General features: G+C 34.0%; 8 protein-coding genes and 1 long non-coding RNA gene across 19 annotated transcripts; 2 read left to right on the top strand and 7 right to left on the bottom strand.

Annotated features, from left to right (window-relative positions):
* Positions 1-15794: 15794 nt before the first annotated feature.
* On the bottom strand, positions 15795-18921 carry LOC112275220 (protein NUCLEAR FUSION DEFECTIVE 4). The gene is made up of 3 exons (XM_024505390.3): positions 17873-18921; positions 16643-17682; positions 15795-16487 (listed from the first exon to the last, which is right to left on the bottom strand). Exons 1-3 carry the CDS (start codon positions 18179-18181, stop codon positions 15968-15970), a joined length of 1869 nt encoding a protein of 622 aa, XP_024361158.1. The 5' UTR covers positions 18182-18921; the 3' UTR covers positions 15795-15967.
* A 6915-nt stretch (positions 18922-25836) lies between these two features.
* On the bottom strand, positions 25837-28083 carry LOC112274916 (uncharacterized). The gene is made up of 3 exons (XM_024504772.3): positions 27737-28083; positions 26811-26978; positions 25837-26535 (listed from the first exon to the last, which is right to left on the bottom strand). The coding sequence occupies exons 1-3, from the start codon at positions 27881-27883 to the stop codon at positions 26443-26445; spliced, it is 408 nt and encodes a 135-aa protein (XP_024360540.1). The 5' UTR covers positions 27884-28083; the 3' UTR covers positions 25837-26442.
* A 9907-nt stretch (positions 28084-37990) lies between these two features.
* On the top strand, positions 37991-40330 carry LOC112274846 (uncharacterized). Of its 3 annotated transcripts, none has more exons than XM_024504653.3 (7): positions 37991-38055; positions 38761-38895; positions 39085-39151; positions 39260-39382; positions 39543-39626; positions 39838-39924; positions 40098-40330. In XM_024504653.3, exons 2-7 carry the CDS (start codon positions 38819-38821, stop codon positions 40182-40184), a joined length of 525 nt encoding a protein of 174 aa, XP_024360421.1. In that variant the 5' UTR covers positions 37991-38055; positions 38761-38818; the 3' UTR covers positions 40185-40330. The 3 variants fall into 3 exon arrangements, with proteins under 3 accessions (XP_024360421.1, XP_024360424.1, XP_024360422.1); XM_024504654.3 differs by lacking the exon at positions 37991-38055 and adding an exon at positions 38222-38579; XM_024504656.3 differs by lacking the exon at positions 38761-38895.
* Positions 40331-40830: 500 nt separating this feature from the next.
* LOC112274847 (uncharacterized) lies at positions 40831-41784 on the bottom strand. Its single transcript, XM_073530030.2, has 2 exons — positions 41717-41784; positions 40831-41397 (listed from the first exon to the last, which is right to left on the bottom strand). The coding sequence occupies exon 2, from the start codon at positions 41294-41296 to the stop codon at positions 40916-40918; it is 381 nt and encodes a 126-aa protein (XP_073386131.1). The 5' UTR covers positions 41297-41397; positions 41717-41784; the 3' UTR covers positions 40831-40915.
* Positions 41785-44427: 2643 nt separating this feature from the next.
* LOC112274948 (uncharacterized) lies at positions 44428-46622 on the bottom strand. Its single transcript, XM_024504826.2, has 2 exons — positions 45490-46622; positions 44428-45034 (listed from the first exon to the last, which is right to left on the bottom strand). The coding sequence occupies exons 1-2, from the start codon at positions 46187-46189 to the stop codon at positions 44808-44810; spliced, it is 927 nt and encodes a 308-aa protein (XP_024360594.1). The 5' UTR covers positions 46190-46622; the 3' UTR covers positions 44428-44807.
* Positions 46623-52844: 6222 nt separating this feature from the next.
* Positions 52845-54706, bottom strand: LOC149986600 (uncharacterized). 2 transcript variants are annotated; one of them, XR_016500036.1, is made up of 3 exons: positions 54568-54706; positions 54080-54326; positions 52845-53344 (listed from the first exon to the last, which is right to left on the bottom strand). It is a non-coding gene; the product is annotated as an uncharacterized LOC149986600 (long non-coding RNA). The 2 variants fall into 2 exon arrangements; XR_016500035.1 differs by lacking the exon at positions 52845-53344 and adding an exon at positions 53581-53806.
* A 452-nt stretch (positions 54707-55158) lies between these two features.
* LOC112275353 (uncharacterized) lies at positions 55159-62078 on the bottom strand. Of its 7 annotated transcripts, none has more exons than XM_024505658.3 (16): positions 61545-62078; positions 60477-60887; positions 60103-60264; positions 59743-59973; positions 59523-59643; positions 59166-59244; positions 58891-58989; positions 58657-58701; positions 58302-58337; positions 57619-58080; positions 57396-57506; positions 56986-57137; positions 56734-56773; positions 56485-56547; positions 56137-56351; positions 55159-55972 (listed from the first exon to the last, which is right to left on the bottom strand). In XM_024505658.3, the coding sequence occupies exons 1-16, from the start codon at positions 61825-61827 to the stop codon at positions 55393-55395; spliced, it is 3090 nt and encodes a 1029-aa protein (XP_024361426.1). In that variant the 5' UTR covers positions 61828-62078; the 3' UTR covers positions 55159-55392. The 7 variants fall into 7 exon arrangements, with proteins under 7 accessions (XP_024361426.1, XP_073386435.1, XP_024361432.1 ...); XM_073530334.2 differs by having other exon boundaries at positions 55159-55915; XM_024505664.3 differs by having other exon boundaries at positions 59523-59625.
* A 2620-nt stretch (positions 62079-64698) lies between these two features.
* LOC149986599 (uncharacterized) lies at positions 64699-68245 on the top strand. Of its 2 annotated transcripts, none has more exons than XR_016500072.1 (3): positions 64699-66874; positions 66967-67472; positions 67652-68245. XR_016500072.1 is itself a non-coding variant. In XM_090246253.1 (3 exons), the coding sequence occupies exons 1-3, from the start codon at positions 67003-67005 to the stop codon at positions 67721-67723; spliced, it is 321 nt and encodes a 106-aa protein (XP_090102379.1). In that variant the 5' UTR covers positions 64708-67002; the 3' UTR covers positions 67724-68245. The 2 variants fall into 2 exon arrangements, 1 of the variants encoding a protein (XP_090102379.1); XM_090246253.1 differs by having other exon boundaries at positions 64708-67215; positions 67437-67472.
* On the bottom strand, positions 67677-69842 carry LOC112274807 (transcription factor SCREAM2). Its single transcript, XM_024504577.3, has 3 exons — positions 68921-69842; positions 68446-68667; positions 67677-68340 (listed from the first exon to the last, which is right to left on the bottom strand). Exons 1-3 carry the CDS (start codon positions 69179-69181, stop codon positions 68059-68061), a joined length of 765 nt encoding a protein of 254 aa, XP_024360345.1. The 5' UTR covers positions 69182-69842; the 3' UTR covers positions 67677-68058.
* Positions 69843-70262: the final 420 nt, after the last annotated feature.

The raw sequence follows: 70262 nt of genomic DNA, 5'->3' as shown, positions 1-70262 counted from the left end.
AACAATGTCGTACATTGTTGATCAAACGCTGCTTCTCCAGCCTTTGGTACAAGATACGATCTCCTCAATAAGGCATCAGATAGTCCTTACTGCTTTCCAGGTCAATAAGTGATAATAAAATTGAACCTAGATAGCAACATACTCCATCGAGCTTGACGTCGATTTAGAACTCGAGCCGACATGAAATATTCCAAATTCTTGTAATCTGTATATACGGTCACTGGATGTGCAGCTCCTTCAAGAAAGTGATGCCATTCTTGGAAAGAATCCACTATAGCAAGAAATTCCTTATCGTGGATCTCATAACTGATTTCAGCAGCACAGAACTTTCGAGAATAGAATGCAACCGGATGGAGCTTCTTATCTTCTCCCATTTGTGAAAGTACAGCTCCCAAAGCAAAATCCAAAGCATCAGTTTCTAAATAAAAGGCCTTTGTAAAGTCTGGATGTACCAAGATTGGAGCCATAGTAAATGCGGTCTTCAGGTTTTGAAACGCCTTCTCTGCTAGAGGTCCCTATTCCAGCTTATCCTTGCATGTCAACTGAGTGAGAGGAGCAGCAACTTGAGAGTAATTCTTGATAAAGATACGATAGAAGTTGGCAAAACCAAGAAAGCATTGTACATCTCTAACCGTCTTCGGAACCTTCCAGGACACAATTGCTTCCACCTTCTTGGGGTCCATCTTCAAGCCTTCCATAGTTGCAACGAACCCCAGAAACTCCATCTCTATTTGGTGAAATAAACACTTTTCCAACTTGGCATATAGTCCTCGCTCGCATAGTTTCTCCAATACCAAACGAACGTGTTTTTCATGCACTTCCTCATTTTTGGAGAATATCAAAATATCATCCAAATAGATGACAACAAAATCGTCAAGGTACTCTCGGAAAATATCATTCATCATATGTTGAAAGACCACTGGAGCATTGGTAAGACCAAAGGGCATGACATTATATTCAAAATGGCCATACCTTGTATGGAACGATGTCTTCCACTCATCTCCTTCCTTGATTTGTACGAGGTTGTAAGCTCCCCTTAGATTAATTTTTGTAAAGATCCTTGCACGTCCAAGTTGTTCTAAGAGACCAGAAATCAAGGGTAACGGGTAACGATTCTTCTTTGTTACCTTGTTGAGGCCTCGATAGTCCATGCACATCCGCAATGAGCCATCTTTCTTCTTCACAAATAAGATGGGTGCTCCAACTGACGATTATGAATGACGGATGAAGTTCTTGGCTAAATTCTCATCGATGTACTTCCGCAACTCCGCCAACTCTATCTGCGATAGATTGTAGATTGGGCCAAAAGGCGGTTGTGTTCCTTCCTGTAAGTCTATGGCACAATCATATGGTCTGTGTTCCGGTAGCATGTCGGCATTTTTCTTTTGAAACACGTCTTTAAAATCCTTATATTGCTCAAGTATACTTGCTGTCGAGATCTTCTCCCCGGTAGTTGGAGCCGCATAAATGACAAACGGTGTGCCTCCCTTGGACAATCTTATAAATGTTCTTGCTCCAATAAATAAGGATTTCTCTATTTGGGGTTTTCTATTAGGCTTGCTCTTAGGTGGTTTTGTGGGAAAGGTCATCTTTCGCAACTTCCAATCTATGGATGGGTTATGCTTTTCTAACCAGGAAAGATCAAGAATAACAGGATTTGATGGGGTTCTAGTAATATTAAAAATAATATGACTACTATGGTCCTTAAACGTCACTTCTATAGGTTCTGATTCATGGGTGACACTACCAGACAATAAAGGTCGTCCATCTATGACCTCAACATGAACATGTTTGGATTTTTATACTAAAGGGAACTTATGATGCTTTGCAAATTCTTCGTCTAAAAAACAAGCAGATGCTTCTGAATCTAATAATGCTAAGGTTCTCAGTTTCTGAGGGCCAATAAACAAAGGGATTGTAAAACAAAGGGCAGGTTGAGCGGAAAGAAAGGAACCTGGTTGTTATTGCGATATTTCACTGTCCAGCCGCACGGTTCCTAATGTGGCTGGGCATCCTCGTTTTCCTAAATAAACGCACCCCTAGTCTTGATAATATGTCAATTTTGCTTCTTGGGGTAGTTTCCAACTTTGTGGCCTTCTTCACCACAATACAAGCATAGACCTTCCTCCATATGCTGCTTTTTTTCTTCTAAAGTAAGAGATTTAACATGTACCGCATCAATTTGCATGTCTTCTACCTCTGAATGTGAATTCACGCTGCTTGCCGACATAGTTGGGGTGTGGCGAACCGTATGTTGTCTTGAACGTTGGTCTTGGCGGCGTTGAAATAGGCGGTTATCGCACTTCATAGCTTAGCCTATAGCTTTGTTGAGCGTTTGCGGATCAGGAAGAGTTAACAGCAAATCCTTCACATCGTCCCTTAAACTCTAATAGAATTGACTCATCAACGCTTCTTCATCCCAATTGATGTCGCATGCTAATTACTTGAAGTTTGATGCAAAGACTGATGTAGAGCGCATCCCTTGTCGTAGTGATCGGATCTTTGTTGTAGCCCATCGAACCTTGTCATGTTCACCAAATGCTTCCGCAAATGCCTCCAAAAAGGTTTCAAAGTTGTTTAGTATGGACGATCGTTTCTTAAACAAAGGAGCAAATCATGATAGAGCTTGTCCTGTAAGTAAGGTTCCAACAAGTCCAACACGTGACTCCTCCGTTGGATAGCGTTCAGGCTGTAAAACTGTTATCAACCTCATTTGGTTGACGAATCCTCGAAACTTGGAACGTGTACCATCGAACTTGTTCGGAAGGCTAACTCGGGATTCCTTATGTTGTAGAACCAGCGGTGCTTGTCGAACCTGAGGCAAAGTTGCTTCTCCAAGTGTAGAAGTTTGAGGCTGGTGCAACCTAGATTGTGCCATCCCAGATGCTCCATCATTATGAAGCCTTGCCACGACTCCTTCAATCTCTGCAGTTCTTTGCGATAACATAGCGAGGGCATTCATGATAGCATCTAACTTGTACTCTGAACTTTTCGTCATACTAATGTCTTGGCCCCCGACCATTCTAAGAGAAGGACAGAAATGACTCTACAAGAAGACAATATTGGTTTAGAGGAAGGTACTCCGCAACCTCTAAAATGCCTTAAGAGCTTTAAGAAAAGGGGTAATCCACTCTCTCCAAGAAGAATAAGACTCCAATATTGTAACAAAAGAAGTATCAGATTAAAGGAGGGTAATCCGTAACCTCTAAAGTGCTAGTATACTTCCAAGCAGAGGGGTAATCCACACTCTAACAAAGAAGAAACTAGCTCTGATATGTGAGGTGAGTGAAGTCTCGACAAACTGTCACGGACACAGAATATAGACTTGATATCTACCAAGAAGTTCAAGAAGAATTGGCAAGAACTAGATTAATCAGATGAATACAAGAACAACACCAGAGAGGTGAGCTAGAGCTCTAAGAGATGTGTTGTCGAGACTGAAGAACTCTTCAGCCTCGATTCCAATATATACTCCTATTTAGGAAGCTCCTCAAACAACTTCTACCAACTAGGAAGCTTCTAGAAGGTTCCAGAGACTTATCTTTAGAAGGTTCTAAGGACTATGTCCCTAACATCTTTTACCAACTAAGAAGCTTCTAGAAGGTTCCAGAGACTTGCTTCTAGAAGGTTCTAGAAGCTTGTCTCTAGAAGGTTCTAAGGACTATGTCCCTAACACCGTGCTGCTAGAACCTTATACAATACCTAATAAAGGTCCTATTTTCTCTTTAGAATCCTCTCTTTGTTTTATATTAAATATTATTTTAATATCTATATATTACAAAGCCTTTGTCTTGTTAAATTTAGGAGCCTTAATGTGTTTGTTAGATGAAGAATTAGTTAAAAGACTTAACATATCTTTAATAAAGAAAACTAAAATTGTTCATATAGAAGTCATAGATGGTCGCTTGTTGTCTACTAGAGATATTACTCACAAAATCCTTTCCATAGAAGAAATATCTAATAGTCATAATAGCTTTGTGGTATTTAATATCATTAAATCTCCGTCTAATCCAATCATTTTAGATTTATTGTGGTTAGAAAAATATAACCTTTGAGTAGATTGGATTTTTTTGTACTCTTGACTTTTCTAAAAGTATAATTAAGAATATAATTAATCAAATAAAAAATCACAAGTCTAGTACAATTAAATCCATATTTGTAGGTACAAGAGCTTTCTTACGTGTTGCAAAAAAAAAGATCATCTTGTGTCATTTATGCCATACCCATTTCTAATTGTGCAAAGACTTCAAGTGATATTTGAAGCCAATATCAAGATTTTCAAGATGAATTTGAAGAATAAAATACAGATATTCTTCTAGAATATCATCCTTATGACTATTTAATAGACTTTTAAGAAGGATTATAACCGCAATTTAGACCAATCTATAATTTATCACAAAATGAGTTGGGTAAACTCAAAGAATATATTGAAGAGAATCTAGCCAAAAACTTCTTACACCATTCTAAATTTCCAGCAGAAGCTTTAATTCTATTTGTGAAGAAAAAAGATGGATCATTGCGGATGTGTATTGATTATTGACGATTCAATAAGATCACCATCAAGAACAAGTATCTATTACCTTTAATATCTGAACTTCTTGATCAATTGAATCAAGCTAAGATCTATACAAAAATAGATCTATAAGGGGCATACAATCTAGTATGCAGCAAAGAAGGAGATAAATGGAAGACTGCATTTTGAAATACGTATGGATATTTTGAACATAATATCATGCCTTTTAGACTTACAAATGTACTAGTAGATTTTTATCATCTTATGAATGATGTTTTTCAAGCATTTTTGGACAATTTTATTATTTGTTAACTAGATAACATCTTGATCTATTCCAAGAACACAGAAGAATATGAAGTTCATGTTCGTTGTATCTTATGAAAATTAAGAGATGAAGGACTTTATATCAAGATAAAATATATATATATATATATGTATTCTACACTACTCAAGTTGACTTCTTAAGTTAAATCATTTCAAATGATGGACTTATGATGGATCCTAAAAAAGTTCAAACGATTATAAATTAAAAGATTCCAAAAACGGTCTGAGATGTCTAATGTTTTTTGAGATTTGTCAATTACTATTAGATCTTCGTCAAAGACTTCTCTTAAATTGCAGCTCCACTTACACATTTGACTTGTAAAGACAAAGTTTAATGGAATAAGAAGCAAAAGCAACATTTGAAGCTTTAAAGACAACCTTTGTTTCTGTAGCAATCTTGTATCATATTGACTTCTTTAAGGTATTTTTTATGGAAACAAATGCATGAGACTTTACTTTGGGTATTATATTATCATGAATGGGAATAGATGATAAATATCACCTAGTAGCTTTTTATTCTAGAAATCTTTTGATAGCCAAGATTAATTATGAAATCCATAACAAAGAACTTCTTGTAATTGTGATTTTTTTCCAAGAATGGCTTTATTATCTAGAAGGTACTTTCAGTCTACTTACCGTATATACGGGTCATAAGAACCTCGTATGTTTCATGTCAACTCATATTTTGAATTGTCACCAGGCTCGTTGCAACATGTCTTTATTAAGCTTTAAATTCAATATCACTTATTGGCCAGAAAAATAAGATTTTTCTGATGCCCTTTTCAGACATTCTTATCTTGCACTTAAAGAAAGAGATGCAGCTTTTAATGAATAAAGAATAATTTTATTGAAGCCAAAATAATTTCATCTTTGAGTAGTGAAATCAACATTGACTATTAATTCAACTTTTTTCAAACAAATTCAATCAAATATATTCTTTGATTTTCTTATTTATAATACTACTTTTAAGTCTTTTGATACTTCTAATTTTGAGTTCAAGAACAACCTACTTTATTTCAAAGGATGCCTATATATACCAAAAAGAGAAGCACACTTACGTGTTTTTCAAGTATATCATGACTTTCTAACAGTATGATATTTTGGATACAATAACATTTTGGAGTTAATATCTAGAGATTTTTGGTAGCCGCAAATGTGAAAGGATATGAAAGACTTTGTTCAATTGTGTGACATTTGTTCAAGGTCAAAAACTCCTTGGCATTGACCTTATGGACTTCAACTATTACTTATTTCAGAACAACCATGGTCTTCTATTTCTATAGATTTTATTATGGATCTTTTAATCTCAGGATTGTGTGATTCTATATTTGTGATAGTAGATCATTTTACCAAAATGGCACATTTTGTACCATGTATAAAATCTATCACAAGTGAAGAAACTGCCAAGCTTTTCTTTAACAATATCTATCAATAATATGGATTACCAAAAGATATTATATTAGATATGTAGACTCAATTTGTATCAAGATTTTGGAGAACTCTTTTTAAGATTTTAAAGGTGGACATAGAGCTTTCTTGAGCTTTTTATCCTCAAATTGATAGATAGTAAGAGCATATAAACTAAATTTTGGAGCAATACTTAAAGTGTACCACCAATTATCAATAAGACCATTATAAAACCTTCTTGCCATTGGCAGAGTTTGCTTATAATAATATGATGCATTCTTCTATACAACAAACACCTTTCTTTGCCAATTATGGTTATCATCTATAAATTGATACGTTTGACTTTTCAAAAGTTGATAATATTGTGGCAAAAGATTTAGTAAATTGTTTGTCAAAGCTACATGTAATAATGAAGATGCAATGAAGGGAAGTTCAAGAATGACAAAAGATCAATGCACATGCCTATCAAAAGAAACAACCACAATTTAATATAAGTGACAAGGTACGGTTGCTTTATCATAATATTAAGACTACTTGTCCTTGTGATAAGTTGGACTACCGTAGGCTTAGACCTTTTTTTATTTGTACACAAATCAATCCAGTTGCTTATTAGTTACATCTATCACAGGCAATGAAGATTCATCTTGTCTTCCACGTGTCTCTTCTTGAACCATACAAGACTGTGAACATAACAAGAAAAAGACAAGCTCCACCTCCTCCTATAGAAGTAAATAATAATGAAGAGTTTGAAGTAGAAGAAGTTCTAGAGTCAAAGAGGCACCAAAATAAATTAGAATATCTTATCTATTAGCACAAATATGATATTAGTGAATGCATATGGGAGCCAATAAAGAATCTTATTAATATTGCAAAGATGGTGGAGGCTTTTTATTAACAATATCTATCTAAATTAAGATGAAGAATAGTAAGTCTTTGTTATAAAAGAAATAAGGTCCAAGGAAGATTACATTCTATCTTCTATCTTGTTTTGTAGCTTTTATATATTTGTGATACTGAGAAGATGGAAAACCAACAACTAGCACATTCAATTCAAGAGCTTTCATTTATAAACTTATCAGATGAAACATTGCAATTATCACAACCTTCAAGACAAAAAAATCACAAATAATGAAGATCCACAAGAACAACATGTTCTTTTTCAAATAAATAGTAAGATACAACATATTTGGTATCACGACCTTGGAAGAGACTCCCAGTATTTGGTATTTTTATTAGAGGTAGAAACAACTCTTAATGGTGTTCCAAATATTTAATTTGAAAGAAGTTACGAGGGCCTCAACAACAACAAAATAATAGGATGGTCTTTCTATTCTAATATAAAAAACTATCAATGGTTGAGAGGGCTTATCAAGTATCTTCAAAGAGAACAAAGATCTTAGTGTGTAGCAAATATAATTTGCGGCATCTTGAATTTTTTCAACATAAGAAGACTGCTCCTTGTAGAACTCGTGCCTAGAAGGGAGGATAATGTCACAAATATATACATATAAATCAATAATTACTTATATAATTTAAATAATAGTAGATAAAAGTAAGTCAATTCCATAATATCTTCTATAGAAACTTCCTAAATGCTGCTTTGATTTTATAAGTGACTTTAATTGACTTTTTAGATTAGAAACATGGTCAATAATTTGGCCATGTATCACACATGTTGATAGCTTAAAGAACAAGCTAACTATGTGGCCTATATATAAAAAAATTACCTTATAAGTTAAAACATGTGTCATGCAAAATCAACACATATTAGAGGTTGTATAGAACATTGCTATATAGCTTCTAGTTAGATAGTATATATAGAGGCAAGAGTAAAGCCCTCTTCATTCTTATCAATTTCTTTCTTATTTCTAGTCTAAATTTAAGAGTCTCTAGTTTCATTGTCATTTTGCAATAGGCAACCCAGTTTCTTTTTAATATACATACTACTTTATTTCTATTTTTCCACTTTTCTTTTGACACAAATTTTCCAAGTTTATGCATCTTCTTCCAATTCATGTCCTTGACACCTTTCTATTGTTTATTTTTATTTTTCTAGTACATCCTCTTACAAGGCTCTTCTATAATAACATCTATATTTTCATTTTCACCATATAGTTGTCTTACTACACAATAATATAGAGATGCATGATTAATTTCCATCTTAAAATGAGAGATGTGAAGTATGGACAATAGTATTTTATATTAAATACTATTATAAGTCCCTCTTTATCAGAGATACTATAAATATATTTGGCTTTGGTTAGCTATGAAGAGGTATAAGTAACTACATACTCTTGATCCTTAATGATTTGGCTTAAAATGGCACCAATAGCATCTTGTGACATATCTATTTGTAGCAAAAAAGATTTGTTAAAATGAAGGTAGATGACTAAGAATATATTACATAGTACAATCCTGAGTGAAGTAAACGCATCTTGCTCATTGTTTTTGCATACAAATGCAACTCTTTTTTTCATGAGTCTATAAAATAAAGTCATTAGGATGAAAAATCCTTATACAAAGCAATAGTTATGGTTTATTAGTCTTATGAAGAACTGAGTGCATTCCAAGTTTGTTGGCAGTAGAAAGTCTATTACTGCCTAAAGCTTCTTGAAGTTTGGCCGCACCTTTGCTACTAATATAATGTGTCTAAGATAGAATAGTTCTAATAAAGTTATAATGCATTTTTAGGCTTTTAGTTTAAACTCAGTAGTATGATTTTGATCAAGTATTTTTTCAAGATCTATAAGATGACTTGTAAAGTCTTAAGAATTAATGTTTATATCATCTATGTAAACCAAAGCACATTTCCGCCATAAGCATTATAGTATAAAATCTATCAATTTCTAGAAAATATATATTATATTACAAACGTCTATTGACGTTGTATTGAAATAAAAAAATCTTTTATGATAAATAAATGTTATTTTTTTGCGAGTAATACTTGCTAGAAGCCCACAATTAGATCAATCAAAGTAAAGATTTATATTCCTTATAACTAATCAAGGATGTCATCTACATGGGGCAACTGATACATGTCTTTTTTTGTAATTGCATTGAATTTTTTATGATCTATATAGAAGTAAAAGAATCCATCTTTTTTTTCTATTAGTATTATTGAGATGATTTAAGGAGAGAGAAAGAAAGAGAAAGAAAGAAAGAGAAAGAGAGAGGGACTAACTACCTTGGTGGCAATAAGTTATTTGACCTCCATTTTGATGGCACCATGTTCTTTGAGAGTCTTATAATAAGCAACTTAGCATATGGGAGGCACATTGGTTTTAATGTTATATATTAGTATACTAGTATAGTGGAGATCATGGTCACTTGTACCTAATATATTGAGATATTTTTGAATAAATTATTAAATTACATGCTCTTAATCATTGAAGAGCTTATGATCCAATTTGATGGTCACTAAGGAATGCTTGAGTTTCTTAGATGTGTTTGGATCATTTATTAGTTGCATCTTAGAATGCATGTTTGTAAATGTAATAAAGCCATTTTGTTAAGTGGATTTATTATACATGGATTGGATTCTACAAGTCTTTTCTTGTTTTGCATTCTTCTCTATTGTTTTGATGTGCCTAAATTTTTTGTTGTATCTCTAGGTGCCAACAATGTAGGCTATATTATTCTAAATAAATTCTAAGTAAATTCAAATAATCCTAAACATTAGACTAATAATTTAATGAATCCTAATCAAATTGTAGATCAAATCCTAATAAAATCTTAATAAATCCTAATCAAATCCTAACTTAATTCTAGACCAAATCTTGTAACAATCTTAAATAAAATCTTAATTTAATCCTAAATATTAATCAAATTTTAGACCAATCTCTAATCAAATCCTAATTAAATACTAAACTTAACCACAATTAAACCTTAAATAAATTCTAATCAAATCTTAAATTTTAAAATAATCCTTATCAAATTCTAAATCTTAAATAAATTTTTAACAATAATATATTAAATTTAAATCTCAATAGTAAGTAATTGAATTATTGATATCAATCAAAAATTTGTACACTTAATAATTAAATTGGCTACAAGAAAAAATCAAATTAAAATAGATTGAATATACCAAATAAAAGATAATTCCTAAAATTCTTTAGGAGTTGATTGAGCTCCTTCTTCAACCTTAATGTTCATATTCTAGAGCCAAAATCTCTTAATTTCACCATTTAATAGGTTTCAAATTTTTTATAATTATTAAAAGTCAAGTTTACTACTTATATAATTTTTTTTAATTTAATCCAATAAGTGGATTGATAGATATCTTAGGAACTATCACTGGTCCTTTAAATCCCAATTTTTGAGACTTTAATATGTTTTAGCTTCAATAAAATTTGAGAAAACCATTAGATTAAGTTCAAACTTCTAATACAAACTATATACAATAATAATCACTTAATCACAAAATTTCACCTTTAGATCATCTATAAATTTTGCACAATTATCTAAAGTACAAACTCTTTGAATTTTTCAAAATCTAAAGTCACTTAAAAACAACCCTAACTTTGCAAAGTCTTTACAAAGTTATTATGTACTCAAATAAATTGAAACTAATACTTAAAGAACTTCATTATTATCTACTCTCAAATCTTGTTCTTTAATCAACCTAAGAATCTTAAAATAGGTATAAATATATGGTTTTGTGTCTCAGGATCTGATTTCAATCTTAGTTCACAATTGGTCTTCTTTGGATATCAATTCATAATAATTAGAAGTAATTTTTGTTTTAACATGCCTATATCAATTTCTTATCTCATTTACTTTGATTTGGCTCATTCATGCTTCTATAAAGTAAATAGAACTTTCTTCTATGAAAAGGTAGTATTAAGACTAAAGTTTTTATTATCTTTTTATTATTTATCCTTAATTTTTTTATTATATCTTTCTACTAGACTCTTCTATAATAACATCCAAATTTTTATTTTTCACCATATAGTCAAGTTACTATATAAAATCCACCCTCTCTAAAGCTGTATATCCTCTTATATGTGCCAATTAATTCAAATCTTGTTTGATTCATATTATATTTTTCATATTTTCATCCAAATTATTTTCATCATTTTTGCTATTTAAGTCAAAATCACCTTCTTGTCTTGGAAGATTTATATCTTTTACAAGATCTTATATATTTATTTTTTATATTTTTATTTAAATATCTTCACTTGCTTCTTTATGATGAATAGTTCTATGATATTTGTCTCTTGTAGTAAAAATAGTAGAAATTTTTTATTGTGTTATATGGAAGAGGTTTAGATATCAATATTATGTTAATGATGTTTCATGTTGTTGAATGTTGCAATTATTGTGTGAGGCATTGTTGTATAATAATATGGCCATTAAGTAAAAGAAGAGAGGAAATATTTTATTATAGAGGAGCTTAAATGAAAATATTTTAACAAACTATCTTAAAAATTTAGATAATACTTAAGAAGTTAATAAAAATTAAAAAGTGCTAATATTGCTATCTTATAGAAGAGACTAATATTTTCTTTATATGAGCATAAATGAACCAAATCAAAATAAATGAGATATATAATTAATATAGACATCTTTAGAAGTAAGTTTCAAAATATATTTTTTAGAAAAAAATTACCTTAAAATACCAAGAATTAGTATTCAAAGAAGACTAGTTGTGAATCAAGGTCGAAATCAGATCTTGAGGCACAAAACCTTGTACCTATAGCAATTCTAAGGTTATTTGGTTGATTGGAGTATAGAGATTAAAAGAAAACAAGAGTGAGGATCTTTAAACATTAATTTAAAGTAATTTGAATGCACAATGACTCTGTAAAGACTTTACAAAGTTAAAATTATTTTCAAGTGACTTTGGATTTTGAAAAAATCTAAAGAATGTGTACTTTGGAAAATTGTGTGAAATTTATAGATAATCTATAAATATTTTTTTTGATTAAATAATCATTATTGTATATAAATTTTATTATAAATTTTATTATAAATTTAAACTTAATCTAAGAATTTATTCAAAGTTAATTGAAACTCAAACATATTGAGGTCTCTAGAATTGGGATTTATAGAATTAGTAAAGGTTTCTAAAATATCTATCAATCTGACAATTGGATTGAATTAAAATTTTATATAAAAGTAGTAAATTTGACTTTCAATAATTTTGTAATATTTGAAAGCTATTCAATAGTAAAATTAGGAGATTTTGGCTCTAAAATATTGGCATCAAGATTGGAGAAGGAGGCTAGCCAACAACCAAGTAGATTTTAGGAGTTATCTTCTATTTAGTATATTTGATCTTTTTCAAAACTTTTGTACTTCTTACCAACTTAGTAACAAGTATTCAAATTTTGAGTTAAAATCAATGATTTGATCATTAATTATTGATATTTCAATTTGATATGAGATTTAGGATTTTATTAGGATTTGATCTAAGATTTGGTTAAGATTTAGGATTTATTTAGGATTTTGTTAGAATTTGGTTAGGTATTTATTAAGATTTTATTAGAATTTGATCTAAAATATGACTAAGATTTGTTTAGGATTTGATTAGGATTGATTTAGGATTTTATTAGGATTTATTGAGAATTATATTAGAATTTAGTTAAGATTCAATTAAAATTTCTATTTTTAATATATCTTTAGGATTTTTTTATTATATATATTTCTTTAAGTTTAATTTATAGTTTCTTTATATTTTTTTTGTAAGTTCTTTAAGACTCTTTTGGAGTTTAATTAAAGATTGATGAGCATTATTATAGTTTAATTGAAGTTTATTTAGGATTCTATCAGAGTTGTTAGGATCTTCTAAATACAAGTTCTAATTTACCTTCCACAACAAAGTATTAGATGCATTCTCAAATAAACTTCATAAAATATGGCAATGCTAAGTTGGGTTGTTTATCATTGGAGGTAAGAGGTGGTTGATTGACCATTCTCACATGAGTTTGTTTTGCCATATTAAGTCTCTTGGGAGGCGTTGCAAAGCTATCCTTGTTGACTTCACTTGGTCATTAACCCTTCTACCATTGGAGGTGTATTTTTGCATTCTATAAAACTTTACATATTGCCAAACTAATTCTTTTGATATTTCCTATGTCCATCTATTGCCTATGTATTTTTTAGAGTTGTGTTGATAGTATTATATAGCTATTCGACGTCTCCATCAAAGTCTTACATAGTCACTAATCATATCTAAGCTTGACAAAAGTTCTTAATGACTTTCGTACTTCATCCATTCAACGATCAAGGACTTACTAAAGATAGATATAATTTATTAGTCAAAAATTAATTAAACAAACACAACTAAATATGCAAGAGACACAATATAATAATTGAGCAGCAAATCTTAGGTGTACAAAAGATGTAAGAGTAGTACCCAAATATTTATTGTCTAGGTTTTTATTTGTTGATTTATACTAGAGAAGTACAGCCTCATCCATTTAAACAAGAATATAACAAGTACTATATATTGTGGGCAAGATTTGCACCAAGTCAGAACTTATATCTACAAGTGGTTCGTTGAAATGTGGTTAATTTTTACTTATATCTCTAATTTTGAATAATTTTGTAATTTATTTCATAAATTTGGTAGTCCACTTTTTAAATTATTATATTTTGGGTTATTTTCTTATTAGTTATATTTTTTCAACATGCTTAAGAAGAATTAACTTTTTTTTAATAATTTAACTTTTGATTCAAAGTAAAATAAATATTTTATTTCTAGATCATGTGAAAAAGAAACAACATTAACATGCAACTCATTTCATTTTTGTACAATGTAGTCCTATCATTCTTTATGAGTCCCTAATTTATTTATATTTAATTTCTTTGCAATTCATCAGAATTTATGAATATTAGAGTTTAGTTAAAAATAATATTTATGCTCAAATATATTCTTTATGTTTTATATTAAAATAAAAATGATTGATTAATTTGTATATATATATATATATATATATATATATATGAGATAAAATCTGAATGAAGGCATTAAATTTTCCACAATGCATGTGTATTTATGTATGTTAGAATATATATATATATATATATATATATTCTAATCTTATACAAGTATTCGTTATTATTGCCTTCAAATCTTATACAAGTGCAAAAATTTAACATTTAAAATAACTTGTTTTGTATTTATTTATTTATTTATTTATTTTGCAGCACATTCTAAAAGTTAATTTTTTGAATACCTACACACAAATTACACAACACAAGCTATGACATTCTATTTGTATTTAAAATCTTGAAATTACATTATTTTTTTAATAATTTTTTTGATTATATTAGATAATTTTAACATCTTGCTATTAATCCATCACAATAACCTTATAACTTTCTTCATTTATATTATTATCATTTTTAGGAATATAATGGCAATACAAAGACACTCTCTCATTGGTATTGTTTATTTCAAATCGATATTTAAAGACCTTCAAGGTGAATATGACTACCTTTTAAGTATACAAGTACAAAGAAATTATAAAAATAAGATTTTGATTACAATTTTTTGACTTTTTATTTAATTCTTTTATAACATATGATAATGAAGAATATTAAAGATAGATGATAATACAAGAAAATCAAAAAAAAAAAAAAAAAAAAAAAAAAAAAACCCAACAAGATGCACACAAGAGATATATAGAGTAAGATAAAAATCTTACTGCCAAGATATTTTAGTTATAAATAGAAAGTACTTGTAGATGTTTTTATTGGATAAGTCTTAATAAGATATCTTCAATTATAGAATATCCTTTGGTTGACTATGCCAAAGTTTTATTTCCTTCAAAGCTTACCAAGTATTAACCTTAATATCAATTGACAAGAAAAATAATCTATTTTTATAAATCACTTAATGTTGAATAAGCTAGAATTTGTATAATATAATATTCTTCAATATATATAGATATACTTGTTTTTTTTATTTTGTGATGTTTTTCAAAGAGTCACACTATTTAAGAGTATTACAAAAGTTTCAAAACATATTCTGTAATCTTTTTAAAACTATCTATTATCATCTTATAGTTCTTTAGGGCTTTAAAAAGTGTTTGTCAATTTATATTCCTTTGAATGACATAATTAAACACTGTACATACTTGTTTTTTATTTGGATGCCAAGAAAGCATTCATTTAATCAATCTTAAGAGGATATGAAAAAACCATATACTATGGACAATTGAAAGGTATCATTAATTACCAAAACCATTTAATAATTCACAAGGTATTGAGTTGTCCAAATAATATATCTAACATGGAAAAATTACGATTATAAAGGCTACACATTCTTATTAATTCTCTTCATGGAACAACACATAATCACTTCATTATCTATTCATTTATTTATTTTCATGCTCTCACATTTACAAACTGATGCAAACCAAAAGAATAATCAATACCCTCATTGTGGAAATAAACACAAAAATTCCAGACACACTCACTCTTGGTACAAATGAACAACAAGTTCAACCAAGGCGTTCTGATTGCCTTCACTTCAATTTGTAAAATAAAAATAAAAATAAGTATGTATTTTTATGAAAGCTTTGCTCAGAATTGGGACAATAAGTGCTGCAAAAGCTCTGGCCCAATTGGCACAAAATTAAGAATTTCAATATTCAAAATGAAGTCTGTCCTTTGTCTTTGTGAAATCGAGGAGAGAGTTTCAAATGTTAATTTCCAGTCTCCGTGCAACAAAATCATAAATCAATCAATATTGATAGCTACGAGGTATTGTACACACTAGTTCTGAATACTAGCAGTGGCGTCGCGAGCTTCCTCACCGACTGCGTCGTCGCGCTGCGTCTTCCCATACAGCATTGTGTACACACGCCGCGTGCGGAAGATGAGGATGGTGTTGAGGACTGCACCGAGCATGCACATCCCCGTCATTATAAAGAGGGTGAGACGAAAACAAACAGGGCCTTCGCACCTCAAAGCCTCGCCGTTTCGCGGGGCAACACCACCATGTTGCTTCTGAGCCTCCCAGTCGTAGAGAGTCCCTGCAATGAGCCCCGAGAAGATGAGGGACCCAGTTGGGTTCGCCATGGCGAGGAAGTTGTACAGCATGCCGAAGTTCTTCAGCCCAAAGAGCTCCGACGCCGTGGCGGGGACGATGGCCCAGTGAGCTCCGTATCCCAAGCCCACCAGTAACGAGCCGGCGTACAGCGAGCCCTGCATGCCGACTGCCAATGATGCGTGGCCTATGGTCGTTATCGCTTGCGCTCCTACTATGAGAATTGGCCTGGGTAAGGCGTGCCCTCTGCAAATTCACATCAGCAAAGTTATTTGTTGTCTTTTTTTTGTTTCTGCCAGTAGCTGTGCTGTGCAGTTCATCAACTTGCATAATGCAATGGGTGTCAGTGATATGGTTGGATGAGAGCAAGTTTGTTAGGATGAGAGGATGCGCAGTCGCACCTGGCAATTACTTCGGAGACGTAACCACCACCAAGGCGTCCCAGGAAGTTCCAAATGCTGATGAGGGCAACAAAGATGTGAGGGTCCTTATACCCTAGAGACTGAGAAATCTGCCCCAAATTGTCGATTACCATCAAACCAGACCCAGCGCCGCACACCAGGCCAAAGAACAGTAACCATAAGTCTGCCTTGACCAGAGCCTGCCTCATTGTAAAGTCTTCGCCTCGGTGAGGACCCTTCCGTTTCCGCTTCACCTTGACGGCTCCCTCAGCTACAGCACGATACAAACGGGAGCTGGCACGGCGCATCCGGTCACGCCTGACGGGTTCCGGCAACGTTTCCTTCTCGTCTTCGAGTTCGCTAAAGAGAAGCAAATCTTGGTCTTTGAGACGGGGAGACTCTTTCCAGGCCCGCGTAGCTGTGCACTGCCCTGATGCCTTCCCATCAACGCTGCCCACAACAGTGGCACGCCCTTCTCCACCAGCTGCAACTTCATTCTCCACATCGTCCAGTAAAGGAGCACGCAATTGGCCGGCTTCGTCTTGGAAACTTTTATCGTAGTCGGAGGACTGCTTTTCAAGGGCACTAGGAATGACTAGGGCTAATGGCAGTGCAAGGAGCGTGAATAATCCAATTGCGAAGAGACGATCCGTATTTTTACTGGCTGAAGGACTATCCTGTACGATTATAGTGGACAACAGATAGATTGCCAGCACCAAACAAATGCCGTAGAGGAATCTGAATTTCTGGTCATGATCACCGCTATCTTTTGCTTCAATGGGCAAAGGCCGAATGACAAACAAAGCCAGAAACGCTACTAATGTTGGACCTACCGCTATTATGAGTATGAAGGATGCTTGGTCAGGAGCAAAAAAGGCAGTGTATACACATGTGAAAATGGCACCACCTAGGCCGGCAAATCCTTTCAAGATTCCCACCACAGGGCCCCTGTAATGCGAGAAAGTGCGAACAGACGACACCAAAGCAGCAGTGTTGAAGTATGTCTCACCATTCGTTCCAAGAGCTATCAGCAAGCAGACCTGTCCAGCCACAGAACCTATCAGAAAAAGCCTCCAAGATGTTTGAAAAATTACATTCAAAATGCTACACCACATAGGCAGCTGATTGGCTATTCTTGACAAAAATTTGCGAACTCAAAGCATCCACAGTTCGACCGATAAGGGAGAATACAACACTGAGAAAGAGAGGGTGGGAAGAAGCGCAACATACCACAGCGAAAGGAGGTGTAGCAACTCGACGGATGACAATCAGCCAAACCCAACCATAACCAATACAGTTGTGCAACAAGCCCACTAAAATGAGGCCCCAGGAAGGCAGCCAATCTGACAGAAAACCGGCCAGAAGGCCAACACTATCGCCGAGGTCCTTCGCTACCCCCAATCGGTTAAGTTGCCTCTGGTTCAAATTTAGATTTGTTTTAATCACAGGTGAAATGCTCCCGAAGATATAGCCAATTCCCGCACATGCCTGCAGCCATATTGAAGCTACTAGCACTAACCAACGATTTGTCCACGCCATGGATAACAGAGCACACCCTCAAACTCGGCGTTGATGCCACTTCGGCAATGCTTGCATCTGCACCAAAGCTGCAGACCTCTTCGCACTAAACTTCGTAGAGTATGGTGTTGGCTGATGAACACGTCTGTTTAGCTGCCACCCCGGAGCTCGCTTCGTACTATCTGCCTAGATATTCTCTACTAGACTGACGAGTCGATTTCCCCGGCGGGAGCAAACCAAAGCAATGAATAGCTCTCGCAACAAATCCAACTGCGAGAAAACTCGCTGGATCCGAGCACATTGCGGCGAAAAAGAGAGTTGCTAAGAGGCCAGAACGCAGCATCTAGAAAACAGCAGAACCATTCGCACGAGATCTACGACCAAAAAAAACAATTACAAATCACCTTGATAGCATTCTCAACCAGCACGCGCAATGTCAACCACCTAAAAACCGCCAAACAACCTGCAGCGCCAGCTACAACACTCCACGAAACGCCTCCCCGCCGAACCTGGCCAATCTCATAACCCTGATGCCAACTCGAACCCCCGCTTCGAAAACCCCTGCACAACTGATGTTATCCACACCGAAGCTCTAAACCTCAAGACGCAAGCATTGGAATCGGACCCAATGGAAACTCCCACAGAAAACCGACGCGCAAGTGGATTAGACGCAACTTGAGTGCGTCGCGGGATGACTACTGCCCCTCCCTTTAACGATCAGCCTTCAGGTGACTGGTCTCAGGCTCCAGGCTGATCTCGTGCGTTCTGCTTGACGTTAAGGCTCCGACAGGCCTGATCCAACCGCTACAACGCCAAATGACACGATCAGGAAGCAATCCAGCTGGCAGATATGGGCGGACTAGATGCCGAGGCCCACCATAGGGCTGAATTCATGAGCAGCTACATCTAATTGTGGGGGGGGGAGAAGCTATCCATGTCTGGCGCTGGACTTCTTCTAATATTTTATGACACAAAAAACGAGTCTGGTGCTGTTTACTTTCTTGCTATTCCAGAGAGAGGCAAGGGCTATGGGAAGCAGTGCTGTTAGCCTTTTTCTAGGGATTCCGACCCGGCGTCCATGAATGCCCTCGTCGCGCCAACATGGTCAGACTCACGTGGCTGCCATCCCACTTGCATTGCACAGTTCCGCCATATCTAGCGTTTCCTACATGCCAAATAGGAGGAAGATTGGCATCGCGGCAGGCAAAACGGGCTTTTGAGATGCTCAGTGAGGTAGGGCCCCGAAAGTGTAAAGACTCTCGCCTTTGACGAAAAGGGAATAAAAAGGAATTTCGGACGTGTGCTTTTCGAGCAAAATTCATTCTTTATTGTGTAAGAATTTTTATAACATGAGGTAAAATAAAATATCTTTTTTATATAAAAGAGACCAAAATTGACACCCACAAAAGAAGCTTGCAACATGTGATGGTCTTCACACCCTTGACAACACCTTCTTAACAGCAAAAAGTTTTTTCCCTGATGAAAACAAGAAAAAAAAAAAAAAAAAAAAAAAAAAAAAATTACAGATTTCATGTTGTGAGTACTACTCACCTCTGATTTACAAAGTATGCAGATTCTGCTGCATGGTAATGTCTAGATGCACTAACACAGTAGCCTGTGCTGGATAGCACAATTAGAAATGGTTCCATTGAGGATGCTTTTGAATCGATAGTCCTTCCATAAATAACAAATATGGTTCAGATAGATGAGTGTAGGAATGAATCTCTTTTCACAATGTTGGCGTCTGAATCAATAATGTCTGCTGATAGGCCATATTGGATCAGAATGATGACTATGCAAAGATCAGCTTGAAATGGCTTTGGATGTGGCACCTTTGCCCGAATATGGTTGTGATAATTTAGCTTCATGGAGCATACATCTAGTGGCATTGAGACCCATGATGGATTTATAAGTGGCGAGTTGTTGTAATCTCTTGGTACTTGTATGCCCCAACCAGCAATGCCACAAGTTGGAAGAATTTGGTGAAGATGTTACATAGTCAAAATTTAGAAGGATAATAGCTGAATTCGAATACATTACAAAGAGAGATTTTTTATGTGAATCATCACCTCAAGTAATAGTTACATTGGACTCTATTATTGTGTCTTGTAATAGTATGTTGTTAAGAATATACAAATGATTCTGAAGGGGGCAAGAAGCAATTGTAGAATTATCTTCAGCAAGAAGTCTATACATATGATTTTTTTTATGGATATGCCGCCACTTTGTATATCATGGTCACTTATCAAAAACAAGTTCTTGTGCAAATCAAGAATGTATAATGTATTATTGAACCAAAAGGTTTGTCTATTTATCATGGAAATCTCTACATTACCTTATGCATAAGTTGAAAGAATAATGTTGTCATTAAGATTTACATAATTTTCTTTTGATGACAATTATTCAGAAGTAATAAATTAGTATTTGTTATGAGCCAAGTGAAGAGCTGCACCCATATTAATGATCCATATGGAATCTTTTGTTGTTCCACGTTTGCATGATTTTTTGGAGCAATATGCTTGTATAAAATATACATGAGTACAAAATGATGGAAGCATTTCTTCTATATCTTTGGATTTCTATTTCGATTTTCTATTCTCATGAATTGTTGGTTTTTGTAAAATATTTTGATCTCTAATGTCTGATCTTTTTGCAATGTGGACATGGAGTTGTTGGATTTGCCTTGTTCTTTAAATTTTTATATTCTTTTTGTGGTGGTTTTGTAAGGGGATGTAATTGCTACTTTCCTTTTCATTTTCTTCCAACAAAAATTGCTTGTGATTTGGTAGAAGAGTTCTTCATTGTGGTCTCTTCTTGTCATAAGATAGAAATCAATTTTGATAGAGTTTTTGTATCAATAAAGCACAGTGTTTGAATGATGGTACCATATTGAGATGGAATTAACTACATCAATGTAGAAATTTCTATTTGAAATGGAATAATAGCTATGATAAAATGATATTTTTATAATAACATTCTAAAATTATGTGGATGTTGTATTACCTAATCACCCAATTATTTTTTGTGTTATGTTTTCTCTTGTAAATATGCTTATGTGATGGTGTTACTTGCAAAATAGGTATTTTTAAATACAAGCCAAGTTTCATTGCCCATTGTGGGTGCTCCTATGTAGGAGAATATGGAATTATCTACACAATCCCATATGATGGATAATATACCATGATCTTGCTTTTTCCACGTAGTGATTGTAACTTGGTTTGTTGGTGGTATTAACATTGTTGCATTATTTTATAGGATTTATATCTATTTTTTTTTTATCAAATACTAATTCCTATAAGTTTTTTATTTTAAATTTTATTTAGATTTTCTTTTTTCAAATTATATACCAAGAGCCATCAAATTTTAGCCATCTCTTGGTTGATAGGCTTATTATTGTCATTTTGAAGAGAAGGTAGGTGAATTGGTCCTTCAATTTCTATGACAAATATCTTTGTCAAATTTTCATTTCCTTATAATTATTTATTATTTTTCTAAAAAATTTATGTCAAGAATTTATTATTGCTTTGGTATCATATTAGAATAATATAATAATTTTATAATGAATAATATAATAAAATAATGATATATTGAATGCACAAAAAATTGTGTTTGTTTGAACATATTTAATCAAGAGACAAAGATACTCTTGAAAGTTTGTACTTTTTCACTAGATGAATTCTAATTGTCACCCTAATTGCTCATCTTAAAAATATAATTAATGAATAATCTACTCTAATGCAAGGTAGTACTATTGTGATGGCAAAGGTATGTAGTATCCAGAACTTGAATGATAGTAAAAAGCAGCTAGAAAGACTTCTGGTCACATACATTAAGCATCAACCTCAGCCACAAGACATCATCTTCAAACAATTTTCACAGTATCATTCTTATAATGATGAGCATAAACACCATTGCTAATATGATTGACAATACAAATGTCCATTTCAAAGAGTATGAAGTCATTGCAAGTCCAACCTTTTTAATGATGCAAACTCAAAAAGATAACTATGGATAATATCACATCTATGAGGAGGTAGCAAAACCTTGAAAGCTATGAAGACCCTGATTGTTTATCAAAGTGTCGATGAGATCAAAGGTAGTATGACAATCACAAAAATTGTAAAGAGAATAAAAGTGCGTTTGTTCTTCTATGTCCAACCACCCACCTACTCTTTAAATATACTTGTGTGCTTCTCTGTACTAAAAGTTTCCAACATCACTTCACTTATAACAAAATAAATAAATAAATAAATAATAGATAAAATTGATTCATAAACAAACAAAAAAAAATGTACTACTCAAAACATAGTATTGAAATGGTAGAAATCACAAAATAAAACTATTCTCTTCCATTTTTTTTTTACTTGTATACTTTGAAAGGCCTAGAAGCAATTATTGATTTTTAAAAAAATTATGTCCAAATAATATCCCTCAATCAAATCCTAGGTCAAATCTTAGTGAAATCCTAATGAAATCCTAAATCCTAGACCAATCTTAAATCCTTAATTAATCCTAAAAAAATCCCAAGTAAATCTTAATCAACTATTATAGTTATTTGAAACCTCAATAAATATTAATTGAATTGTAGATTTTGACTAAAATTTCACTTAGACCTCAATCAACAAGAAATTAACAAGCATATAGAATTTGAAAAGATTTGGGCTTACCAATTGCAAGAAAAGCTCTTAAAACCTCTTAGTTGTTGGTTGCTTTCCTTCTCTGACTTAATTGTTGATCTTTCAACAAATATTTCTTCTTTTTGAACCATTTAATTGCTCTAAAATTTGAGTTGTGTATAGACAATCAAGTCTAAATTATTTTCACCAATTTTTTCTTCATTTGCATTTGTAGATATTGCCTAATCGCAAAATCTCTCATTCATCCTAAATTTCAATTATCTAAGATATTAATCCACAAAAATTCTTGTACTCTTCAATCTAACTATTTAATTGACCTAAAATTTCTCATACACATTTATAACTAGTACAAAAAAAAATCACCAAATTTTCATCCTTAAAAATGCTACAAAATTTATAAAATCCTAATATTTATAAACTTATTATTATTTCTCAAAATTTGAACTCATTCAGTGTATTACTAACTTTGAAAAACCCTTAGAATCTCAATATTAATCTAAATGACATAAAACCAATTCTTAAAAATTTCCTCTCAATTTTGCTCTCTAACTCTTTTTTTTGACCCAAAACCCCCAAAGGCATCATAGGAACATAGTTTTGTGCCTTCGGATGTAATTTCAACCCAAATTCACAATTAGTCCTCTATGGGTACCAATTTTTGATAATTTGAAATAATTTTTGCTTAAACCTATTGTTAACTCTCTCTTAAAGTTGCCTAGATTATTTACTTGTCTCATTTATTTTGATTTGAGGCCTTTATGATCTTACAAAGTAGATAAAAATCCCTTCTACAAAAGTCGACATTAAGACTAAATGTTTCACTACCTTCCTATCATTTATCCTTGTTTTTCTACTACACCTTTCTATTAGTCTCTTCTATAATAACATCCATATTTTTATTTTTAATCATATAATTTTGTCATTATATGACACAATACTTTGGCATGGAATCATTACTTGTGAGTTCTACATAACAGACACCACAATTTTCATACAATGTGGATGAAGGATCGTAACCTAGGAGAACAGAACTAGCAAATGAATGAGTGCAGTTGAAGGGGGGAAGGCTCACTGATTATGATCATGTTTATTATAAGAATGCTGATGTTATTGATTATGATACAAAGCTGTACCAGAATGCTTCCAATATGGCCAGCTGCATCTGTCATCAATCTACCATAAGACCTCGCTTCCAACAACCACGAGCAGGGCAGCATTATTAGAATGGAATTCTCATTGAGAATACCCATTGTTACGATGGTGAAGATACAGAGTTGCAAGCCCATCACCTCCATGGTTTCAGGCAGTGCCATAATCTCAGCGCCTAAAATGGTGGTCGACAAGTTGAATATCGCACTCGACACAGACGCTTCGTGGTAATCTCTGTAATCCTCAATGTTGGAATTCTGCATCTTGCTTGATAGCAAAGAGATCCTATCTATATGCATCATAACCATGGTTGCATCTTCAGGCTCTCCATGATTTCTCGGTGAGCCAGCCATCTTTGTTATTTTTAAGACTCTGCCAAAAGTCTCCTGGCTTTCGTTTACGACTTACCTACGGAAACGAGCAGGCCCAACGGCCAGAAAGGCTCTGTTCCTCTGTTTTCAGCCCGTCAAGTGTGGGTTGGTTGAATGCTTGAGGTGTAGACCAAGAAAAATGGTATCGTTTAATTTCCAAGATAACAACAGATTTATTTAGCCAATTTTCCTGGGAGACTTAGAAATCCTTTTCTACAGCAGATGATTCAGCCACAAGTCGGTTGTTATTTGTGCCCAAAAAAAACAAACTACGTCTTATCAAACCACCTTCGGTCACAATGTTGACGCAGACGACTGAAGATACATTGTCCCTTTCACCAGATTTCGTTTGTATAGTATCGTGATACATATCAACATAACAACGCTACCACCACACACGAGCATTCGGAGTGGATGTGGGTAACTAGAATTGCACGAGCATTGCCATAAAAATATTGCAATAAACATGAAAATCATGCAGTTTCCATGACGGAAAAGAAGTATGAGTGAAGTAGAGTAAAGCACACATGATTCATAGCTGGAGGAGAGAAGGGGGCTTTGGCGGGGCTGACCTAGAATGTAGCGGACCTGCAGCAAAACGGGGCCATGGTAGTGGTGGCGCAGCCAAGCACACGCCGCGACCAAAGATGGTCGAAGCTCTCGCTAGCATCGTCGACGATGTCTTTGCCCAATTTAGCGGCTAGTCATTCCAAGCATTGGATGAACTTGAGAAGGTGAAGAGTGGCGACCGAAACGGCAAATCCATGTTGGAGGCTTCGACGTCCCGGTCAAATCCGTCGAAGCTTTTTTGTGCGAAACGCTTGTCTGATGCGGGGAGGAGAATCAGGAAAAGTAAAAGTGATGCGACTACTTTTTAAAACAAAGTTTTTGTAATAGAAAAGTGTCATCCCCATGTTTTGGCTATTTAATTGTTGTTTTTGGCCTTGTTTAGTGTGGGATGTGTCCTTTTTGATTGTAATGGAATGATGTGGGAGTTGGGTGTGAGCTTAGATATCACCAAAATGTTACCTATGCATTTTTGAGTGATATATATATATATATATATATATATATGAGTATTTTTATTATTATCATTTGAAATAAATTGTTTGATTGACTTGGAAAAGAAGGGTTGTAATTCCATTCTTGATATGAAGTGTTCATTGCTGAGAGCACACCTGGTATAACTGGTCAGATTGCTAGGGTATCATTTTCTATATGGAAGTGGGGTATTGTTAATATTATGAGGAATTTGACTTCATTTACTTTGCTCTCAAGGATGTTGGTGTTGCAATGACGTGGATTTACTTTACGATTTTTGTAAAATGGTTTCTGATACATGTTTATGATTTTTTAAAGGTTGTGCCTTAGTTTTGTCTGAAAAGAATACATTTTGAAAACTACTTTGGTCGTAAGCCATAAAGTTATCTCAAGTTTTAACTAGTTTTACAAAAATTTATATTTTTTTTATGATTCTTCATAATTAATAATAAACAAGATTAAAAATAGAAATCACAAAAAACGTAATACTTAAAATTCTTTTAAAATTGTACTTGCAACATTGAAGTACTTGTTTCTTCTTCTTGTTTATATCGTAGCACCTGATTCAAGCCTGCTGCTGAATTCTCAAAAGGTGGCTTTATGTTCTTTTTTGTGCTTCTGTTCTGTGGTTTCTCTAAAATTCTCGAGGCTTTCGGGTAGGATGCCTACATGCAAGGTGTACCACTTAGGTCTGGTTCACTAGATTTGCAGGCCATACACTAAAGCTTCTGAGTCATAACTGAAGCATCCTCTCGCTTTATGTCGGGAAGTCAATAGTCTTTGGATTTAGCAATCATCGCTGTGACGAAAACTCTTCATGAGTAAAATGCAAAAAACTTGAATATTCAGATGTCTGAAGGAATGTAGTGAGGCGAGGTGTAGGAGCGCTGCAGAGGTACATTTGCCCTTTTGGTGTTGAATCTTTCCAAGTGCAGGAATTCGAACAGTCCAGCACCCGGTGAAATGGGCTAGGCAGCAGATCGATTGAGGGAAAAATAGAGATGTGCCGGTATTTGTTAGTTGTAACATTTTTTAGGCTTTGGTTTACAATGTGGTTACATGCCCCTGCTGCAAGATACCGCAATCAAACTTGCAAACTTGAACCCGACAGACGGGCGATGAGAGCCTCTTGTTCTTGCTTGACCGTCAGCAATGATTCGTATTCTGCATTAAGCCTCTGCCTCAGAATCAAATGAGCATGTCAATTCAAGGACAGTAAGTATCAACGCACGCACAAAATGGAGAGTTGCTGAGCATTAATTTCGTATTTATGTGTTTATGACAAGCTCTAGCGATGGGCTTAAAACTTTTCTGGCTACGCCACAGCACATGAACGAAATCAGAACCTTAACGTATTCTGAATGTAGAAGATTACAAAACCAAAGTTCTTTTTGCAACTACATTGATGAATACACAGGAAATATAGACGACTTCGGCATCATCACAAGTTACCTCGAGCTGCTCCTGTTTGTCAGCTATCAATCTTGCCTGGTCACGTAGCTTTTCTGGCCTTGTTTCAATCTCTGCAGACACCATGTTACGCATACCAACCGCTGACAGCTTCGCATCTTCTATTTGCTGCGCTTTCTCGTTTGCCTGGTCGAGTAACTGCTTCACTAACTACTTCATTCGCACATGCAAGAAAACCTTAAACACAATTAACAGGGTCAGAAAAAGAATGACGAGAAGTTAACCTTCCAAAGGTAAAGGATATGTACACAGTAAAATCAACCCTCTAAACCAAGGAACATCAGCTACAAAAGACATACATTCACTAAACAAAACAGATGCAGCCGCAGAGTAATCCACAAGCGTGACCCAAGGACAAGACAAGTACAACGTATCAATGCATGAAAAGACGCTCAGGAAAGTCACAACATAAGGTTATGTTCTGAAATCGTTTTTAATACTAAAGTGTAAGGAATGCATTAAGTATTCAACATGTAACTCCGTTCTCCGGATGCGCATACCAATATGCATAAGCCATGAAACGGAAACATGTGTTGGATACTAAGACATGGAGCTACACACCTACATGATTCTTAATAACAATGTACTATATTATCACTAATTCCACAAAACCAGAGGTTATTGCTGCTGCACAAACGGAATATCCACTACAATCGAAAGAACCAGAAATCAACCCCATCCAAATTTTCGTCAATTTCACTCGAATTACACGACGTGCATGTGACATCAACAACGACAAAAATAGGACTATAGAATAATACCTTCAGAAAAAGAAAAAATAATTACATCCATAAAGGTTAGCAAGAAATCAAGCCCATAGAAGCTGAACTTTATCTTCGGGGCATGCACTCAAAGAAACAGACATCCTGAAACAACAGAAATAGGAATAAACGTCAGGAGCATGTTACGTTCTGAAAGTCCTGAAGCTTGCACTGAAACACATCGCACGATTTCGCCACCAAGCGGCTATGAGAATTAGTCTCCAGGTCCAATACTCGCAAACGTCCGTTATCGTCCACAACGACGGCTGATGAGCCTGCTTCGTCCCCCGCCATGGCACCACTTCCGACGCTAAAATGTTTAATCCTCTGAGACAATCGTGTGTGTGAGCTCTCTTTCGTCTCAGCTAAATCTTACTTCCAGGAAACTCCAATTGTAACGAAAAGAATAATCCACTCTTGGATACAGGATTTGTGCGGAAGGAGTGAGACCTAATCACAATTTGATTGCATGAACGCAGAATCATGCAATGCTGCAGTGCACACACACCGACACACGCCGTGATGGATGAACGCTGGTGGCGATGGATGGATGAATAAGTGTATATGTTGATGAATGTTAGATGATGTTTAACGGATGTTTATTTTTAACTATTGCAAAATATGGAAGTTAATAAAATAAACCATTTGGATTTTTTTTTTTTTTTTTTTTTTTTTTTTTTAAGAATAATTATCTGATTTTTCTTTCATGAAATGCCTGCATCTATAATCTATTCAATTTATTACTTCTTGAAATTTTAACTTTCATTTTATTGTAATTGGTTGATTACTTGTGTTTAAATGTTCAAACATGTTGAATTTGAACATTGATCACAAGTTTGAACTAGATCTAATAATATTCTGCCATAAATGAAATGAAAATAATAATTATTTTAAAGACATCATACATGATATATTTTTTTAAAATCTTTTTTTAAAATTTTACCTATGTTTTCATTCAATAAACAATACATATGCTATAATTTTCAACTTCTATTTCTTTCATTTTTGAGATAATAAAATTATACACATTTATGTTACCTTCCTCATGACTAATCACAAGACTTCTTTGCCTCTTTGTGTGATACCCAAGTTGTCTTATATAATATATATGTATGGGTGTGTATATATATATATATATATATATACATACATACATACACACATTCATATAATGTAGTATTATGTCTTGGATCTAAACAACAAAAAGTGAATCCAAATTGTTGATAGCAAGATATAGTCTAAATTAAACATTGATCTTTCCATACAAAATTATTTTTTTAACACATTTAGACTTATTGAATTTAGTTTTGTAATTTTTTAAAAATCATACTTTAAAATATTTGAAGTAATTCCTATTATTAAAGATATTTTTGCCATTAAAGAATCTTTATATTTGAATATGAATATTAAATAATATAAGTGATATAATCTTAGGTGAACTATCCACATTTTATAAATAATTTGTTAATAATATCTATATGCATATTATTGTTATTTCATAATAAGTAATCATATAAATTTCTTAATTTATAAGGAATTAAAATTTATAGTAGAGATCATTTCAATTTAATGATTATCATAATTTTAATTTATTATAAAACTTAGTTTTCTACAAAAAAAAAAAAAAAAAAAAAAAAAAAATTGTATTAAAGATTAAATATTATGTATTTTAATTACATGTACCTATATCATAAGCTTCTTCATAGTGTACATCTTTTTATAATTTAGCTATATTATAAGTTATTTAGATTTTTTACTTAAATTTTTCAAATATTGGTTTTAATTAGAAAGTTTAGATCATCCCACATATTATGTCAATTACATAATATTCTTGAAATTGTATTGTGCTATCAAATTTAAAATAAAATGTTTTATCTAATCATAATAAAAATCAATTATTTCTTGTATATAGATAGTGAAGTTGGTCAATTGTTTGATAAGATGCTCTTCATTAGAAATTAGTCTAATCGCAATAAAAAATGCATTTTTAGTTATCTTTAATTGATTTTTATCCAGTAGTAATAAATTCAGATATGAGAGGATTGGATTTTTGCCAATTGATCACTTTTATTATTGATATGTGGTTGAAAGATTCAATTAATTTACATGGTATTAATTTCTAAACTATGTAAAAAAAAAAAAAAACGGCATTAGAACATTAAAATTATTCTTCTTCTTATATTTTTGACTAAATATTATATATATATATATATATATATATATATAATTCTTTTTCCTAAGATTAATGGTTTTTATTCCTTTATCTTTTAATATTCTATTAAATTGGAATAAAAGTTAAGATTTTTTTTGTCTCTTTTTGTGATATTAATAATATTTTCTTCATCTATTTTTAATAATATATATATATATATATATATATATATATATATTTTATTGATTCAAAGTTTTTAAAAAAATCAATTACAAACATAAACTATCCTATCTTTACACATCTACAAAGTTTTAGTTCTATGTACATTCTTTTTAATTCTTGAGTCTTTACTTTAAGTGAAAAAATATTTAATTTTTTAATTAATAATTTTAAAGTATTAATTAAATAATAAATATATTTATTTTTCTAATTAAAAATTCCTATTATAAAAAAAAAAAGAAAACATAACATTGTTGTTAATTATTTTACTACTAATAAAATTAAAATTTATTGATAATGATAGTTTGTAGTCATTTTTCTAACTCTTTTTTGTAAGATTAGTTAAAAATAAGAAGTTCCTCAATTTATTTGACAATAATGCCAAACTTAAGTTCCTCCTTATATAAAAAGTAGCCAAAGATGTGTTGTTATCTTATGTGTTTGGCCATAATGTCAAGCTTGAGCACTTGCTTATATCAAAGGTAGTGATTTATTTTTTTTGTTTTTTTTTTTTTTTTCATCAATTATTTTAGAAATAATATTAAACTTAAGTATCCTCTTTTATCAAAGGTAGTAAAAGATGAGAGACTTTTTAATTCATTTGGAAATAATTTCAAACTTATATACCATCCAAAACTAAAATTGTGAATAAAAGATTCATATGGCAATATTGTTAAGCTTGAGTACTTCTATATATCCAAAAGTTACAATGCTTTAACTTTATTTTCACATTGTTGTCTTATTTTTGATAAATATTTTTCTCTATAAATTTTTTTTTTTAGATAATAAACTTATAATAAGATATTAAACCACAAATTAACAATACAATTAAAACAATGCATATATTATATTTTAACCTAGTCTTACTAACTTGAGCTCATACTATGGCAACTAAACATCACTTTAGCATAGAAGAGTGTATGCAAATATAAATAAAATCAATACAATCAACTCTATATATGCTTAATATAGATTTGAGTTCAAGTGCTACTATTGTTGATCTATTATATATTTGTTAAAATTTTATATTTTAATAAAAATTATTTTTTGATATTCTAAAATATGGTATATTTGCTACACTAATTTTTAAATATTATTTGAAATAATCTTAAAATATTACATTGCAAATGAATAAATATAATACATTGTTATTGTTTAAAAGTTTTATTTTCAATATCTCAAGAGCCATAGATTTAATACTATCATAAGCAATATTATTCTTTGAAATTTTTTGATTCCTTTCAACTTCAATCTTATATATTCTAAAATTAATAACTTTCATAATAGTAAGTTAAATAATCTTATTTATAATTTTTGTTTCCACACAACTTATCAAAATATTCTCAAGTTTTAGATCAAAATGTGAAATAAATATGTGATGCAAGTAATACATTTTTTTTGCAATTTGATGCATAATAACAATAAAAAAATATTAAGATGTTTACTCTTTTTTTTTGCAACATATTACAATTTTTTTTTCATTAATTGAATGTCTTCATACAAATAATGATTTTTTTCTCTTATTATATAAGATTCACCAATTTCATTAGTACTACTTTTCATTGAAAAATATTATATAAATTGGCTAAAATTTCAACTTTTTTTTTAAAAGACTCATCACATCTAACATCCATCTTTTTAATAGTACATAAAAATTCTTACCACTTTGATTTATAAACTTGTCTATAAGTTTTAAGTTCTCTACTTATGGATTTTATAATTTTAAGACTTATTTTGTCTAATAATGGCATTAAATCATCCAATTTTTCAACTTCTACATAATGAAAGTCTTCCAATCTTTCTAGAAGATGCTCTGCTAATCTATAATATTCAAAAACTTCTTTTCTATTTATATGGATCAACCTATCATATAAAAATTTAATATCACCTTTATTTTCATCACATGTTGCAACATTAAAAGAAAAAAAATTTAGTGTCTTTAAATTTTTTAGAATAATATTTTGAAAGCATATCACTTACTATATTGTAAAAATATTTCAAATTTCAAAGTAATTCTCTAAAAGTTCCTTTTTTATTCAATTGGAAGATAACTTCTTCACATCAATTTGTTTTTTTTTATAATTTTCTACTAATAAGTAAAATATATTTAATACAAAAAAAATCAGTAAATAAAAGTTCAAAATTTAATCTTTTATTACTACAAGTTATTAAGTAGTCAAAAACTTTTGTAACATATTTAATTTTCTAACATAAATCTGCACACTTGTTTCTACATAATGAGTCTTTTTTCTTCAATGAAATCTTAAATGCTTAAATATAGACTTTAGATCCTTCTCAACTACCTCTACAAATACCTTGCATATTTGATATTTTGTCATATTATTCTATAATGCTTCAAAATCTTAATATAAAAAAATAATATAAATAGCTCCAAACCATGAACTTGTATTGCTTGAATAGTTCTAAAGAATATGCCTAAATAAATTAATAATAAATATATCAATTTCACCTTCTCACCATGTGTACAAAGTTACACATTATGTTTGTTTGGTATTTCATGAATATTCAATAAACACACTTTTATCCACATTGCTCCAAAAAAATACATAATTTTTTATCCTATACAATGAATCTATAATTCTAAGACTAAACTTTCAATTCTAAATAATCTTAAAATTAATTTTTATTAATTTTTATTTTTTTAATACTCTTATTTTAACCTAAAACTTTATTATAAAAATTACTAGTTCTAAATCATAATTAAAAACCTTAAATGACATCCATTTGAAGAAATCTACCTTATAAGCCTTTGTACACAATTAAAATAAAATTTCAATAAGGTGCAAACATGATTCAAAACATTCATAATAGTAATGTTTTATCATAATATGAATTTCTTTAAAGTCTTCTATTTTTTTTAATTGAATAAAATCCAACTCAAATTCTAAAACACATCTAATCAAACTATATTTTGAATATTAGCAATAAGCTTTAATATAGATGTTTTTTGAAAATTTTAATAAAAATAACTTTCAATCATTTTTATTTCTACATATATTTTTTTTTCTACCAATTAGAATATTATAAAAAAAAAAACTTATTTATTCTTTTAATTAAATTTTACCTACACTTCCAAAAACTTCAAATAACTTACCAAATGTTATAAAAAAAATTAATTTCTCCTTATTCTCTTCCAACTTCTATTATAAATTATATTTTTTTATTCTAATTTTTTTATTAGATATATTAAATCTGTCACTTTTTTACTTCTAATAATAAATAATATAAACTAAATTTAAATACTTCAAATGAGTAGCAATTCAATCTTTTTTAAGATACTATTCTCAAATACTTATACTTAAGATACAATTCATTTAATCTACTACTACCTTCATCAAACTATTCTCCAATCCAAGTGGGTTTTAAACAATAGGCTATTTTTTGGAAGAAGCAAGTATGCAAGGCAAAATAATTTTCATAAATTGCTTTGGTAATGCTACTACTTGCACCAAAAAGAGTAGGCATATATAACTACAAGAGAGAATATATATATGAAGCTTTCAATGATTGATCATGAGACAAGACAAGCAACTCTAGATGAGGTCAAGCAAGACAAGGCTTTGTATGCTTACTTATCTAGTCATGTTGATTGATGGACACTCATTATCCTGTATTGAAACAAATAATTTTTTTGCAAAGACATCCTTTATATTGTCATTGAAAAACATAGCTATTATAAAAAGGTGGTCATTACCATGTAAGAATCTTAACACTACTTACTACATTTGTAGTACAATTGCATAATATGAATGTGCTCTAAAAAGAGCCACATGCACTACATTACTTGTGTACAACCTTGAAACCTTACATGACTTTAGAAGATGACCTTATTAAATATTAATATTAGATTCCTCCTACATAGAAAATCCATTTCAATCACATTGTTCATATTGCAACTAAAACAAGATTAGATTATCTCAAAAATCTAAGATCCTTCTATTCCATAGTAACATAAAACCTCATTACAAATAGGACAAAATATATTAGAACAAAATTAAATAGAACTAAATAGAATAAGACATGAAAAATAAATTCAACAATCAAAAATAGAACAGAATAGAAGTAAACGAAACTAAACAAAATAGGGCATGAAATACAAACTCAACAATTAAAAATAAAATACAATAGAACTGAAAAAAAGGATGCAAAACCAAACTTTACTAAGAGAAAGGATCCAAAGCCATACCTAACTAGATACCCCAAAAGGCCTTGACTTGTTTTATTTATACCTTGTCTTACTACCTTGGGCCTTCTAGAATGTTTGTAAGTAGTAAGTTCCATCTAAGTAACCACCTTAAACTCATTTTCTAGAAGATTCTATGGTGGGATCCACTTAAATAATCATCCTAAACTCTTTCTAGAATATTCCATAGTAGATCCTACCTGATCCACTAATCTAATACCAAATTCTAAAAACTTCCATAGTTCTAATTATCTATATAATTATTTTATCTGTATCGTGTTACAATAATTCTTCAACTTAGATTTGATTTTGGATGTTCAAACACTACATATAGGTCATTGTATACTAATGTAATATTTTTAATGTATACTATATCTAATGTAAAAGAAATTATTTAAACTATTTTATTTTTTTATTAATGGTATAAATAAGTCTAAATTATATATATATATATATAATAAAATATAAAAATTATTATTTATAAATTATTATTTATAATTTATTTATTTATATATTTTTAAAACTCATAATTTTTATAATAAAAATATTTTTAAAAATTTAACTAAATCATTAGAAATATAAACATTAAAAATAAGGAGGTAAATTAATTTAATTTTTTTAAAAAATATTAAATATTTTCAGTACATTTTTGTATATCTAAATATAAATTAAAATTCTAAGTAAATTCTTATATGAAGTCGATATTCTATTTTACAAATTTTAAAAATTATTTTTTTAAAGAATAGAATTTGAAAAAAAATTAAATATATAATTTTAAAAAGTCATAAACATATTAAAGATTTCAAATATATCACTATTATTAAAAATATTTAAATTAATAGAATAGATTAATATATAGAAATTAAATTAACATAAATAAAAATTTACAAAAAATCTTTATATTCAAAAATTTTAAAAATAATATAACATTTTAAGTCCACATATTCAAGATAACCATATTTACTAGTATATTGACTTAGATAAGTAGGAATAAGAAGAATTTGGTGGATGTAAGTAAAAGTAGATTAAATTTTAAATTTAATAATAAAAAAAAAAAAAAAAAAAATCTTGCAAAGCTTTTTAGAATCTTTATAAATTTAGATTTGTCTTTACAAGTGTTTGTTGGTGATTATTATGTTGAAAAATTAGCCAATAAGTTGGCTATATAGTACACATGTTGGAAGTTTATCCTATAAGATAAACACATCTCTCATAAGTTTGATTTGTGTTTCATGGTCTAAAAAGTATTGGTTGCCATATAATTCCTTAATTAGATAACATATATAGACTAAGAGTGAGGTCTTTCTAATGCTTGTTAATCCATTTTTTCTATTTTAGTATTATTTCAAGACTCTCTAGTATCTTTCTATATAGTAATAATAATTTTAGTTTTAATCTGATATACATATATATATATATATATATATATATATATTTGAAATATCTACTTTTTTTCTTTTGGTAATACAAGAGTACATTGAATTTTGTCATGATTCATATTTTTGGTACCACTACTAGATTTTTAGATCCTAAAAATATAAAATTAGATTAAACTAAAACTTAAAAATAATACATATTTATAACATATTTATAACAGATGTTGAAGAAGTTCCAATCATTTCTATATCTTCACTCCCTGCCAATCTTGTTGCTCTTTGTGGTGGTAAATTGAGTTGATGCATTGCAAGCATTAATTCTCTCAATTGCTCTTGCATTTGTGCCATTGCACTCTTCATTTCAGCAAGTTCTACGATGATAATACTTAGAAAAGAGAAGATGTCTAATATCGCTCAAGACAAATAGAAGAGAGGACTTGAGAACAAAGAAAATACTAAGGACAATATTAATTTAGAAGAGGATAATCTGCAACTTCTAATATGCTTGTGTCTTATCAAGAAAAAGGGATAATCTTTTCTTAATCGAGATTAGACAAAGCTTTGATATTATAGGTGTATTCTTGTCAATCTGTCAAGGAAAAGAACATGATAAGATAAATAAACAAGTGAGACTTCTCTCATAGAAAGATGAAAAAATAGAAATAACTTTTTATATATATATATATATATATAAAGAAAGAAACTGAAATGGCTATTGCCAAAAGCCAAGAAAACTAGAGACCCTTGTAACTAGACTAGAATCAAGAAAGGAGTTGACAAGAGTGAAGAATGCTTCATTCTTATCTCTATATATACTATCTAACTAGGGGCTACATGGCGACGTTCTATAGGACCTCCAATATGTGTTGACTTTGTAGGACACATGCCTTGACTTACAAGGCAAGTTTTTCTATGTGTGGGCTACATTGTTAGCTTAGTCTTCAAGCTAATAACATGTGTGGCACATGGCTAACTTGTTGACCACGTTTCCAATCCAAAAATTCAATTAAAGACATCTATAAAGTCAAAGCAGCATCTATGAAGCTTCTAAGAAGCTTCCATATCAAATACTATAGAATTAACTTAATTTTACCTACTTTTACTTACTTCTACTTATTTATATATGTAATTATTGGCTTACATGCATATGTCTGCGACAATTCTTCCATTTGATTGCTAATTCCATATTTTCTTTGCAAACAAGCATTGAAATCATCCAAGATGCTTTTCAAAAATCTTTTTTATAGATTTAATGGATTTAGTGGATTTCCATATAACAGTAAAATAATAAATAATGCCCTTAATTGAAATTCAGTTTATATTCTTGATACTTCTTCCAAACATTATTGCCATTTTCCATCATCTTCAAGCAATCCTAAAGCTGTACATGCACTTTTAAATATTGGATGGAAAATTCCATGAATAGTCTTTAAGAGCTCAAATTATTATAGATCTTTAATGTGGATTAACATAAGCTTCAAATAACATCTTTTTCCCATTGTCAAATTTGCAAAATATAATCTTCCAATAACAAATCCATGTTTTCTTAACATCTACATCCTTCTTATTTTATGCCAAATAAAATATTGTTGAAACTATTGGTATATATATTATCTTGCCATTGCCATTTTTGCACATGTCTCAAAAAATAAAGTTAATATTATCTTTTGTCTTTCAACGCGTTCTAAAATTATAGTTACCTTGTCATTTGGATCATATATCACTTGCATTTTTGGAAGATGAATGGCCAAATGAGTATATTTCTACCTGCAATATATTGTTGATTGAGAACCATAGTTTTATTAAAGGCATATGAATTCCAAACAACATTAAGTTTTTTTGATGAAAATCAAGAGGGGTGCATGTGATGAATGAGAGCCACCACTTGTTTCTTTGAGGGATCTTAACATATAGATAGAACAAATAGAATTATGAACTAAATTAAAAGGGCCTAGAAATGCATATTTTAGAAAAGAAGGAAACAAAGATGATAAAATACTACTTACTTCTAGAAACTCCACAAACATTTTCACATTTTTAAATTTTTATTCAAAACTATCCAAAAATCTTTGTTGAATCCATGCAAATTTTTTGCAACCTAAATAGTTTGTACCTAAATCTTTGCATTTTAATATAAAAAAAAAAAAAAAAAAAAAAAAAAAAAATCCAAAACTTAGATTTTCCAACAATAAAGTGGGAAAGTAAAGATGTCTTCAACTTTACCATGCTTCATAATAATGGTTCATTTTTCACCCGAAGGTACATCGGAACTCTAGCTACTGACATTTAGTCAAGTTGCTGTGGTGACTCCACAATCCAACTAGGTTTTTCAAATGGGTCGGTAACAGGTCCACCTATTTCACTAGCCTTGGGTACCCCCTCAGACCTGCCATGGCGGAGTGCGTGATATCGCTGCCAATTCGCTCTGCTTTGCTCCATATTCCTTTCGTCGTGAGCTTGATTTGCAATTGTAATCACTCTCTCAACCATTGTATGACTGGAAGCATTTTGACAGGTAATTTTTTTGATACTTGGGCTTTTCATAGAATTTGGCGAAGATTGATCGCCTGTTTGTGATCATCTGCAATTTGATGTGATAGATTCCATTGGGTTTGAGGTTCGGATCATGGCTCGCGTTGACAAGCGAGCAAGTGGGGTTTTTGTGTCGTAGTGACATGGTAGTAATCCAGAATTGAAAAAAAAAAATTGAGGAGGAGTAAATGTTCGTAGAATGGTCGCGGTTTGTGAGCACTTTTCAGTAACTCGTTTTCGGGGTTTGGCTCTCAATTTGATTGTGTGAGAGAGTGTGGGCCGGATTGCGTTAAGACTTGCAATTATCTCGATGGATTTGAAAGACACGTTCGTGTAGCTGGTTGGAGTCGAGTGCGCATCGCGAAGGGCTAGTAGTGCTACGACGTAGCATTAAACAAGGGTTCGTCGGCGAAGAATGTTGTATGGCGTAGGATGGTTGGTTAGTTGGTCTCATTGGATTCAATGAAGACTTTGAGGTTTTTGATCGAGTAGTGTGAGAGCGTTGAGGTATGTCTGGATGGCTTTTGCAGCTCCTGCACGCACTGAGGGCTTGAGAAACCTCAGTTTTAGGGTTTAAGGTCATAGCTTGTACAGTAGAGGATGTCGAGGATATATGCCGTTACGCCTGATCATGTTCGACATCATTTACTTGCAAAATATCTCAAGAAGCTTTGTGGCATTGTGGCAGTAAATCTCAGTTGTTGGTAGTTTGTTTTTGTGGAGCGGCGTTGACGTGGTAGCTGAAAATGGTAGAGTTTCCTGTAGATACACATCCAGGCCACTCGCTCCACCTCCTCCTCTTCAAGGATGTCACTAATAGCAAGTAAGACGTGTGTTTTGTGCCTTGTTCCTAGGCCTTGGCTTAGTGATTTGTGCTACAAGGGTTTCGTTTCAAGTTTTTGTATTCAGAACTTTTCGGTAGGGATTAAGTTACGGATTTGATGCTTTTACCAGTTTTCTTTGTTAGGGTATCTTAGTAGGAAATTTGACATTGGTAATTTGTGTCTTACAGTGAATTAGTTGAGGCTATGAAAGCAGGAACATTGAGTCCTGAGCTGGCCTTCTTTACTGCCACTCTTGTAAGCCTTCTTGTTCATCTGATGAATTTAGGTTTTGAAAACTTTGTTTGATTGTTGATTAAACGCTATATACTTCGGTGGTTGATTGAAAATGGGGAATTGATATAGGTTCCGTCGACATTTCCAGTGCTAGTGGCAGCTCACAAGGCCTTGTTAGCGCAATCAAGAGATAACCTTGCGACGAGAACATTGCACTCGGAGCTTATCTACAACTACTCTGGTTCCAAGCATGTATCCTATTGAACACCTGTCCAGTGTTGTAACATGTCGTTAATGTGGAGTTTGTGAAGGTAACTCAAGTTATCTTTTGAATGCTTCCTCATCAGTCAAGAAAGGTGAAGCTTGTGTTTTCAAAGAGAGAGTGAAGTCCAGTCCTTAATCAACCGGGCAGATTTCAGAGGCTCTACGCAGATTTGGAATAAACGAAACCAGTAGCTACATATTAGTTGGACGCTTTGACGCAACGCCTGAGGATGTAAGTTTACAACTCTGTGTTGGTTCTTTCCCCACATCGTCCAGATTACAGCCGTCTTTACACAAGCTCATGTCTGTTGGGTTGTGTCATTGTTCTACTTTGAAAGAATCTTTTTACTCTTGAGTATAAGATACTAGACTACCATCAAAGTTGCAATTTCAAACAACTGACTCACTTTTTCTAAGATGCGCCGTGTAAATATTTTTGATAGTTAAAGGCTACAAGAGGATTAATACAGGGATCTGAGATCAACCTTGAAGAGTTGTCCAAGGAGGCTAGCCAGTCCCTCATCCTCAAGGTACAGCGGTTACAACTTAATGCCCAATGGTTTGACATTTTAACCAATGCCTATAACTGCATATACCTGCTTGTTCGGGTCCTTATTCCTTCTACATTGGTTTTGTTTTTTTTGTTTTTTTTCTAGCTTTGACTAAAATCACTCTTGTGATTATGACTTTTGTATTTGTACAGTACTACAAAATCACACCTGCTGAACTGGAAGTGTCATCCTTGGAAGAAGCAGTGACTTGTCGAATTGCTGCCCGTGATATTCTCTAATGAGAGGAATGGTTCATTAACAAATGTAAACCGCTTGTTAATCTGGACCACCAATTAGTAGCCTCATTAATGTTGCAGCAGTTGATGGAACTTTACCAACACAAAAACTCCATCCTATGATGAATTGAAAGTTGGCATTACCTTAATGCATGATCACTTGTGTGTTTTGAATACAATCTGTACTTGGGTATAAGACAGTCATGAGGACTAGGATACAATCGAATGAAAAATTAATTAAGAAAAAACGTCAACGAACTTTGGACATAGTGAGCTGCTTCCAGTTTGTGCAAGAATTCAAGAGCAATTTTCATACATCATCGCAATCAAATGTCAAGGAAATGCTTGAAACTCAAGGAGAGACGCTCGTTCCAGGATAAACAACTCCGACTGGTTAAGGGAAAACTCTTCAGAGAAAATAGTCTCATCTGTTGTGAATCTTTTACTCACTTTTCCTCTGTTCTCCATTCTCCATGTCCCCATCCCCCCTGTCCCCCGTTCCGACCTCCCCATCCCCATCCCTGTCCGACCCCCCATCCGACCCCTCGTCCCTGTTTCTCAGCAGCTCGCTTTTACTGCAGTAGAGAAATGGGAGGACTTTACTGCAAATTTTACACTATGATAGATGAGATTGAGAACCTATACCAAGTTCAGGTCAAGTTGCATCGAACTGTATTGGATTCAGTGTTGCATTGTTACAATCTCATACACTCAAACAACCATTTCCACACCCATTATAAATCTACATCTAGTATGCGCATCACAAAACTGTCTGGCGAATCCTCCCTAGCCACCCCCAGCAGCTGCACCTGCCATCGCCTCAGACTCTCGTCTTCCTTGACCTTTTCCAACTGTTCCTTCAACGACACCAGCGAGCCCAGCTCCTTCTCGTTGAACTCCACACACGGCCCCTCCTGGTCTGCTTGCGACTCATCGTCATCGGATTCCATGCACAACAAACTCGTTGGCAGGGACTCACATTTCGTCAACAACTTCTCGCTATTATTCTCTTTGTCCTCCTCCTGCTCCGACCCCTGTGCGCTTTGTTTGTTGATGTCCTTGGACAAGGAGTTGCTGCGAGTGCGCCTAAACCATCCAGCTACAGTCTTTGACATCTTTCCACCCCCAGATTCTACTCTAACCTCAGCCCCCTGCGATCAATCAATTGCACCTCCACTCGACGAAGTCAAGATCCTTGGCACCCACCTTTGTTCACCTACAATTGCATCACAACAACTGGACTTGGATAAGTGATAATCTCTGGCAAGAACAATATCTGCATGCCAAGAGCACAAGAGAATCATCGAAAGTCAGGTTGTGCCGACAGGACATGCATCAGACAGAGCACGTCGATCCAAGTTCCAGAACTCCTCACATCAAGAAATGAACTCATCCGCCACCAGTTCAGATCCTTGAAAAAAGCCAGATAAAAAAAATTAAAAATAATAAACAAACTGTCTAAGTTCGCTGTGTCTACATCCATTGTGATGCCTTCAAAGAGAAACGTGTCTTTACAGATTGGTATAGTTAGTGACCTTGCTGTCGTTGTCTACACAATGTTTTTAATCACCCTAGAACACAACAAAAGACAAGAATGTTCACATCAAACCGGATATATCAACTTTGACCCATAATGGTTCCTCACATCGACCTCCAAGGATGTACAACTGTTCTTAACTCAAAGCAAGCTGCCGTGCACAATAACACACTTGGACGGCTAATGGACGGCTAAGTACTTGAAGTAATTATGGTTTACAAGGGCAGTATAGACACTAGTTCTATTGTACGCTGAAGTAAACAAGCAAGGGCCAGCTCACAAATTGGGCACATGAAATGTTCACTTGAGTTTGTGCCATTGTCATTAGACTCACTCTATTCGTTTGTGTTACAGAGCAAATTCTATTATTCTTCCAAAGCTGCCAACTATCCGAGTAGCTGAAACACCCAATGACATCCTCGCCTCTAGATTGCCACTACAATTCATCACAAAATTTGTGATGAAGTCTTCCCATATTCTACCTCCTACACAGGAAACTAGCTACTGATATACAGGGACGGGGGTCGGACAGGGACGGGGGTCTGACGGGGTTGGGGAGGTTGGAACAGGGGATAGGAACATGGAAAACGAGGGAATGGGGACACGGGATAGGAAGGTATAATGATGGTTTAGAGAGGGCGGGTTGATTTAGTAAAAACTTACATTGTTTTAACATTCCATTAATAATATATATATATATATATATATATATATGTTATTTATTTATTTTTAATATTGATTATTAAAGAATTGGTGAAATTGTCAATGTTTTGAGCATCCCTTAAAATTATGTAAGTCTTTAAAGACATCTTATTAAATTTTTCTAAATTGTAGAATTAATTTTGGACATAAATACTTTGGTACCTTCTTTTGGATATTTTAATACATCCCATGACTCTTCTCAACTAAGAGGGTGGAAGTTCAACCTAAGAACTTGAGAACATAGACACAAGTTTACAACAGTATTTCTAAAGGCAATAATCCAAGAATTAGAAGAAGGTACCAAAATATCTAAAAGGGGGTACTAAAATATCAAAGTCCTTAATTTTATTTAATATCAATTATAAAGTATTTAAATAGTTTAATTTTAAAGTCTCTCCACCAAAGTTTGTTAATGGATATAATTTATTAGAACTACTAAAATGTATTTAAGTTATTTTATAAAAATTTATTAAGAATACTATTTGATGTTCTTGACATTAAAATTTTAAATACTTCCATGAAATCTAAAAAGAATTTATATTATAAAATCTTAAGAAATTTTGAAGTTATACCTTAATTTCAAATATATATATATATATATATATATATATATTTTAATTTATATAAATGATATAATAACCACTCTTAAATAGGAGGTTTTAAAATAGAGGTATTCATTTATGATACTTATATACATAAAAAGAAAGGTAAATAAAATAGAATAAAATTTATATACTATATTTTAATTTTTTTTAATTAATTGATTTTATATCTATTAAGTATAACTAAATTATATTTTTGATAGTCTATATGACCTATTTATTATTAAAATTTATAAAAGTGTCTAATATTTTTTAAACTTATTATTTATAATACCAACTTTCATAGCAAATAAGAATTCTTGAATCTAAAACAAATTATCATGTTATTGTTATTCTTATTTTAATGGAAACCAAAAAAATCATAGTCAAATTTAGCATAAAATTATTGAATTCTATTTAAATATAGTTATTTAGCATAAAAGTCAAGTATTATTTTTTTACGAATACTAACAATAATTTTTTATTTTAAAAAAAATATAATAAAAATATTATTATTTTGAAAGTCGAAAAATTCTTTAGAATCCTAAAATTAAAACTCTTACAAATCCATACTTTGTGCCATTAAATTAATTAAAATCATAATTTAAAATTTAAATTTAAATAAATATAAATTATTTTTGTGCATTAATAATAAAAAACCACTTTATATTCATTTGAGAAGATTTTGTTATTGTATTGTATTTCTTGATACTTTATTAATGATCAGATATTAGTTGCAAATGTTGCTTATAATATAAAACATGTTAATTAGATTAATTAATTTAATTTATATTAAAACTTTTAAATATATTAATTACTACAATTGATGTTGAATCACATGCATCATGATTTTTTTAACCTTATAAGTTATTTTAAATCAGATTTTGATTCGGTAAAAATATGTTGTAATCGCCAAAGTAATTTTAAGCAAAATGTTTTATAATTTGTATAGTAATTGTAAATACAAGCATGATAAAATTTTCTGTTCTCTTTATTTTCTTTATTTTATTTTGGTAAGGTCCTTGTAATGCTACTACATGATAAAGATGTTGACAGAAATTCTCATTAGAACAACAACCATGGAAGTGATGTTTATTGTAAATAAAAACAAAAATAAGCTGGATTTGAGAAAACTTCGCAGTCACAATAATCCTTCAATTAACTGTGTTTATCACCCAAATTGATACTTCATGGATTCATAAACTTAATGTGTTGCTGAATTGATCTCGTTGTGAAACTTAAACTTTCTGGTAATTAAAGCTTCTATTATTCAATTTAACATATAAATGGACTTTATCAGCAATTTTGATGCTCAACTTATCTTACGTATTTGACAACCCTCCACTTCTATGATTTAGAATTAGGTAATCAATATATCTAGATCTCTTGTATATGCACATATGGGGACATCAGGAACTGCCAGAAATGTCACAAGTGCAGTAAAAGTTTTCCAGTAGATTAGCAACTTACATGCTGAAGCTCCTTACAGTGGGAGAGATGGAGCTCGAGAGGTGGCTTAACCGCGGCTCGGCCTTCTAACATGCCATCCTCAGCACACTTCTAAGTCTCTCCTTCTGGATGCTACTTGAATTGCGTAGGTTAATTGCAAATGTCAGAGAAGGTTGCCTTCAAACTTCCTCGTGCTCTTTTCCTTGACTATGCTGATATAGCCTGAAGATTCAGTAAAATTGAGCACACTGGTAGTCCCAAGTAAGGTTCCAGGTTAACATGTCTCAGGCCTTCAGGAGAGAAGTTATTTCGCATGAGCGATGATGGTGTCAGCTTAGCTGTAGCAGCTTCTTTTGCTCAGGACATCTCTGCCTCCGACAAGTTTTCTACACCGAGGGTAGCTTTCCATAACTTTGTTCCTCTCACATCTGCTCTGTAGAGATCTGCCTTGTAAAGGTTAGCGCCATCCACCCTCGCGCGAACTAGACTCGCCTTGCGAAAACTTGCACTCGTGAGGCGTGCCCAACTCAGATCTGCAGCCTTTAAATTCGCACCGTCCAGCACCGCTCCAACCATCCCCGAACCTATAATTTTGAATTTGGTGAGTGGCATGAAAACACTCCATTCCACTCCAATTTCTTATTCACTCCAAAATTATCTGGAAACTCAGACAATTATCTAGTTCCCATCCGAGTGTTTCTTAGACAATATAGAGTGCTCTTAAATAACAACACGACCGCATCTACTAGAGTGGCGTTACTGCTCATTTGATATACGAATGACGGAAACAATATCATGAACCGGTATGTATCTGCCCTTGATCAACTTGCAATTCGTTCCCGTAAATAGGATGAAACAAGTGTATGCACACAGAAAGATTCGGAGCTTACAAGCACTCGAGAATAAGTTTACTAGCATTCCACTTAGCTTGGTTAATCAATAAAACCATTAAAGATCTGAAATGCAACCTGTCCGGCACAATAGCTACGTTGCAAATTAACAAACAAAGTCGTCCGCGCAACCAAATACATGGTGATACCTGTGAACTTGCACGACTCAAGTCTTGCCATTCTGAAATTAGCCCCAGTAGCCTCACATTCTTCGAAGTTCGCATTCCTCAGGTCAGCATTCTCGAAGTTGGTATTGATCAATCGAGCCCTGCGAAGATCTGCTCCTCTCAAATCCATATTGGACAGGTTTAGCCCAGAGAGATTCACGCCTCGCAACTTCAGTCCACCACCATAATGCAGCAATTTGATAAAATCCTGGCGACTCATCTCAGACCTCACAGACTTGACGTCAACATTGTCACGCGTTTCACGCAACATCCAGTTGATCGCCACCACCAACCCCGCCAACTTAAAATATTCTGCTTCTTCAAGAAGACTCATGTATGTGGGCATTTCCAGGTCAGGGATGACGACGCCGTCACGGAGCCAATTCAGAATGTACCTGAAGAGATTTCCATCCCGATTGATAACAACTTCCTCACACTCGTGGTTCTGGGCCGTCCAGGTGATAAACTTCTGGGCCCAAGCTGCAAGCCACGAGCCTCTGTCCCGCTTGAGGAGAGTGCTGAGCGCCGTGGTAAATTTAACCCCTCCGACATCAAACCTCGCAATAATTCTGTCCTTCTCGGCTTGATTGGAAAGAGTTTCCAGTTGAGGAGGGGGATTGGGATCCTTCACTACATCGAAAAGCCTCGTCCGTCGGGGGTACTTGGGGCCCTCGTCTTCCATATCTCATGCACTCGTCGTGCGCAGATATGACGTCGTCCCAATAAACCCAACTCTGAGCGGACAAGCAGAGGCAAAACACTCACATCGATCTTCTTCGCTTTTGAGTGAGTGAGTGATTGAGTACGAGAATGAGAAAGTGAGAGTCACGATCATGGTCAGCGTCGTAGTCGGGGAGGTCGTGGTCGCAGGGATTGCCTTGTAGTAGTCATGATCATTCATTCATGCATTCATTTATTCATGATGGGGAGCTGGGGAATGATCTCAACCCACATGGGTATGCTCGGGAATGAATTGAATACAAAAGAATAGAACAGAATGCCCGCATCGCTTTCCGTGCTTGGAATCGCCATCGCCTCGCCTCGCCTCGCCCCGCCATAGCCTACACAGGACCACACTTGTGACGACGAAGACGGCGAAGCAGACCACGACAACGGAGAAGAAGAAGAGGAACAGACTGGCGAGTTTAATTTAACTCACTCCTTCTACTCTTGTGGAATTTTATCATCTGTGCCTCAGAACTTTACAATTTTTTTATACTAAAATAGAACTAATTAAAATTCATGTGTGTGTGCATATATATATATATATATATTTGATTTATTTATTTATTTTTAGACTGAATCATAACTTTTCATGAATATGTTCAGATTAGGTAATAATCAATTTATTAGTAGTATTTTCAAAGAATGTTATATATATATATATATATATATATATATACGTATACATACATACATTCTTTATATTTATTTGTATGAATTCGAAAAGAGTTTGTATTACACGTCATGATTGAAACACATGTACAAGAATAAAACCTTTAAGTTGGTGTTTAAAAATTAGAGTATAAATTATTAGAAAATAACAAGTCTTATTAGTTTAGACAAAGAATATTAAGAATCACTCATTAATTTTTATAAGCTTAGTATTGTTTATGCATATTTTTTTAAGCAACTTATATATTATTAAACAAAATTTTAATTTGATTTTTTTGTTTATTTTAGAAATTATTATTTTGAATAAATTTGAATAATAAAATAAATTTATATAATACATTAATGAATTTTGAGGCGATTTAAATAAAATTAATAATAAATATTTCAGTATGAAAGAAAATATAGAATGTCAAAATAAAATTATACATGTTCAAAATTTTAAGAAATTATATAGATTATAATATTCATATGAATTATAAATAGAATTTCAATTTATACATAATAAATTATAATTTTTTTTTATAAACGTACAAATTTATTGTATTAAAAAAATTAATGTATGCTCTACGTATTTTTAATCTGTAATGCTATGCCAACCAAAATGACATTCCTTCAAGAGAATTATTCAGGTTAAGAATGTATACAGCTAAAAAAACGAGGGTATAAAAACTTCCTATTTATAATTTGGATTTTGGATCCTCTTTGTATTGAATTTTATGTCCAAACTTTAATACTTTAAACATATGTTAGTTTGTAGTCCAACAATTCAAAACTCAACCAAATTCTATTGTGACTACTTTTGAACATTGTTAAATTATATTATCTTATATCAAATGCTAATATGCAATGCTAATTCAATGCATTGTTTTTGCCAAAAAGAATAAGTTGTGAATGAAACTTGTATCAAGAAGAATTTTGCACCAACCACAATTTTAAGTCCAATTGCATATAACTTAATTTTAATCAAAATACAGAAGATCAAAGTAGAATAGAAATACTTAAAAACTATAGATTTTTGAAGTAGTCCAAATTGGCCTATAATTCAATAGAATAACAATAATTACAAAAAGAATAATTTTTTTTAACATGATCTTGTTGTAGATTAATACTAACCTTAATTATTAATAGTATCTAATTGTCTTAGTTTAATTGATGTTGTGTAGTAACACAACTATATAGTAAAAAATAAAAATATGGATGTTATAATAGAAGAATCTAGTAGAAAGATATAGTAGAAAAATAAAGATAAAAGATAGAAAGGTAGTGAAAGATTTAGTCTTAATATTGCCATTTATAGAAGAAACTTCTATTTACTTTGTAGAGACATAAATGAGCCAAATCAAAGTAAATGAGATAAGAAATTAATATAAGCATGTTTAGGAGAGACTTAACAATAGGTTAAAGCAAAACTCACCTAAAATTATTAAAAATTGATACCTAAAGAAAACCAATTGTCAACTTGGATCAAAATCAAATCCTGAGGCACATAATCATGCCTAAATGGCAACTTTGGGGTTCTTTTATAGATTAGAGAGTGGAATTTGAGATCAAAATTGAAGAAAAAAATTTAAGCATTGGTTTCATGTAATTTAGATCAATATTAAGATTTTGAGAGATTTTTAAAGTTAATGATGTTCTTAGTGGGATGAAGATTTGAGAAATAAAATATATTTACAAATTTGAGTATTTCTTGAGTTTTGTGGTGTATATATGGGTGAAATATAAGCAATGTATTGATGTGCTCATTGTGAATGTCTATACAAATTTTAAGGTCAATTGAATGGTTGGATTGAAGTATATGAGGATTTTTGTGGGTCAAAGTCTCAAAAATTGGAATTTGAAGGTTAGTGTTTCTAAGATCTTTAGCAATTTTTTGATTGGATTGAAGTTTTTTTTTTTTATATGGATACTAGAATTGATTTTCAACATTTTGGTGAAATTTGAGAGCAATTTAATAGTTCAAAAGGGAGATATTGGCACTAGAAGTTCAACATTTAGATTGGAGTAGGAGGCTGCTTAACACCCAATTGGATTATCTTGTATTTCTCTCAATTGGTAAGTGCAATCAATTTCATCTTTCTTGTGCTTATTTTTAACTAAGATGTTAAAAAAAATACAAATTTTGAATTGATATCAATGATTCAATCATTAGTTGTTGAGGTTTTAATCTACTATAGGGTTTGTTAAGAGTTTGTTAAGATTTAGAGTTTGGTCAAGATTTGCTTAGGATTTGGTTAAGGATTTGTCTAGGATTTAAGGTTCATTAAGATTTCATTAAAAATTAACCTAAGATTTGATTAAGGTCTAATTAGTATTTCAATTAGAAGTTGACATAGGATTTGATTAAGCTTCATTAGAGTTTTAATTAAGTTTAAATTAGGATTTAATTAGGATTTATTTAAGATTTTAATTTTTAATTCTTCTTTAGGATTCTTTATTTCTTCTTTAAAAAAATATTTCTAATATTTATTTAAAATCATTGTTATTTCTTTAAAGGTTTATTATTATATTTCTTTAAGATTCTTGTTATTTTTCTTTGAGATTAGTTTAGAACTTCTTTATATTTCTTTTATAACTTCTTTTAAATTTATGTTAGATTGGTCAAAGTTTGATTAGGATTATTAAGGTTTATTTAAAGTTTATTTGAGATTCTATTAGACTTAGTAGGATTGTTGCTGCATTTCAACTTACCTTCCACAAATAGGGTGTCCAATGCATTCTCAAGCAAGAACACACGTAATATGACACCGGTTACTTATTTTCTTGTCTTAATTTGATCTAATTGAGGTGTTTGTTTTTAAAGTAGATTGGATATATTTGACATGCCTTAAATTTCTGTATTCTATTGTTTGGATCTTAATTTGTCGTAACTAAGGTGTCCAACTCTTAGATGGATCAAGTATCTCCAATTTGTTTCTAATCTATTGGTCTAAGTTTTTCAACTATACAAACTATATTATTATAGATCTACTATTAAGTCAACCAAGCTAATTAACACTTATTAAATAACTTTTTTGTAAGAATATTGCTAATGTTATAATAATAACTAAATTATAAAAGTAGCATTATGGTGTCATATTGTAAATGCTTAAAATATATAAAAAATAGTTAAAACATATTATATGTTGATAACTCTAGATGTGTGTTAGAGTGGTTAGTAGATTAAATTAAAAGGAGTTGATATAAGAAACCTTACTTTGTTTTTTTTACTTGTTTTGATTTTGGCATAAAAAAATTATATGGCCTAAATGTTTAGTATGAAGCCTTGAGAGGAGATTAGAGCCTAAAGAAAAAAATCTTAACTAGTAGGAGGCTTATTGGGAGGGATGAAAGCAAGGTATGGTTGAATGAAGGCAATGAATGGGGATCTTCATTCCTATTGGTCAAAGGCCATGTCCAATGGGTTTCAAGTAGGCTGCCCGAGGCCTTATTAGGGATTAGGGTTTCTCTTTTAAAGTCATTTGAGCTTTGGAGGCTATGGTCATCAAGTTTAGGTTTTTAGGTACAAATTGGATACAAATTTTGTGTAATTTGGAGTTTTTATGAAGGAGTTATTGGCACTCAAAGTTAAGGTATCAATTTCATACCTACTATCACTCTTTGAGGCATAACATACGTTTACAGAGAGCAACAAAGGATCGACGATTGGGATTGGAGAGATCACTTCTTCTACTACACTTTTTATATATTGTTTGATGAATTTGGAATTTAAATGAAGAAGTTATAGAGGGTTGAAGTTAGCACATCCAAATCAAAGGCAATAAGTAAGTGATTTTGTTCATAGTAATGGTTGGAGCCATATCTTGAGTTTCTACAAAACATTTTGGCTCAAACCTTTTGAAAAAGGTTGATTATTGTGTGAAGAAGTTATACATACAAATTCTATGGCATTTGAGTGCTTATTTTGTGAGATATGAAGAAAATTGCATGTATGTGTATAAAGACAAGGGTTTGAAGTGATTGTTAGGGTTTTCAAGATATCTCAAGATCTGTATCGAATTTGCAATTGAAATTTGTTGTAGAAGTTGATAAGAATACATCAGTACTTCATGTAAAATTTGAGTAAGTTTGGACGGTCAGATCAGGAGTTATGAGGTATTGAAGTTCGAAAAAATTTCCATATAAGGATATACAAGGATTTAGAGGATTTTATCATATTTTGGGTGTTGTTGGTTACTTGAGGCTTATGTATTTGGTGTAATTGCTCCAAAAGGAAAATTTTATATATAAACTTAGGACTTCTCTTATTTTATAGCTTGATTGAGCAATTAGTGAGAGCTAGGAGCCTAGTACTTTCTTGAGGCAAACTCTCTCTACCCTGACAATGGCCTCATGGTATATTCATAAAAATTTAAGATATTCTTTTGTATTATAGACTTATGTTGTCATTGACTATGTTTTTTAAATTATTTCATACTAAAGTTTTACAATCTGTTGTTATCATTCTAAATTTCTATAACCTTTATTTCATCATGAAAATTCTTGTGAAAGGGCTTCAAAACATTTGAAAAGGTACATATAATTTTTGCTCTTATTCTGGATATTACACTTGAAAAAAAATATATATACAATATAAATATTACAAATTGCAATTATGAAACACAAATGAAACAAAGGAGTTGTACTTGAAAAAATTGTACAATTGGACTGTGAACTAAAATGAACAGTTGTAAATGAAATGATAACAACTGCAACAAGGCACAGTGGTCGAAGATTGTAAGAAAGAATATATAGATTAATAACAACAATAACAAAACACATGAAGTCCCTGTAATATATTAATATTTTAGAATGACTTCCTCCCAATAGATGTATTTCTGTTCATGTAATTTTATTTTCAATGTCCATGAATATCATAACCTTCACATTATTTTCTATTATATGCAAAGTAGGAATTTAATTTCAAAAGTTGTGCAAAGCAAAATAAATAAAATAATTTTTAAAAATAAAATGAGAATGAAATCAACAAAAAGGATAGCACTGAATCCGTACCTTTTAGCTAAGCCACCATGTCACACAAAACTAGTCGACGTGGACACTGTTTCGAGAATCCCTAATCTGAATCAGAACGTTACTGGACAAGACGAGGTGAGTCAGTACACTTCGGATCAACTGTGCCCACACCAGCCTGTAACAAGGAGCCCTCAGCTGCCTTGAACCGTTTCCTTGGCTCCTCTCCCCATGAGAATCGGTTCTGTCTTCGAGACGAGTTGTGGCTTAAGGCAAGGTCAGACCAAGCCGAGAACATGAGTCTGCCTGAGCGAACTGAATGCATTCTCGCGCAATCTTCAGGTTACCAAACCACATAGTGCACACGAATTGCGCAGTTTTAATAGAAGCTGTCTAGGAAGTTTTCAATGGTGTACGGTGGTGAGCACTTACAAAGTACACCACAAGACAACCGAACTGAAGAAGTTGAAAGTTCTGTAATAGCTTCAGGAATAGAATCGGTTTTGTAAATAGTCACAATTTTCGACCGGCCACAAGTTTTGGTAAGTGGAAATAGAAATTATGTCTGAACTGGATGACAGAATCTTCTTATGAAATACAACTCATCGTGATACAGAAATTCACATAATTCTGATACCATTTCTCATTTCGACCAATTTTTATAAAAAGCAAACTCAGTGAGGAAAAAAAATGCATAGGAAAAAAAGTCAAGTTCACACCAAAGAAAGTGATCCAAAAATGAATTTGACCTAGCTCACACTTTTCTTTTCGCGCTAGGTACCTGGTTCCTAAGTGCTAATGTTGAAAAGAGCAACAAGAGCATAGTTGCTATAAAGGAGCTATACGATACCTACAAGTACTGGTCAAAGGATATGTTTCCAACAATGAAAGTAAAAGATATATCATCTCTACGACAGTATCTAGTCAAGAACTCGTACACTATAGACGCTATAGATCAGATTCAAGGATTATCTTTGATATAGATAACAAAAAAAAAAGTTTTTTTTATTGCATACAAACAGGGTTGTGGTTTGTACACTTATACATTAGGTATCACAATGCTACGTGTCTAAATCTCAAAAAGGCAGAGAGTACAGTCTTCTTCGCTTCCACCCATAAGATAATAAGTGGCACACGCAGCACCAATGTAGGTGCGGCCTGTGCTCTGTTCATAAATAGGATCGCTAGCCAAGGAGATGTAAGGATAAGGTGTTGTATCAGGATTAATAGATGACAGACACAAACCACAATCATCAGCAGAAAGATCAGAACGACATCGTGTCGCATAGTATGCATATATTCCAAAATCTTCACGTTGAAAATACTGGAATTCACACAAATAATAATATAGTGAATCTTGAAAACATCACCGGCGATGCGTGCAGGAACGTATGTTTCTCATCGTACGGGCACGAGGGTATCTCCAGGACGTGATTCTGCTTATCAGGAAGGAGGTGAGCATTTGCAGAGATATTCATTGCAACATGTAGTCCTGAACAATACAACGTCGATTGACGGTCAATATACATGACAAATAACTGCAGGAGGTCCAAGAGGTTCCGACACGCTCACTACTGTCTTTTCGAAGGTAAATAGGTTTTGATCTGCAAGTTTCAGGTGAATCAGAACACACATTCAAATATTATGCACGCCGATATCATGACATTCTGCATTAGCGATCATGAGTAAGCAGATCAGAAGATTGTCTAGAGTAGGAAATTTAAACGATTTATCTGAGATAGGAATGCATTACAAGTTCGTCGTCGCTGAATCAAACCGTATTAAAGATGTCTAGAACTTCTCCTCAACGACTCAGATCTATTAGTCTACAAAAAGTCTTGCGGAGTATCTCAGTCATTCTCTACTACTGAGTCCGGCTAACTGTGTACAAAATGCAGTGGAACCTTTTGTCGATTTTGGTTGATCTTTTCTCAAGAAATTCGTGCTTGCAGCCCTGAATTTCAGAAGGCATATTATCAAATCACTGCCACTCAAAGAAGGAAATCACAACTACAGAAGCTCATCAAATGAGGGATCAATATCACAGCTACAAGTCCGAATTGTTATTTGTTAAAATAATTTAGAAGAAAGTTCTTATATATCTAAAGACTTCTCCACAGTTAGTTTCAAATCAATCTACTATTGGCTAAACATTTATGAGAAATTAGTATGAGCGCCACAACAAACGTTCAATCCATGCCGACGTAGGATGAACTCTGTTTCGTACCATCACTTCTTGCGCCATGCTGAGAATACGAACGCAATCGCGATGGCAACAAGTGCTGCGCCAATTACCATGGGTATTACATATGAACCCCGGTCTCCATCATCACCAGGATTATTCGAAGGAACATGCGCAGGATTTTGCGCAGGATTAAAGGGACAATACTGTCCATCCCAATGCTCTGCCATCTCTTGTGTACTTTCCGACCTCGGCGGCGATTTGCGTGGTTCTTTCCCCATAAGTGGCTTCTCTGAATTGGATTAGAAAGAAAAGGAGAAGCATAACTGTCAAACATGCGGCACTGAAGAAAGAAAGGTGTGAAAGTACATCAAAAATTCAGCGAACAATAACAAATGACAGCGAACGAAATTCTGCAGCAAACACGGATCACAAACTGAGCCTCCTCAGCACGCCGAACAGTTGATGAAATTGATCCAATCTGGAAGCACATAACTTAAAGAAATTATCATTATCATTACAACTCTTCCAACCTTTCCTGATAACAGCAATTGGATGCAGAGTTCGGATTTCCAAAGCGCCCTTCAACCTCAAGCGAGAATTCGAAGTGACAAAGTGCTCTCAACAATGAAGACTGTCGCAGCATATGATCGAATGGACTCGCCGTAGCATAATATATTCAGTCCAGACTCGGGACAACCATCGCTGCTTATGTAAATTTTCAGTACTTCATACAAATTTAAGTAGGCACGTAAAACCTAGAATCTAAACCGTGGTTTTAACAATTTCCACCCGTCTTCCGAGGTCGGCGTTTTACAGTTTGAAATGAATCACTGCAATAAATATTACATAATCTAGTTCATATGCTTTTGGACCATGGTATGTACAAGAGTCCACACCAAGATTTCTTTTTCCACGTCTACTCTGATGCTTTCGAGATTAAGTGATACACTTGAACAGAATGCCATATAGTTTGTCATTACTGGAGAAAAAAACGCCATCTAATCTAATTTTAAGCCAATTTTTATCATGATTAAAATAACTTAGAGATCATAACGGAGAAAAATCAGCATTATAAGATGAGATCATAATAGAGATGTCATTAAGTTATCATGCTGTTCAGATAGTGTGTAGCAAGCTCAATGCTTTCCATATTTATTCCAGAGTCAGTCGATGTTTCCGAATAACATAATCAAAGCAAACTTGGACGCACTACTTCGCTTATAAAGCACTTCGAGAAAAACATACTGCACGGTACATAAGACCTGTTCTCTCACAAAATGATGAAATGAGTACAGTCCTTGCAACTAATTTTTTGTAAAAAAATTAAAGATAAAAATAACGACATAAGATCAAAATTACTCGGGTATTCTTCTGTAGAGCTGTAGCGTTCGCTCACTGATGCACCCCAGCAGATCCACCCCTGCAACATGCGTTGTTCGAATGTCCAGCACTGGCGAATATGGATGCGAGGTAAGCATCTGCTTCGCCGTCGGGGTTCCGAGATCCCACAGCCACACGGAGTTGCTGCCTTCGTCCCCGGAGGCAAACAAGCAGCCTCCATCGTTCTGTGATGGGTGCCTGCCCGTCCATGCATTCACAATTGCAGTCCTGGACAATACCGCCTGGCTCTTGTGCCCCACCATTGCACCTTGCTGTTGCTCCCACAGTGTCTGTTCTGGCTGCCTCCGTGTTCGGACGAAGGACAAGTGCGTCGGGACGAGTACACTGACAGATGGTTCGGGAAGTAAGCATGAAGTAGGTTGAGCGGGGATGTCTACTTGTGAATATGTCGATGGAGTGGAAGAAGATGCGCCATCGTTGAAGCCGACTGTTGCTGGCTTAGGTCTTAAGGATGCGACCATCAAGTCGGCAGCGGCGCTGTATGCGACCGACACACATATGGATGAGCCTCCTGGTTGAGACAAACACACTGGTCTGAAAGCGAACGGCATTGAGTAAGAGTTCTGATACGAATCAGGCCTTCATGAGGATTTTACTACAAGAAATGGGAAGGTATAATGTTGATGCATACGTAAATGGCTGCTAGGATGATATCTAATGCTTTGAGTTCGTCATTTGGAGGACGAGAAGCTGCTAACCTTTTTACGTGTGGTTTATCGATGCCTGGCCAGAAAAGGAGTGAACTGGAAGACGCGCTCAATAGACCCCGTCCCCCGCCTGTACCACTTTCGTCAGTGATTGTCCTGCTTTCAGGAACATATTGTAAAGTGTGTATTGGAGTGGAGCTCAGACCCTCGAGAGTATACAACGGTGACGAAGTTTGACGCATGTCGAAGGTAAGCAATGTTCCATTCTGTCAAACGGATCGAAATGTCAGAAGTCGATATGAGGATTACGATGGACTTTTTTAAGTGGCTGCAAAATCAACCTTGATGCTTCTGATGGAAATCTTTGGTCCTACAACAGAGACTAGGGCCAGTACAGACCTGTAGACCAGTGTATACTCGATTAGGGTCGCACGGATCCCATGCGCATGCCCAGGACGGCTTCTGCATCCGAAAAAAAACAAGAGGCCTTCAGCTCGTCGAAGCACATCGCTTGATACAATAAAAGTTGTCTTTGATTAACAAAAAAGAAATTAAGGAGAAGCAATACTGATTCCCAGAGTGAAAATCCAAAGCCTGGTGCACTTGGACTGCGTATTTTAGATTTAAAAAATTAAAGCGATAATTTACCGGAAGTGTATACGCTATGACGACGTTATTGCTTTCCAAACTGCCACACGCAAATTAACATCCTCTGTTAGGACACCAGTAATACAATACAGAAGAGACCGAGATTATAACCAAAACCAAGAGGTCTACAATTAATTAGAGCTGCTGTCTGATTCAAATGCAATACACTGAAAGCTTCACGAGGAAATTCAACTTGCACTTTAAAAAGTTGGAAAAGAGCATAGTAAAGAGGAGGAAATCGCAGGAAAAGACCTGAATATGGAAAGCTTTTTCCCCAGAGAAGCCACCAAAGCCAGTCTTCCTGGTGCTCTTGTGCCAGCAGGAGCAATGCGGATGTCACGAATTGCACCCGTGCCGAAGGGAAGATTCACACAGTCACCTTCAGATAGATCCACTAAACTCATCTGCAAAAGAAGAAATTAAAATAACACCAGAGAATAGAACTGTATAAAGTAAACGAACGCTTCTGCACATGAACCCAGATCGACAAGCACAGGTAATTGAACATCTATAGTAGACCAGCAAGCTACAAGAAAGTAGGGATAGAGTCAGGGACTTGATGAAAATCTTAATCCAATCCAAATGCAGCCGACATCGAAACTTCTGTCAACAATTTGAAATAATTGAGCGAGATTATGAAAGAAGTGTTTGCAGGTACAAACTTTTGTTAAAGCAGAGCTGGTCGCGCTATCAGGTGGTTTCCCAGAGACAAGGAGCAATTGACTCTGAGCATCCATATCGAAGACTTTTGCTCCATGTAACGACCGTTGATCCTGCCACAGTACACACATGAGAACAATTTTAACATGACTATACCAGTTGCCGAGAAAAATAGAAATCAAAAGCTCAAAATAATCTGCAGAGCACGAGCATGGCCAGCCTTACCTGTAAAACAAAACCCTTTTCAAGGCCGTGACTGCCTGCTGAGTTATAAGATGTGAAGGAACGCAGTGGTCTTGATGCATTGTTTTCCTCTCTCCGTTGTTCAAGGTCTACAATCATCCCTGCATGAGAGCCCGCCCTTACTGAATTTGTTGCATCAAATCGCCTCCAGTTTTGCTGATCTTGTGGAATTGGCCGTGATGAGGACTCCTCCCCACTTCTCACAAATGGAAAGTGCTCAAACTGTGGCCTTTCCGAAATTGGCCGCCCACTTTGACGACTAGAATGATCATAGTTCGCACTCCCATGAGCTCTGTGATGATGTGGACGTGAAACATGTTGAGCTGTGACGGATCTCCTACTTAGAGGTGTATGATGACCTCGCAGGTCCTGAGGCCTCAGAGCCGAAGACCCGAACATACTAAAAGCATCATCCTGATCTGGAGCTAAAGCTCTAAGCAGGGCCTGCACAAAATAGCAGCAACCAAGTTCAAGTAGAAATATCTGCAACAAAAAAGATTATTGGTGTAGAGACTTGAATCACTAAATTAATAAATTGTCTTCAAACCATCAAGGTTTAAGTCTGAGTCTAAAAAGAGAGAAGCCTTCATTGCCATTTGCTACATCACAGTGCTTGTCGACGCTGGAGAGGTATTCAATAGCAACAGAACTTCGCAATTACTAACCTGAGTGCGACGAACCTCTTGTCGTAGGTCGGCAACCTGTTTATAAAATTAGAGGCAGATTTTTGTTATTCAACTATCAAAGAGGATTAACACTACAGCAACTCAAACACCAAACACGCATAAAATGCATCGATAGTTGTTGATTTACTTAACAATTCCAGAAAACCAGATCGATTTCAACGTCAGACATCTTCATCATTTGCTATATCAACCATTCTTATGTATAACAAACATAAAACAAACAAAATTAACCCTAGAGTCGAAATCTTATTGATTTACAAATTCTGTTAAAAGAATAAAAAATAAAATAAAATAAAATAAGGAAAAGGAAAGATAAAAATAGATAATCGCCTACCTGCTGCTTTAGCTGCTCGTTCTCAGTGCGCAGTGAACAAGCTTCCTGCAATACCAAAAATATCAATACTTAGATCTTCAACACCAACAGGAAAATGACGTGCAATGAAGAAATCATTGGGCTATATCAATGTGGTTCTAATCCAAATATTTGCCAATTGACTTCGACCAAACATCACCTCAAAAACATAAATGCACAAGCAAAGAGTTGGCAAAAAGTACAGGGGGGACAGACCAGCATGTATTCCTGGCCCTCTTCATCCATAACGGCAAGCCGAGGAACATACAATGTTCGAAGATCCTCTATTCTTGCCCTTTTGTTGCAATGTGGGCACTGTCAAAAACCACATCACAAGCATAAGAACTACTGATAACTTAATGTGGAGCCAGTTATCTTACTAAATTCAAGCGATATTTGAATCGCAAAAAGTAAATTCGTCACTCTAAAGGGATTCGATACTGCGATCAATCTGCAGGATGAATAATCAAGATTAAGACTCTAAAGCTAACCTTGCCTTGTTTCTTGCCAGTCAGCTTCAACCAGCGCTTGATACAAGACTTCCCGAACAGATGTCCACACGCTAAGGAGCTACACAATAGCCGTAAAAAGGAAACATTACTATTTCTCTCTAAAGAAGGTGAGAAGAACAGCATATTTAACACCTAACACATTAAGTTGAGGACCTGTAAGAACAACAGTATGGTCCATGGAGCCATGAAGTCATTAGGTGCAACAATGCAAGTGGTAAAAAATTACTTATCACTACTCTTCATAATTCTCTGCCGAACACGAGAAAGCTCCCAACAAACATTGTAACGAAACCCAAACAAAATTAGTGTGGACAACGAGATTGTTTAACTGCTTACCAGATGCGATGATTGCCCGTGCTCGTCCATGGCTCCATGCAGATAGGACATGTAGTGCCCTCTGAGTCTAATTGGGTGTTAACGTGCTCGCCTCTAGAAGTTTCTGCTCCCACAGAAGGAGCTGCAAAATTAAGAATGCGTTACCATAATATTATACGATCTGAGAGCAAAATTTGTTGAAATAACATAGAGGTCATAGAAAGATGTAAATGATCATCACCTCTGGGCGAAGATCGAGGCTCGGGCGCAAAAGCATCATAATCTTCAGGTGTCTGCCTCGGTTCTGCAAATGCTGAGGCCGTGAGTGCTGGATCCACTGATTCAGCTTCCCCATTATCATCAGAAATCTCTAACACCTCAACGACTTGGTTGCCTGCTTCAGCATCTACTGTTGGGCCCTCAATGTCACGGGCGTCCACAACCTGGGGACTAGTTTCTGGAGCGTCTGTATCTGTAAGAAATGAAGGGATCAGTTTGGTAACACGTCAAGCACTTCAAAAAGTTTAAGTGCATAAAATATCTACACGGCATCCAAACTTTTATGAAGAACTTTAACTTTGGTTTAGTATGAATTGCTCACACTCACGCTCCAAGAGTGGAATTTCGGATTGGCCAAATGACACCCCGTTGGGAGAAAGCGCCTCAACTTGTTGTAAGAATGGACGATGCTCCAGCTCTGCTTCCGTCTCCGGAGATCTTGAAAAGATAGTTTCCGGTTGCAGTTCATTACTTGAGCCGTCTCCTGCTAAACAAAAAACAAAATTCCGTCATGCCGATGTTTTGACCAGCACAACTTCAATAACATATTTTCTACATTATGTTATGACGATCGTCATATATTTGTGGTCACGGATATAAACATAACGTGAGTGATCGTAAGGTTTACGCAACAGCACCATGAATATGCGCGTGGTTAAATCCAAAATACAAGACTGGCAATGTCAGGTAACTCGCCTGAGACCTCACCACCCTGCACTCTATCATCAGCCTGCTCTTCTCCAGATGGATGTGCGTCATCGTGTTCATGACGTGACCCAACAGGCTCGCCACTCGTTACAGGCACCTCAGCACCCGGCTCAACGACAATACTCTCCATGCTGGGGTTTGTTCCAACTTGAAGCCGCCTCTCATGATACCCTTCATCTTGATTTGCAATGCCATCCACAAACTCGCGGGGAACATCTTGTAGGCCACAGCCTGCTGCAGTTGGTTGCTGAACGGTGTGAAGATGGCAAATGTCAGTGACATTGGCTGAGTTTTCTACATTGCTGAGAGCAGAATCATTGTCAGCCTCAAGAAAGGAGATGTTTTCAAGGCTGCGTCCAAAAGAGCGATTAACGAAGCACTCACTCGATGAAGTAGGCTCTGCACATTAACCCAATCATGCCATATCTTAAGAGCCCATGATAGTATTCCGCGGTACAAATACCACTTAAAATAGTCAAACCAGCAACAAGATCATTGGTATATCCAATTACTAATTCAGTTCATATCAATCATCTAACAATGCAGTAATGCCACAACTTTGAGAGCTTGAGTCCGCCAGTACAACGTACACAGCATCTCTTTCCAAAGTGTACACCCCAGAGGTGATACTCAATAGTAAAAAGAAACAGCCTGTAAACCAGACCACATGCCTCCAAAGGAAAACTCCTTGGCATGATCACATACGAATTTAAATGTTGATACTGTATCGCAGCCTTTCATGGTCAGAAAAATTCCACTACACCTTTAGCTCTATCGCATGTCCATACTCCTTTTTTTTTCTTTCTTTCTTTCTTTTTTTCCATTTTAAATTTATTTTTATAATAACTCCCTACTAATTTTTTTCTCATATACTCCTTGTGCTCTAAATTTCTGATCTCGTAGATGCCTGCATAGATCAACTTAATAGTAATCTCACATTCTCCTCATAATTTCTGAGGGGAAAAACAAAAATAAACAATCCTGTCACTACTTTCATGTAAGCGGCAGTTTAGACTGAAAAATCTCAAACCAAGCATTTAGTCGACAAGGACATACCTGCTTGAATGCTGGACTCTGGGACGTCGACAGCATTTCCTGCTTGCACACCACTGTAGGAGATAGAGGGCAAATTCACAGTAGAAGAAGTTGACGCGCCATGAGAAGGACCCGCTGAATCAGAAGGACTACGAGACAGCCCTCTGCTCTGAGATCGCAGAATTGAGAGGCGGAGGCGTTTGGAGGAATGCAGACCATCTCCAGCGTTCTCGCCATCCTCCTTCATCCTCTGCTCAGCCTCTTTCGCAACGCATTCCTCTACTCCCACCGGATCGCAATCCATCCGATGCCGCAGCAAACAAACCCTGATCGCAGCCTGAAGCCTCCACCAGGTCGAAGCACCGCTTTATCCCACCTGCTTGCTCTGAACGTAGGGCTCCGCATGTTCACATTCTACAACATGTGATTGAAAACGCCGCATACGCGAAAACAAAAAACAAAAAAAATACAAGAGGTCGACCTGAATAGAGTTTCCCTACATCTTTCTTCGAACTATCCACCAGCTTTAGTGGAATGTGAGAGCCCGATTTCCGCCATAGCGAACCCGAATTTGGTCGCCGACAAGCGTCGAAGAGAAGAAGGTTAGAGAGAGACAACGACGAACGATTTCCGTCCAGCTCGAACGGACGACATGTAAACGAACGTCGAATTATTTTCAAAGGACAAAAACCTTCTCATTCGCTGCATGCTTTAATGTTTTCAAACAAAAACTAGTTCATTGGATCTTAACAAAACCTGTAGTGAACGAGATAATTCAGAATGATTTTTGAGAGTTATATAGAGATAATTTGGAGTAATTTTTTGAGAATTGTATAGAGATAGTATGGAGTAATTTTTGACTAGCTTGTCTAATTTTTTCCCTCTCCTCAGATCAATTTAATTGTAGGATTTGGTTTAAATTCCGTTGCAATGGGCAGTGTTCTTAGTTTTGTTGTGTAAGGCTCGGCGTGCACAACCTTTGAAGGTGCTTGGTAGTATTAATGGTTGTGCTATTTTTGCTTACATGTAGTGCTTGAAGTGTTTTGTAGGAAATAAATTGGAGATGAATTGTATATTGTATGTAATTATTTTAGCCAATTTTTCCTAAAGTTTTTTGTTGTTGTTCTTCTTCTTCTCTCTGTGTAAATTGACTCAACTATATAATATGATGCATGTGTTGAGACATTTGCATATATGTATGTTAGAATAGTAGAAATGTCTTTGGGATCAATTTGTTGCAAATATTTTTGTTACAAAGGTGTTAGTGATGAATTTACAATAGTAAAGAGGTGAAGAGAAGAGAAAGATGAATAAGAGGAGGAATGTGGCTGAGAGAAATGTGATAGCATCAACCTTGCTGATAAAAATATTTATATTGCTATTGAGAGTAGCAACAACACATACATGGAAAACAAATTGGAGTGATTTGTTAAAAGATTCATGTTGAAGATTAGCTTTAAAGGAAAAATATGTATATATATATATATATATATGGAAAAGGTTTAAAAGTAAGAAACAATAGAGTCTCTTCCACTCTTAAGCTAATGAACAATTTATTGTTAGATAGTTGTTTCATTTTAAATATAGTAATTTGAAATCACTCATTGAAATTTTAAAATTTATCCAATTAGGACACAATTATCCAATTGCAAAATTCATGCCAATGACGTCAAAAGAGCACATATCATTGCCTTGTAGAACATCATATGAGACAAAATTTGGATTTAACAATACCTGCAAGGATAGATTGACCTTTGATTATTTTGTTTTGTTTACATTGCATGTCTAAACAAATGTTCCATTCTCAATTATCAGTGGTATGGCATAAAATTGTATTAAGAATTATTAATAGTTTAAAATTATTTATTTTTTATAATTTATAAGCATGAGCTAAAATTGGCCTCTTATATAGCTAAAAGTTATTTTGTATATTTTATTTCTTTATTTTTGAAAACATTGTAAAAAATATTTTTTGACTCACAAATATATCTTCAAAAAAAAAATGCTTATTTAAAGTGAGGTTTTTTATAACAATAGCACACGTTCAACTAGTTTCTATTTTAATCTTGGTTTATACAAACAAACAAGAGAGTTGTAGAGCACCTAAGGATATCCAGTATATATCATTGCACAAAATGGCTTCTCAATGCATTGCAGTAAAGTAAGGCTTTTGCTTTCTCTATTACAAGCATTCATGGACTCCATTAAACAAGATCTCTTAGCCTGAGCTCCAGGTATGTGGTAAAGCATGTTTTAATGCTAATAATTAAAGTTGGTGATAATATCAAAGGCTTATTACAAAATTGGAGTATTGATTCATTGCTATTTGCAGATGTCAGAAATATTCTTTACATTAATAATATTATTTTTTTTTCTTTTTTTTCATATACTAAAAATCTAATTTTATTACAATTAGGATAAATAAATTTTCTAAAAAAAGATGCAAATTCAGCCTACATGCATGTCCATGAGAAATCAAGGTCAAAATTCAACTTCAAGAAAATAGATATTACTCTTTCTATAGCTCTCAAAAAGCTATTTAATTTGGTCTATTATCACTTGCTATAGGACAAATTGGTTATTAGAGCTCATATAGAAATGTTTGTTTATATATAGATGTCGTGATAAGATAGTAGTTTGATTATTCATATGATTATATAGATATAAGTAATAATATTAGATATGATTATTAATAGCATTATTAATTGGCTACGTTAAATACAGATAATTTGAAAGAATTATCTTAACATGGAGAATCTGAACCAATATAGTGTAGGCAATAGAAGATAGGTTGGAAATATCCAACTCATAGAAGAATTAGACCAATAGGATTCAAACAATATTAAGCAAATTATAGATATATGATCTAAGTAAAAATCAAATGTTTTAAAGTCTATATTAGAGCAAATTAAGTCAATCATTATTTTTTTAAATATAAATTTATTTATAATTAATCACAAAATTATAAGTAAATATAGAAGATAATAGATATTAATGCATATATGCAAAGAGAGATAGAAAATACATGGTATCAAGTTTTTGATGATATAAAACCTAAGATGTTACTACTATTGTTAATATAAAAGTTATTTTTACATTTATTACAAATATATGTTTTTTTTATTTCACTATTTTATCTTTTTTATTTTTTATTTAAATCCAGTCCTTGCAAATCCTTCATATTAAAATTAAATTTTATGTAGTCTAACTCAAATTAGCAATAGGTACAAAATTCTTCTCAATATGAATTTTGTCTACAACTTTTCAATATTGATACAAGAAAGATTATTTTTGAATTCAAACTTACAAATCAATTCCTAATAAGAAGAGATACTACTTAATATTGATTGGATGTAACTAACAAGTTGTCTTCAAACTAAAGCTAAGACTAAAAAACATCTTTAGAGCCACTTTATTTTAGATAAGCTTACCTCTAAGTATTAAAGCTCAAACTTTAAGATCTTATAAACTATAGATTTTAAACTTTGGTTTTGGTGACATACATTACTAACTTCAAATATTCTACTCTCCAAATTATTATCTTGTCAATATAAAATCCAAGGTTAACATCTGGAATCCATGCTTTTAATTTGAACTTCAACATTCACCACTTTAACTACAACAAATACATGTATGGTTAATTACAAAGTTGTACCAAGCAAAGGCAAACACTACCTATATATTTAAGCGTATACTTGCAAGTTTAAAAGTATTCTTAACCAACAAACTTCAAAATGTGATGCTACTAGTTTGGTAGAATGACCTTTGATATATATTATAATGAATTCAAAAAGCCATTAAAGTAAAAAAATCATAATAATGAATAATAAATAAATGCAACATCAAAGATGTTTAAAATCACAAATAATTTATAATATATATTATTAAAAAATAGATCAAAGACTATAATAAGATAATATGATATATATAAGTCTTATTACAAAGCAACATAATGCAAGAACAAGAACAAGACTAGAAGGTCCAAACCAAACTACAAGACATGTTTTATTGAGACTTAGATACCTCTCAATCTTAAAACCTACATATATTAAGAATTTAGAAGCCTTTAAGTAACTTCTTATAAAAAGCTTTATCCTTAAATCATCCTTACACGCTTCTTAAATGGCTTTTTTGTTGCTTCAATGTTAAGAAATTTTATAAACCTTCTTCTATGACTTTCTATGTTGTTTGGGACTTTAATAATATGGAGAACCTCCTCTAACAACCTCTTGGAATCTTTGACAACCTTCTAAGATCTAATAGATCTTTCTAAGACTTTTTAAGAAGTTCTAAGATGTTTAAGAAATATATAGAACCTTTCAAAACCTTTCTTAAATAGTTTTCTATGACATCACTTCTTCATCCAACTCTAAGTTTTTAGAGGAGCAATAAAGCCAAAATTGCTCAAAGATGTGCCTCATGGTTTGTACAACATATCATAGTTGTCTTTTATAGGTGAAAAGTTTCATTGGTCTTTGGAAGAGTGAGACTCGAGGCAACATGACAAAATAAACAATCATTCTATTACCATTACTTAATGTGTAAATATAGTTGAGATGACTTTCCCTACAACTTTCAAAAGATGTACATGTATAATTTTAATTGTCATACATAATTGTGGTGGTATATACCACCTCATGTACCCTAGCCAAGTTGAACTTTGGATGTGTGTGAAAGCAACTACAGTACCAACCTTCCAGAGTAAATGGGCCTTGATTCAAGTTGAATGCATCCCTTTAGATCCGATATTGCTGCAAGTTCTGCACAGAAACCACTGTAAATAGTCTATTCTCAGCAAAATCCTGCTAGTTAGATGGGTTGGTAGACTACTTGTAGTTGTTGCAGAGGCAAGGATAACGCTATGGTGTTTAGGGAGGGATTGTAGAGTCTGGTATAATGTCCTTTCAAAGAAACACCAGTTGATGTTGAACAATTGTTTAATGTCACTCTTGATAGAAGACTTGTATGCTGCAGATTCAGGAACTAATAGAAAAGTAGTGAACTCTGGATTTGCAGTTGCACTAATCATAGACTTTAATAGAGTGAAAGTTCTCTTAAGAGTAGGTGACGCACCTGTGGCAGCAGGAAAGCTTTTTGTCAAGGCGGAGAACCTAGCCTTAGCAAACCAAATAGACATTCATTAAGGCACCTAAGTTTCTGGCAGCAGGCTGTTACTGCACTCGTGTGTCTCGCTGGTTTCTTTTTTGTTTATCGAAACATCAGAGTCATTATCTCCGTGCTAGGATTTTGCATCAGGCAGAATTGCGTATTTCATAGCTGGGGTTTGAACCGCCATTCCGCCATGCTTCGGTAGTTTGTCATTGAGGACCAAAGTGTCTCGCATATTTCAGGTTCTCTAAACTACGAAAGCTCACTCTGCCAGAAACCCATGTGCCTCATTGATGTGTGTCACATTATTAACGCAGTCATGTTGGCCTTTCAGACGCATAGTACAAGTTGAGCTGTGAACAGCAGTGTGATGCCATCTACAATCTCGCCGGTGCAGTTGCATTGGTTGGGAAGGAGGTTGGCGTTACTGCTGGCCTTGAATAAGCTTGTAACAGCCGACGCCATTTCAATGCATGATTCAAGGTCAGGTTTCATATCTGGAGTTGTGCTCCGAGGACAAGTTAGCAGTGCTGTTGCAAGTTCAAGAGCTCCAGGGGCACTGCGAAAAAAAGCTCTTCACATGGTGAAGTTATTGTTCTGTCCATATATTTCAAAGCAATGCACACCACATTATGAAATGCATCGGCAAAAGTATACTATATTGTACTTAACAACGCTCGGTAGATTTAGCCCTAATGCTTGTGGTTTCTCGTGTGAGCCACTGTAAATATGAAGAGATTGCGACCATTCCCGTATACACATGTTTTGCCTAATTCATTGGACGTTTCGGTGGTGTACATATAGTTCGGTGCAATGCTTAATATCCACAAACAGATGAAGGTGGTTTACTAAACTGATTCTATTTCTATATATATGTGTATAAAAATAGATAGATACACACGTTCAAAAGTATTTATGGCATACAACTTGCACTTCTATACTGTGCAGACCACGCAGTACATATACGCAACCAGTATCTAACGTATAGATAGAATGCTGGCCGAATCATTGTTTCTCAGGATTTTGAAGTAACAAAAGTTGATATGCGGGGTGAAGTTTCTGCTGAGATAACCTTTACACAAGCATCTTGATACAAAAAACGGCATCAAAGCAAGAGCAGTTTACTGCATACCAGAACGCACTGCCGGTGTGTTTTGATTTAAGGCTCCCCTACAATTCTTCTAGGGCATAAAGAATTAAGAAAAGCTAGTGTGTTCATGTAACTGTAGATGAAAGTAAAATAAAAAATAAAAACCTGTGTTGCTGATTGAATACGCTCTCGTGTGTAAACAAATATGTTCTAAATGTACAGGTCCAGAGAAGTACGATCTGCTCAAATGAGATGACTCCCGGACAGGATGGCAGCAAAAACCAGAAAATTTTGAAAAATAAATTCAGCAGTCCCTGTGAGTTTTCCTCGTGCATCCTATTGTGTGCTACTTTGTGTTGGGCCACTAATTAGAGATCGCAAACTTGCTCCCAACTCCTCGGCACTTACATGCATCGCTTGTCTGTTCACTCCAGCATCACTCCCCTCATCCTCTGACCCGATGCCATCGAACACAAGCTGTTCCACACATACTATACTGGCTTGTTCCATGTTCAACCCTCTCGACTCCAAAAGCTCCATGATATCAACCAATAGACCGGGTCTCTTGTCACATTCAATATGGATATTCAATCCTTCTTTCGTTCTCCTAACTTTCACCTGTTGCAATCGTTCACGGGTCAACCTTTGAAGTGCAAGGAAACTTACTCGATTACTCAACCTATCCTGACAAAGATAAAAACCCGAGAGTTTGCGAAATCATACCGTTGGCTGTGAGTATCCAAATTCGCTCCCTGAGCTTGATTCTGAGTCAGCATTGGTCTCCAACGTTCTCTCTCTGTGCGACAAGCTGAAATCGTCCTCGCAACAGGACGAACCCTCTTCAAAACAAGATTCTGTACCAAGCTCGTAATACAGCTCCTCCACTTGCCTTTGCAATTTCTCGATGTACTTATAAGCATCTGCCAGGATCGAGGCCTTCTCCTCCTGTTTGAGCCAAGAACAAAGTTTACCATCACATACGCATTTACCGCATCTATGACAGTCTCTCTCATCATACCATGGCTGTTGAACGACAGGGCACACATCAACACGCATCACTGAGACACAGATCACTCACACCAGGTTCCAATAAGAGGAGCCTATACTGCAGATAACTCTCTTTATCCTACTCGTTCCGCTTTTGCCAAAACTTCTGTAGGTGGAGAGAAACACAAGAGTGGCATTCATAGGTACTCACGGTGAATGAATTTGGTATCACAGCCCGCAATTGCTCAAGCTGTCCGTGCATCCTACTCCGCAGCTTACGCTCCAACACTACTTCACTGCCAAGAAACACGCCGTACGTCCGCTTACAGGATCGCGGCAGCACCGGCTGAAACGCCGTGGGAGTGTAAGCATAATCCTCGTCATTCTCGATGTCTGTGAGATCGTGGTCGGCGTAGTTAACGTATCCAACCGAGTCACTGAAATCCACAGTTAGCCCCATGCTCACTGCCATTCAGGCCGCACCTCAACAACCTCTCTGAATACCCTCTGCCAGCTCTTGCGCCACACACCCTCTATCACAATGCACTCACCTCTTCCGCCTCCCCACACCCGCTCACACCTCTCACAATTTCAAATCACGAAATTAAACTCTTCTCACCACCCTCGTAAAACCTCCTCAACAACGTCGATCCACCATCGTCGCAATCCAAGAAACGCAATTCTCTCTCTCTCTCTCTCTCTCTCTCTCTCGTCTCACAAGGAGAAGAAGCTAAATTTAACACCAAGAAGCGACCTCCAAGGACCCCAAGCAACGACTATTCAGCACAGCGCACCAAGAGGGCATCAATTCCCGGCGAGAACACCACCCAAGGAACCCCTCGACTGCAAACCGCTAACTTATAAAGAGCTCGATCACCAAAAAAAAAAAAAAAAAAAAAAAAAAAACTGCAGTCCTGAAGTTTTTATGATTCCGAGCTGCGAGGGCACCATGAACCTCACTTGCTCACTCGTCGAGCATTGACGGAGGGGGAGGGAGGAAAGCAAGTTGTGATGCAAATGTCAACCGAGGAACTATCCAAGGCAAAATTTGGGGAGCGCTGCAATCTCTGACGTCCGGCAGCTGGAAGCACGGAGATCACACCAGCATGCGCTCCTCGCCTTGGCCTGGATTTTTCTATTATTACACTCTTGATTCGCTTGAGTCCCGCTGCTGCTGCTACGGTGTACATAATACACACACATTTCGTTACGCCTCCGTCTGTCTGCCCCCCGCAGCTCGTGTGGCCTCCTCCTCGTCCTCCCCCCCCCCCCCAAAACTCCCGCCGGCGCGTTTCTCACTCCCATCACCATCAGCCCCCATGGCCTTGCATTTCCCGCTCATTTTTAAAAGCCTTTTTGTGCTCAGAGGAGAGAATATAAATACATCTATCCATTGGTCTCTCATTCATAATAATATTTGTTTGTTTGTATGTTTGTTTGTTTATATACACTCATATACGCCAGTATTATTTGTCTTTATTCTTCATTCTTCATTCTTCCTTGTACACTATGGCATGCAAATACTATCCTTTAAAATGGTGTTTGTCACCTTC

The sequence above is a fragment of the Physcomitrium patens genome, chromosome 22, assembly GCF_059467195.1.
Source record: "Physcomitrium patens ecotype Gransden chromosome 22, ASM5946719v1, whole genome shotgun sequence".
In the NCBI taxonomy this organism is placed as follows: Eukaryota; Viridiplantae; Streptophyta; class Bryopsida; order Funariales; family Funariaceae; genus Physcomitrium; species Physcomitrium patens.
Note: the sequence above shows the minus strand (reverse complement) of the source record. Positions and strands in the feature narration are given on the sequence as shown.

Bases quoted from the DNA above. Each gene is read 5' to 3' on its own strand.
- LOC112275220 (XM_024505390.3), bottom strand. From the start codon at position 18,181: ATGGCGTGGACAAATCGTTGGTTAGTGCTAGTAGCTTCAATATGGCTG. The intron at 17,683-17,872 runs GTATGTTGCGCT...GTGGCTGGACAG, and splicing joins CTACACCTCCTTTCGCTGTG to GTCTGCTTGCTGATAGCTCT. The intron at 16,488-16,642 runs GTGCGACTGCGC...GTGAATTTGCAG, and splicing joins GTCTCCGAAGTAATTGCCAG to AGGGCACGCCTTACCCAGGC.
- LOC112274916 (XM_024504772.3), bottom strand. From the start codon at position 27,883: ATGGCGGGGGACGAAGCAGGCTCATCAGCCGTCGTTGTGGACGATAAC. The intron at 26,979-27,736 runs GTAACATGCTCC...CGAATGAAGTAG, and splicing joins AGCTTCAGGACTTTCAGAAC to TTAGTGAAGCAGTTACTCGA. The intron at 26,536-26,810 runs GTAACTTGTGAT...ATTCTGAGGCAG, and splicing joins ACAAACAGGAGCAGCTCGAG to AGGCTTAATGCAGAATACGA.
- LOC112274846 (XM_024504653.3), top strand. From the start codon at position 38,819: ATGGTAGAGTTTCCTGTAGATACACATCCAGGCCACTCGCTCCACCTC. The intron at 39,383-39,542 runs GTATCCTATTGA...TCAACCGGGCAG, and splicing joins ACTACTCTGGTTCCAAGCAT to ATTTCAGAGGCTCTACGCAG. The intron at 39,627-39,837 runs GTAAGTTTACAA...TATTTTTGATAG, and splicing joins TTGACGCAACGCCTGAGGAT to TTAAAGGCTACAAGAGGATT.
- LOC112274847 (XM_073530030.2), bottom strand. From the start codon at position 41,296: ATGTCAAAGACTGTAGCTGGATGGTTTAGGCGCACTCGCAGCAACTCC.
- LOC112274948 (XM_024504826.2), bottom strand. From the start codon at position 46,189: ATGGAAGACGAGGGCCCCAAGTACCCCCGACGGACGAGGCTTTTCGAT. The intron at 45,035-45,489 runs GTATCACCATGT...TCAAAATTATAG, and splicing joins TGAGTCGTGCAAGTTCACAG to GTTCGGGGATGGTTGGAGCG.
- LOC112275353 (XM_024505658.3), bottom strand. From the start codon at position 61,827: ATGGATTGCGATCCGGTGGGAGTAGAGGAATGCGTTGCGAAAGAGGCT. The intron at 58,702-58,890 runs GTCTGTCCCCCC...TTGGTATTGCAG, and splicing joins AGGGCCAGGAATACATGCTG to GAAGCTTGTTCACTGCGCAC. The intron at 57,138-57,395 runs GTTTGTACCTGC...CTTCTTTTGCAG, and splicing joins CCAGCTCTGCTTTAACAAAA to ATGAGTTTAGTGGATCTATC.
- LOC149986599 (XM_090246253.1), top strand. From the start codon at position 67,003: ATGCCATCTACAATCTCGCCGGTGCAGTTGCATTGGTTGGGAAGGAGG. The intron at 67,216-67,436 runs GTGAAGTTATTG...GTGTACATATAG, and splicing joins GAAAAAAAGCTCTTCACATG to TTCGGTGCAATGCTTAATAT. The intron at 67,473-67,651 runs GTGGTTTACTAA...ATTGTTTCTCAG, and splicing joins ATATCCACAAACAGATGAAG to GATTTTGAAGTAACAAAAGT.
- LOC112274807 (XM_024504577.3), bottom strand. From the start codon at position 69,181: ATGGCAGTGAGCATGGGGCTAACTGTGGATTTCAGTGACTCGGTTGGA. The intron at 68,668-68,920 runs GTGAGTACCTAT...TGGCTCAAACAG, and splicing joins TGATACCAAATTCATTCACC to GAGGAGAAGGCCTCGATCCT. The intron at 68,341-68,445 runs GTATGATTTCGC...CGATTGCAACAG, and splicing joins TTGGATACTCACAGCCAACG to GTGAAAGTTAGGAGAACGAA.